The sequence below is a fragment of the Zeus faber genome (assembly GCF_960531495.2).
Source record: "Zeus faber genome assembly, chromosome: 1".
NCBI lineage: Eukaryota > Metazoa > Chordata > Actinopteri > Zeiformes > Zeidae > Zeus > Zeus faber.
In genome coordinates this window covers 51,344,557-51,416,645 of record NC_137193.1, presented here as the reverse complement: position 1 = coordinate 51,416,645, position 72,089 = coordinate 51,344,557, and the positions used below count along the sequence as shown (strand labels likewise).

The 72,089-nt window shown below is 42.6% G+C and overlaps 1 protein-coding gene and 1 long non-coding RNA gene across 2 annotated transcripts in view; one reads left to right on the top strand and one right to left on the bottom strand.

Annotated features, from left to right (window-relative positions):
* The window catches only part of LOC307239938, a 25,184-nt gene extending 6,416 nt beyond the window's left edge, over positions 1 to 18,768 (top strand). Inside the window, exons 2-3 of the long non-coding RNA XR_013844490.1 lie at positions 3,776 to 3,896; positions 16,968 to 18,768. This is a non-coding gene — a long non-coding RNA (uncharacterized lncRNA). The remainder of the gene's footprint in view (positions 1 to 3,775; positions 3,897 to 16,967) is intronic.
* A 22,663-nt stretch (positions 18,769 to 41,431) lies between these two features.
* LOC307227826 (uncharacterized protein) lies at positions 41,432 to 70,807 on the bottom strand (the record flags this gene model as incomplete). Its single annotated transcript, XM_079997270.1, has 22 exons — positions 70,698 to 70,807; positions 69,730 to 69,861; positions 63,085 to 63,200; positions 61,716 to 61,890; positions 59,074 to 59,246; positions 58,361 to 58,495; positions 58,169 to 58,244; positions 54,759 to 54,903; positions 54,215 to 54,399; positions 52,824 to 52,940; positions 50,353 to 50,598; positions 47,564 to 47,650; positions 46,663 to 46,779; positions 45,846 to 45,961; positions 44,853 to 45,027; positions 44,588 to 44,760; positions 43,998 to 44,123; positions 43,498 to 43,567; positions 43,241 to 43,379; positions 42,527 to 42,717; positions 42,287 to 42,403; positions 41,432 to 41,697 (listed from the first exon to the last, which is right to left on the bottom strand). The coding sequence occupies exons 1-22, from the start codon at positions 70,789 to 70,791 to the stop codon at positions 41,432 to 41,434; spliced, it is 3,171 nt and encodes a 1,056-aa protein (XP_079853396.1). The 5' UTR covers positions 70,792 to 70,807.
* Between the last annotated feature and the right edge of the window lie 1,282 nt (positions 70,808 to 72,089).

Genomic DNA, 72,089 nt, shown 5'->3' with positions numbered 1-72,089 from the left:
TGCTGGAGCCTCTGTTCTCACAGCTAAGCTCTCACAACATTTATGCAGCGAAGATGAAAAGACATCATAACTTAACGCCTGAAAATATATCCTCAAAAAAAAACAGATTTTTTTAGAGAATAAAACTTTTACTTTTTAAAATTGTATTTAATCTTTTTAAATGTGCTGTTTTTTGTTCATCTGAATGGCCTTATTCGAAGAACCATAGGGTTTGTATTTTCAAACATTTCAGGTAATTTGCGTCTGCATTTCAGGTAAGTGTGATGATGCTGTGAACAGTACAGGTAAAAAATAATCAGCTTTTGTAACTGGGATCAGCATACAGATTATGCTGCGTTTCTCTGCAATTCACTTTTTCCATATCGGTTATGCTTGAAATCCTCCTACGGGCTAACCACACACATTCCAAGTTTTATTGTTGAGGAGGGACCATTGAGCATAATGAAGTTCTGCTGCCCAGCGTGGGTTTGAGTAGGCTCATGATTACAAATGCGCCTCTCTTTGTCTCCCATCATCTCCTGCCTAATTGAAGACAATATAACAAGACAATGGGGTCCTGCTTGTCTGCATTGGTGGTGTGCTCTATGGAACGTGCCAATCTGTTAGAGGCGGGGTTAGGGAGGTGGTTGACAAGGAGGGTACCACAGCCGCTAGAATGTGCTCCAGCTTGTTTAATTTGGACCAAAAAGATGGACAATTAAGAGTACAAGTCCCAGGGCGGGTGGTGTTGGTGTTACCCCCCCCCCCCCTCCACTGCTCCCATACCCAAGCAACGGCCCCAGTGGACAGTCCTTCATGCGTCTGGGCCTTGGGGGGGCAAGTTGGGCGAGTCCCTAGACGCCTGGCCCCCATCCCCTCCCTAATGTGCTCTGAATTGGTCCCCCTCTGCCGTACATTTGTTTGGGTGGGTGGGGTGGGGGCTGGATTATGTCTGGCCGTGCTTAAGGGGCGCATTTCATCTGCCCCCTCGACGCCTGCTCTGGCTCCTTTGTCTGGGTGTCAGACGTTGGTACAGTGTCAACTCCCACAATGCGCCCATGCAATCAGGGCATCTAGGGGTGAGGACCGACATGGTGAGGCCATGTCTAGATTTTTGTTGGTACTGCTGGATACAGTTTCAATTCTGGGTCAATATCTACAAAGACAGAATATAGTATTTACTCTTTGATATTTGTTTCCTGCTTAGTTCTATTTAACTTATAACCCTAGGTTATATTACATGCTCCAGTTAGCACAGTCTCAATTGTTGTTCATACAAGCAGTTTTAAAGGTGATTTTATTAGTTAGTGCAGAGCAAACAGTATATCTGCCTGAAAACAGAATTTATCAGTATATAACAGATATTGCAGTATAACAGAATGGCCTGGTAGAAAGCATTGAAAGATGTATTGAGAAATATTACCAGTTAGAGTAAACGCATAAATGGACAGACCTCCAACTGACTGATATCAACTCTGAAAGACAGCCGTAAGAAAACATGCCATTCAGGAGTTAAGTCATGTGGCAGTTTGTAACAGCAGGAAATGACCCCCACAGCTTTTTTTTTTTTTTTCTTTTGGCCAAATGACTGAATACATCCAAATACCTAGGCCAGAGTGTACAGAACTATGGTTAAATTGGCCATTCTAATCATTGTTAACTTTGTTTAAATAATTTAGTTAGTATAGTAGCGCAATAACCATTTGAAACTACAGCAAAAACAGAATAAATGAATGATTTAATTATTTTAATAATAATGTATTTTACATTCATATTTTCCAATGTGTCAGGAGATCTTCATTTAATGTGCAGGTGAGTAAAAAGTTTAAAGAGTTGATGAAACCCCAGCAGCTATTTTTGGTCCCCTTTCAGAGCAGTTGGATGTGGAGCATGGCGTGCGTGACACCACCTACGTCGCGATTGGCAGTCTTCCATGTCCTGAGGGACTTTTAGCTTTTTTTTCTTGGATTCACTCACACCTGTCTTCACTGAGCCTTACAAGCACTTCAATTGATGAAATTGGCATATTGTTTTTTTTTACAAATATTTAAAGCAAGGAAATGTATTTCAAGGGTCTTGCCTGCTCGGGGAGTTGATTCGCTGAAGCATTTTCCATTTGTGCCATATATTAAACCCTTTAAAACCTGTTAAAATAATCATGAAGAGGCTACTGACAGATTTGAAAATCCTCCATGTCCTCCAATCCTCCTTTATAGAATATCATTTTCTTCCTTAGGGTGTACAAAAAAGTGGATTCGGAAGTTTTGGGAACACCTTCGGGAACAAGGGACTCTCATTCTCTCAAACACACACGTGTCAGACACCACATCATTGTACACCAGAGGTGTTTCTTTGTCTGTTGTATTGATTAACGAACCATAGTTAGCAGGGACTCTGAAAGAAGGGTGGACAGACAGAGATGATGATGTTCATGGAGACATATCACAAATGTGTACACTGACATGCAAACGTTGCAACCCACTCACAAATAAACAATTTAACATTTCGACACAAACACAGGCTGAATTAATTAGCATTGCTCAACTGTGTGTGTGTATATGTGTGTGATTATATATGTGCGTATAGATATGTGTGTGTATATACATACATATACACACATATATATGTATGTTTATATACAGTGTATATATGTGTATATATATATATATGTGTGTGTGTGTGTGTGTATGTATGTATATATATATATATATATATACACACACACAGGTGTCTATATGTCTATACATAATGTTTGTCGCTTAGTCGGGGTTAATGGTCCGATTGCCTTGGGCACTTAGTTTGTCCGGGTGCCGGGCTCGGAGTGAACGTTCCCTCCCCAATTCGTAACCCCACACACACACACACACACACACACACACACACACACACAAACCACCACAGACTGCCTTCCCACATGATGCTGGTGAGTTGACAGAAAAGTGCAGGAATGATTCGATAAGAGAATCGATATTTGAAAAAAGGAGAGCGAGAAAGAAAAAAACACCCCCAACCCCCTTTGGATCTCTCCTTGCGTTCTTTATGAGGCACGACTCGCAGCCTGCCTGCGCCGGTTCAAGTAGGAGCAAGGGGGCGCAAGGAGGCAAGAGGGCAAACAAAGGAGCACTGTTGGTCCCTCGCTGGGGTGTTTTGGGGAAGGTCGGCCCTGGCTGGTAACAAGGGAAGAGAGGTGGGGGTGGGGTGTGCTGACAGAACGTCTGTGTGTGAGGGTTAACGTTGAGGATAGAGATTAAAAATAAAGCCTGGGTGGTATGGGTCTTAAGAATTATGGAGGGGACAAGCATTGATAGTCAGTTTCTTATACTCTGCTTTTCTCTCCCTCTCTCTTAAACGCCCACAAAGACATACAACTGGCATTCGTGCCTGTGCTGCAGCAAGTGTTTGTGTCTACTGTATGTCTACGTGTTGGGGGGGGGGGTGATGTTTACTGTCTATTGTGTAATATTTGCTTAACCCTCGTCCCTTTATCTGTGCAGCTGCGTGCTCCAAAAGAGGTGTGTGTGTGTGTGTGTGTGTGTGTGTGTGTGTGTGTGTGTGTGTGTGTGTGTGTGTGTGTGTGTGTGTGTGTGTGTGTGTGTGTGTGTGTGTGTGTGTGTGTGTGTGTGTGTGTGTGTGTGTGTGTGTGTGTGTGTGCGTGCGTGTGTGCGTGTGTCCGTCCACCCTCTGACTGCTTCAAACAACTGCAGGATCAGTTTTCTTGGTTGATTTACTTCAACGTGAAATGCCTCGCTTGATCCTGTTCCCTTATTGTCCTCCTCTTTGTCCTATTGTCTTTCAGGCCATTGAAATATCAGTGAAACAGAGATAGGTGAAGTCCAAGTATGGAGGAAACAACTTGAACCTCCCTCCATTCCCTGGTGCAGAACAAAGCAAGAAAGATTGAGAGAAACGCCAGAAAGGTAAGTTGGGTCACCAACTCATTCTGTGTCTTTTAGTCATCTCTTCACCTGCTTGGCTCAGTCATCTGTTTCCCTGGAGTGGTGTGCATGTGTATTGAGTGTTCATGCATGTGCATGTATTTGTTCTGTAAAGAGTATCATTATAGTTGCCTACATTGGTTCCTGTGCATGTTGTGGCCTGTACGCTTGGCGCCGTAGCCGCCAGGTGAAGAACGTGGCTTGAATGCTTCAACTTCCCCTGTTATCTTAACCCTCCATCTCTCCCTCTTTCCTTATCTCCCTCTCTCACCTCTCCCCAAAGCAACATTATTTCCCCCATGTCTACAGAAAGGGTGAATAAAAAAATGGCAACCTTTTTTTATTTTTCTTGCCCTTTGATCAGAATTTCTAACATTTTTCAGGGATTAACTGCTCTAATATATATTTACTTAGTTGCATTTTTACTTGTCTTTCAAAATTGGGACACTTAATGTCCCGTAAATTTCAAATAGGAGACTAATGTCGTTCTTTTCTTAATTACATGAAGCGTTTAAGCATTTCTGTTAAGCTATCGTCACAAAGAGTCTAGGAAGTCGCGAAAGAGACACAAAAGCTTCTCGCCTCTTGTGATGTGGACAGACTGAAAACCTGCCTTAGTGTTCTAGCTACAATTCAGACATTCAGCAGACACTTAAATCCACAATGAAACACACCATTATGGAACATGTTCTGTTGGGGAACAAACTTGTAAACGTTGCTTAACAGGACAGGTATTTCTTCTGGTTTGTTCGCATTTCTCTTGTGTCTAGTAACGTCTCACAAACCATGTGGTCCGTAGGCCATATGGGATCGTACCTTGCATTGAAACGAAAAAACCCTGCAAGGAACTGACTAAAGGAATTTCAACTTGTTTAAGTCCGATTCAATATAGTTCACTTTGGTAACATAAATATTATATAGTCCAGCTCCCTCTTAACCTTTTATTAATTACTATTTATATATCCCTCTCCCTATCGCTTTGTTGGCAGTCGCCTCCATGCAGCACTATAGGTTGAATTTACTGCCTCTCCCATCCTGCCAAGGACTCATTTGCACAGTGCTACAATCGGCCATTTCTTTCTTTCCCCGTCCTTCCATTCCACCATTCTATCTCCTACTCTCCCCCAATGGTTTTAGATGTAATTTCCCAGAGAAGGTTCCATGGTCTGGTGGTTTCTCTTTCCAGCCCTCCCCAAACAAGAAGCACCCCACACCCCTATTTTCAAAAGACACCAGCTGATGATTAAAGGGAGGTAGATGAGAGGGCTATAGGGAGCTGAGCTTTTTACAATGAGGAAACTATCCTGTCAAGGATTCTCCAACGCCAATAACACCCGATTTTTAGTTTAGGGACCTGGCTATGGATGGTGTTGTGTAATTTGTTTTTGTTGGTTAGTTTATAGGGGTTCAAAGCCATTCAGGAAACCATAAAGAATGGCATTTGTCAAAACTATCATTTATCTTTGACAATTCATCTACACAAAGGTGGTTTGTATCTGTCAATGTGTGTGTGTGCAGTAATTGGGTGAAGATATTCCTTAAAAAGAAAAGTAAGGGGGAGGTAGAGCTGTTGCATGCAGGTATTGAGACTCTCAGGCTTTCCTCTTTACTCCACTTCCTCTCAAGTGTGTCCGTTTTCCATTGGCAGCAGAAGGTTTTTCAGGAGCAACAGAGTCTGTCTAAGCTGCCCTTTAAAAGCCAGGACAGGACATGCTAAGGATCTCTCCCAGTGTTCCTCTTTGACAAGGCAACGAAGTAGCACCCATGTCTCGGCCCAATTAAAGCCCGATTGCACGAGCCGGAACTAATTTCATTGGCCTGCGGTCGCACGCAGACACAGCTTTGCATTGTTTCTGTCGGTCAGCTCAGAATCGGCCCTAGTACATTAGGCCTAGTACCAGCCACGTATTAACCTAGTACCAGCCGCGTATTAACCTAGTACCAGCCGCGTATGGGCCTAGTACCAGCCGCGTATGGGCCTAGTACCAGCCGCGTATGGGACGAGTATGAGCCGCGAGTACAGTCAACCCGATCTCTGCCAGGAAGTGTAAAAGTAAAATGTAAAAAAAATTTTTTTTACACAATGATCCTTTGTTATAACTACATTATAGCATTCAATGATGTTGCCTTATATCATAACACAATCAGCTGTTAACTAAACCCCTTAATAAATAAGTAGACATTGACTGATTTAGACAGATTTGTCAATTACATTTTTCATCATAGCGCTACAGTCTCAGAATCTCGCTTCCCCTCTCCTGTGGTGGATCAGTCCATCTGCTTCTTCTCTTTCTCTCTCCACCTCTGTCTGAGCTGCATCCACCTCTTCACATACCTCTCCATCCAGGGAGAGAGCCGCTCTCCCCCTCTTCGCTCAGGGCTGTTTTTAGCTATTCACACGTGCAGCTACATTCTGAAACATTTCCCTCTTGCGCCTTTTCAAACATGCCATGATAATGCTGGACTAGATGGGGCAAGGGACAGTCCAGCACAAGTAAACTGGTGCAGTCCAGGTCCGCACCCTCCGCATCGGAGAACGACAGACAGAGCAGCACACAGCTCATTCACTTGCGCGCATGAGGAGGATGTATGTGGACATAGCATGCAAATAAAAATAAATATGAAATAAATCCTGATATAAATAAATGAGAAAATAAATAAATGTTGATATAAATGAGTAAAAATACGCCTGATGGACCGGGCGGAGGTGCGCCCAATCCCCCATGCATGTCAACCGATGTGGGGGGGATCTTTCATTCCGATTCGTGGGATCTTCACATTCATTTTCATTGCGCCGCAGGGTTTCGTGAGACACTCCTGTCTATTTATGCACCAGTGTCTGCAGTGAAAAAGAGGTATCAGAATTGGAACGAGTTGTTGTTTTTCTTTTCCTCCTCCAGACAGCGCCATGAGCCCATGTCGGTTCCCAACTCCCGTGCCGGTTTTACTGTGTTTTTATTTGAGATCTATTTGTTTTTGTTGCTTCCTGCTTGTATGAAACAAAAATTTTAAACACAATTGAGGTAAAGGACTGTCCTGTTCCATCAAGTTCCAAAAAAAACAACACGTGTCCCCATTGCCCCGTGCCACGTTACGCACGTCTCCCATTTGCTTTCTGTTGATATGGGACTTAATTTAGTAAAAACTAGATATTTTTGTGAAAATACTTTGCTTGTAAATAATAATAATTGTATTATTATTGTTGTTGTTGTTCTTGTTGTTATTATTATTATTATTATTATTATTAATAATAATAATAATAATAATAATAATAATAATAATAATAATAATAATAATAATAATATTACATCTCGTTTGTGTCACTGTGGCAGAAATGTATTGTTTTTTATAAAAATGTTTTGCACATACGTCTACATACATCCTCCTTGTGCGTGCAAGTGAATGAGCTTTGTCCGACACTCCATGTGTCCTGCCGAGGGGTCCTTTGTCCAGGTTTGGAAAACTTTGTATGTAGTTGAGAGCCGGTTTAGCGTCACCTCAGGGCGTGTCCACCATCTGACTGACAGGTCTTCCAATCAATGGCAGGTGAGTAGGGTGGTGGCCGGGCCACGTGATGGGCAACTTTAACCGGCCGATTCCAATTAGGGGCTAATACGAAAATATTAAATATGTTTATGTAGATAAACTGTCCATTATGCACATAATAGATAGTTTATAGTATATTATTGAGCTGATTTTTAAACACATAACCACAACTTTCACACATCCAGATGCCATCTGCCAGAAATCCCAATCGGCTCGATTTACAATTAATACAGTCGGGCAATATCAGTCATAGCGGAAGCGGGCTAAGCTCACTTCACCGCACCCTAGCCGCAAGCAGTGCTGCAGAGTGCCGAGTACAGCCCGGACTCACATTACGTCCGCTGACACCGCCTCTCAGCCGATTGACCGACACTCAGGCGGAAGCGGCCCATTTTCACTGTGCTAGCTGGGCAGCAGCGTTTCTGGGCTCACCCACTGGAGTATCACATCTTTCATCATTCAAAAGCGCATATGGGAAAATGACAGTCGAATGAGTCACTCTGTCAACTCAAATTGATTCACTGCAGGAATGGTGGACAGAGCGAATAATTGTGCCTTCACTCTCGGACAAAATAACAGCCCAATGATGTATGGACATTAACAATGTTGTTGGGGGGGGGGTCAACCTCAACTGAGTAACAGCCATAAAACCTTGACTGACAAGTGCTGAATATGGCAACATTGGTGTCCACACATTGAGTTTATTTCACTGCAAATCCATTTCTCCCCATTTCAGTAAAGATATGCATCAATCATGTGTGGATTAGAGATGAAAGAAAGCCTTATGATGAGAGGGAGCCTGAAGCCAAGCCAGAGGAATAATGGACAGGGGGGAGGAGGGGTGGGGAGATGGATGGATGGTAGAGAAGACAGGAGCAGGGGGGTTTGGAAAGAGGGCAGGTTGTGAAAGATTTGAGAGAGAGGGAGAGAGAGAGAGAGAGAGAGAGAGAGGGAGCGAGAGAGGGAATGAGCAGGAAGACAAGGTTTGAAGAAGATTTTAAAAGGGGAAGTGGGCGATAACAAAGGCAAGGGTGAGGGATTGGTTGAGAGGATCAGAGGGTGGGGGGAGAGAGAATTAACAATCAGAGGGAGAGAGAACGAGTGGGGATGGGCGGTGGCGTGGAAGCATCTAATGTCTTTATAAGGTCATAAAATAGTGTACTTCCTGGCACTGCTCTAATTGCTGTGAGGGCTATGATGAGATTGGACTATACCTGCTTACTAAATGAGGCCTCTAAATCTTAAAGTGGGGTCGACCTTTGTCTATGCCAGCAACACGGGCAGACAGTTAAGATAATAAATTTAAGATTTTATATACTATAGTAGTAATAGTATTGTCTGCACCTCAGCCTTCTTCTCAAGGGTAACTTTGATTAAAAAGATGTGTAGGTTAAGTGAGGAAAGGAGAATAAACAGTTCTGCAAAGATAAAGGGGGAGTGTAAAATTCTATTTTCCAACACCGTTTCAACGGTTGTTATAAAAATAAAGTTGAGAAGACCATAAAAAGTGGAAGATGGAAGAGAGACGTGCGGGGGGGGGGGTTAACAGTTCCACTGGAAACAACCGTACAAATGGCTATGCTTCCCAGAGGAACTGTATCCTGAGCTCTTAAAAACTCTAGCAGTAACGCTCGCCATCATTGGAAGAGAAAACATTTTCATTTCATAAACTGCTTTTCTAAGGGACCCTGCCTCAACCTCTACCCAGCAACTATGTAAAGTAGCTTAATGAAGCCCTAAAATAAGAAAGGTGAGATGAAAATGCTTTTTATTCAATTTATTTATTCATTGCCCTAGACACCTGTGAACCATTAAACTTAAATGGTTGAGATGGAATATAAAATGCTCCAAAATTAGACATCTCCGACCATGAAATGATGTAACATAGTCGTAATTGAATTGTTTAAAGAATTATAAACATAAATCCTACAGAGCGCTACTTTTTTGAGACATAATCCTTTAGACATATTACATCTATCAATTTGAAACTGAAAAACTTTAAATCAAATCAGTCACTACACAGACATAGATTTTTAAATCCATCCACAGTTGTCGCTTTTATTTTATCAACGAAATCTATGAAAGGTTTAAAATCAACTCCCTGAACTTGGTATAATATGAGAGCGGTATAGAGCTATATAGAAACATATTATGTTATATAAAGCTGTATTGAGGTACAGTGCGGGTGTTTAGTGGTGCACTTTTTTCCCCTGGTTTTTATCAGTGTGCAATAGAATGAAAGGGAGTAAAAGGCAGCCGTAAGCTCTCTATAATGCGTCCCGAGTGGAGACAAAGGCCTGTATTCACTGCTGGGTGTCGATAAGAGCTAGCATTAGGCTGCCCTTGGAGGTATTACTGACACACACACACACACACACACACACACACACACACACACACACACACACACACACACACACACACACACACACACATCCTCACACTCAGTGAGTACTTATCCCCCTACTCTGAAACTTTCACAAACACACATATAAAAAGTCACATGGCCCTGAGTGAAAATGGGCAGCCAGGCTCCTAGCGTTCCCCCACTGTTTTACCATCACAACCCATTCATCTAAGCTTTACTCATTCACCATATGTGTGAGAATATAGACATGTGTGAACACCCTTGTGTGTTAGTAAAATTGCCTTTATGAAATACATTATATCGTATGTTGGCCTTTTCAGGGTCTAAAGATCGCTTTCCAGGCCGTGTGTGTGTGTCTGTCTGTCTGTGTGCGTCTGGGACTCACAGGAGGACCACACTGTCTGTATCCTAACAGGATGATGGACTGCATTTCTCATCCCCATTCTTTCTCATTATACCCCAGCCCCCACACGACCAGAACAGGCTCCCCAGCCAAGCACCAAGCATCCACTCAGGGTCATTAGCTTCACCACTTGGAACAAACGGCCCCCACTAGCATCTGTGCTAAACCACAACAGATCCAAATTAATACCATAACTCTGAGCTTCAGAGGTTATCATATTTAAACAACTGGAGGGGGGGGGGGCAGGAGACATTATTTTTGTTTTGCCAATTTACTACTGGCTCTTTGTTGTTTGAGTTGCTTTGTTTTTTGGTGTTTTTTTTATTTATTTTTTTTATGGTGGGTTTTTTGTGAGTCCTTATTCTTTTGGTATGGTGAAATATCAGCGCTTCAGCTCAACATCACAGCTGTTGGGCTTGAACAGAGAAGTGGGCAGAAGATCAAAAGTGTGCTGAGGCCTCTTCTGGCAGATGAGACGCCGGGTCCTGCTTCTGCAGTCTCTCTATCCCTTTTCTCTCTCACTTTCTCTTTGTTCTTATCTCTTTTTTTCACACACTCCTCACACACTATATCTTGGTGTGCTCCATTTTTTGGGTCTTCTCATCTTTGCCAGCATCAATGTTATACAAATCATCAAATGAACCGGCCCATTCACAACAACCTCAGAACAATCATTTTTTAAAGTACACAGGTTGGTAGTATGTGGGTCTCCATGTGTTCTTGTCCATTTCTTTAGAACTTGTCTTGGACCGTTTAAATACTCTATCTCAGACAGTGTGGCTTCTCTATTAAAAGACCAGGCAAGTCCTGAGCTGCTACCGGTTTTAAAGGAATATTGAACATAAAAGGGTGAAGGATACATAAATAAAAGCTAATGTCTGAAATAAAGAGAAACAAATTGGCTAAATTGTACATTGTTGTACATTGTACTATTATGAATATCATGACTTGTTGTACACAAATCATGATATTCATTCAAATTTCACCTTCAATGTCTTTGAGTTGAACTCACCATGTTGAAGTATAGACTTGATAAGCATTGGTCCTGACGCCGACTAGAGAAAGATTGCCCTTCAACTTGACTTGTCACTACCCCCCCAAGACTTGGTCTTTACATTTTCTTGCCTTGGGTGGTCTTGACTACATCACTTGTGTGTGCCCTTTTCTCAAACAACCTGTTTCGGTAGTATTATAATGGTAGTATCTCAGTCATCTCAGCCCTTTTGATCTAGTAAATGAGTCACCCAATCGAATTTCCTGGGGGAGCATTATCCCCAAAAAAAAAAAAAGACCTCGCTGTAACTTTTATAGTTTTGCATCATTTCCAAGTCTGAGTGCTGATAGCACAATAATCTTTATTACTTATTATTATTTTATTTATATATATATATATATATATATTTTATAAATCAAGAATGTGTCTTTAACTATGCATGAATGTGCCGAAATGTACCATTTGTCTTTAATCAAAAGTCAATACATGTAGCAAAAAAGTATTTTTGTCTTATGAGGTTTTGAGGTTTGTTTGGAATGTGGTAGCTCAAAATTCTGTTTGGCGCAGCAGGGCACACCCAGAGGATGGAGGGGATTAAGATGTGTGACGTTTCATTGGGTAGAGCCGGTGGTAGTAGTGGTGGGGGTGGACGCTAAATGGAGGCTGGCTGCTTTGGGTGGTCTTGCTCTACATGTCCCTGCTAGTTTTATTACAAACAGACAGGCTATGGTACAAAACACAGACATACCCTGGCACGGTGAAGACAGTGGCGTGTTTAATGTATCCCAACACAAACTGTTAAGGAATGAAAGAACGCTGTCAGGGCACAACTTCCTTCTATCGTTTTTGCTAGACTGGTTTGCTGCCTGGTTAATTTGATGTGGCAGTTAGGTGAGCAAAGGGCACGCATGGTTAAACATGGCTCATACTTAATTTTGTTAGATATTTGGTGCCATGTCAAACCTTTAGAGCTACACACAATGGCACCACTACCCCAGCAGTATTTGGAAATACTCCACATTAGCTATAGAACTATGCAGGGAGTAGAACAGTTTACCCTACTAACAAACACTTTGAAGGTGCTTATAGACATGTATGATAAAATGGAAAAAGTAATTTTGCAGCCTAAAAGACTGAATCCATAAGTTTGGATTTTGTTAACCAAAGGATAAATTGAAGACCTTATCCTGCATCTTTTTGTAATTATTTTTTTTGTGATGTTTTGTGCCATTAAGTTTGTCAGTCATTTGGCGTTTTATTTTTTTTATTCTAAAAAAATATTCGAGGGCTGTTGCTGGTTACTTTTGAATTAATCTAACGAGCAGTCCAGCCAAACATTTACACTTAACTACAACTTTATTTACAACAAAAATGACACAAGGAATGGATGTTCAGTTGTAATAATAGCCTCTTTTATTTTGCAAAAAGGAAACTACAAAAGTGAGTCAATCCCCATTCTATCTATTTCCCAGCAGTCTATTCAGATTTATAGCATCTTCTCATTAGCACAAAAGTACAGCGTTAGAAAAGTGCCCAACCCCCCACCCCAAACCCTCCCGGTTAATTTCCGAATTATTTTTTCTGTTTGATACTTGCCTCATTTAGCGAGTAGGGGAAGCACAGTTCTTTTATTGTTGCCTTTTGTTTGGAGGGGGCATAATCACAAGGGTGGTCCTCCGCTTCTTAGTGTTTTTTATGTTGAAGCTGCACATGGATCTGCTAATGAAAGAATGAATTGGCCACTCCATGCCGGCACCGTAATGATGGAAGTCTCTTCAAGCATGCTCACTGGAGCACAGAGAAGGGGGAGAGAGAGGGAAAGAGAGAGAAGGGTGGAGGGAAGCGGGGCATGGAAAAGAGATAAGCAAGGGAGAAAAAGGACAATGGCTATTGAAGAGAGAGAGATGAAAAGGAGGGATGGAGGTAGGAGAGGGAAGACTGAGAATAAGAATGAGACAGAGGCAGAGATGGGGGGGAGAACAATGTCTCTGGTATTTTTGAGAAATGCAGTAGAAGAAAGACAGATATTGAGGTTGTAATATGCCATTGAAATGGGCAGTAATTGAGAAAATATTGATAAGGTGGTTTACGATGGAGCATGCATTGCATGATGGAGGCAAATGAACAAAGAAAGGCAGCATTGGTGAGAGAGGGAGGGGGGAGAATAGCTGGCATGAAAGGCATTAACTCCATCCGCTGTGGAAAGCAGCTTGGCTGCGCTGTTTCACTGTATTTAACATCAAAGTCAAGTCTGAACAATTGAGGCAATTTTTCATCTGGCCAAGGTCGATCATTGTTCTCTCTCAGGCTGAGAGGAATTCAGAGGTGCCGTTTGGATGGATCGTAATTTACAACACCACCCTTCTACGTCTTTTTGGTTGTACATTTTTACCTTTGTGTACGGCCTTTTGGATTGTGAGTAATGGTGCTCCATTTATCTTTTAGTCTGTGTATTATATGGTCCTCCCTTGGTTAGAGCCATGTCTAGGCAGTTTTAAAGGGGAACTATTATGATCCTTTATACACAAGTTAACATAGGTCTCTGAGGTCCCCAAAGGTTTTTCTTTGTGAAAAGACTACTAAGATTATGCATTCTAGCCATTCCAACATGCCTCTATACCATCCTGTTCCAAAACAGGCTGTTTTTTGTGGGTGGAGCCACCCTCCCATGGACCCGAGTTCTGGGAGCCAGTCGGGTTTGAGTAGGGCTGGAGTCGGGTTTGAGTAGGGCTGGGCAGTATGGTCTAAGATTTATATCCCGGTAAAATTTAAAGCACGTATGGTAACGGTATATATTACAATATTTCTTTTTTCCTTAAAATTTCAATATAAGCGCCTTCAAATTGTTTGCTGTCCTCTGGGATTTTTGATAATTATAATTCAAAACATTTGATAAAAAATGTAAATGTATTGGAATATTTCAATAATTTAAAAAAAAAGCTATAGGAGTGGTGCTATATGGGCACTGCAGCGGTGTGTGTGTGTGTGTGTGTGTGTGTGTGTGTGTGTGTGTGTGTGTGTGTGTGTGTGTGTGTGTGTGTGAGTGTGAGTGTGAGAGAGAGTGTGTGCGCGTGCGTCAACTTGCTGTCAGAGAGAAGAGAGAGCGAGGAAGCAACTGATACTGGTATATCAATAGTATGGAAAATAAGTATTGAAACTGTTTCAAATATTTAGAATCAATATGCATAGAAAAATCAATATTAACACTAACCCTACTTTAGATCTGTGAGGGCTCTACCGGTCAGCATGGTATAGTCAAAATCCATACCGTAGGACAAATTCATACTGTTGTACTTTCTATACCCTTTATACCGTCCACCCTTAGGTTTGAACTTTACTCTAGGTTCCGATGTATGAAGTATGTAAACATTCACTGATTTCACCTCATCAGTCCACCAAAGTCTGTTTCTGAACCAATCTGAGGCAAAAAATAAGCAATCCAGTTGCTGAATCTTCACTCATATTTTATCTACAAGGCCTCATTTAAAAGTCGTTCCGACTTTCACTGCGGTGTCCGGAGCAGTGCGGAACTTTGAGCACAGCAGGATACAGCGGGGCTTGGGGTTTTTTTTTTTTTGGTTTGTTTTGTTAAATTATGGAAACGTCAAAAAATTAAATAAATACACAAATCTACGGTTTTGTTTGGAAAAACACAAAGTGAATTGCGTGCCACAGCATACAGTACAGTCAACCTACTGTGGACACACAGACACACACAGCAAATACTTACATTTCCCTCATCTGCAGTTTTGTCACGGACTGCCTTCAACAGGTATTATTTCCTCTTTCTTTAATAAAAATTGTGCTGGTCTGTGCAGCCGACAGAGCAGTCCCCATGCTTAGCTCTTAGCTTCGATGCTAGCGTGTCCAGTGGCGCTTCAGCCGTGGGTGGAGTTACTCAGATGGGGGGCAGATCTAATTCGATTGAAGCACTTAATGACATAGTTAAGGGCTGCAAGGGCTGAATGGCTAGTTTTAGGACATGTTTTCTGAAATAGACAGCTTACAAAAAACTGACTGGGTTGTCTTATCTCACAGTTTGTGTGTTAGTAGGCGCATCAGAGACCCAAATGTATGTGCACAAACACTGAGAAAGTGAGTTTTTCATCATAGCCCCCCTTTAAAATTTAGTTCCGACTTATTTGCCAACAAAGCTTGTGCTCCAAGTTGTGGGGGACATGGACACCGCACCGCCACACACCTCGACTCTCAGACACTGGGATCTTTTGGTTCATGTAAACATCTGAAAATAGAATAAAATAAATAAATACATCTACAATAAAAACAATGTCTTCATTGGTTTTGTTTGTAGAAACGCACAGTGGATCGCACACCACAGCCTACGGTTGTTTGTTTTTTAGAAAGAAATACACAGAAGAATCATGATAGTATTTGCATTTCCATCGTGTGCAAAATAATGCCGTTCTCGAAGCTTTTTTCTCCATCTATGGGCAGAGTTACTCATATAGGGGGCAGTTTCTATTCTACTGAAGCTGCAAATATATACAGGTTGTTTCATGGCATGTTTACTGAAATAGACACAAAAAACTGACTGTTGTCTTATTTCACACTTTGTGTGTGATAGTAGGCCCATCAGAGACCCATGTACAGTATATGTGCACTAGCATTGAAAGAGTGAGTTTTTCATTAAGTCCCCTTCAAATCATATATGTGCACATTTCATGTAATGTCAAAACATATAAGTTATGTGAGCAGTAGGGATCTCTATTTAATATAAGGTCTTGAGACTAAAATTGGTCTTTTATGCTGTACTCAGATCTGTCTCCCATTTCCCCACTGATGGACAAATTTGCAAAATTGGTGAAGGACATGAACAAAACATGTCTAGACTTCATAGGTATCTTAAATCAAAAAAGGAAATATTTAGATATTAATTAAATATAATGGTTAGTGCTGCATTCACACAAGGAGCATTTTCAGGGGCTACATGCTTTGAATAGTAAAATTGTTTCAAGGATCTTAAATGAGCGCTTTAAATTGCAGCCACATAGGAGCCCTAGTAAGATTTTTAAAGACCCATTCTATGGGGGTACGGGAGGCCAGTTTTTTCAGAGGCTACAGGGACTTTTACTATGTATGTACTATGTAACTATGTATATAATATGTTAAATTTATCTTATTTTGGTACAGGGAATTATTTTATTTTAAAGCACGCTAACACTTTAGTGGCAACAGTTTGTTGTTTTTTTGGTCCCTTGAAGCCAAATCGGACGTTGATGTATGAATCTGACAGCGGCATGAATTCTTTCTATCAGACCACCATTGATGTGTGTTTGATAGAAAGAATTCATGAATTCATGAGTTCAAGTGTGTTTGTAGCATTTAAAAATAAAAACATTTAAAATTAAACATACTTATTTGGTAGGTGGGAATGTGTTGCGATTACACAACTTCATTCCCACCAGTACTGTTCATGGATAACTCAAGACGAAATCTTACATTTTATTCTATGTATTATTCAGGAATAGAAAATTGCAAAAAAATTAAAATCTGTCAATTTGGGCGTGGTAATTCATAATGAAAACAATTTTTATTTTCCCTTTATTCTATTTTTAACCGTGTGTGTCTGCATTTGTGCATACCCGTAACCCCCATTGTGGTTCATTTGTATCCCTCCGTCTGTCTTTGTTTATAGCTAGCACAATTTTAATAACATTGTTCACCAAAATGACACCCACATTTATTCTCTTCTTTCTTCTCCTCTGTTTTTTTTCTGCCCAGGTCCAGACATGAAGGAGAGCGAGACATACATGCACATGGCACCGGGTGTCTGTCTGCGGTTTACCACCAGCCTGACACACACACACACACACACACACACACACACACACACACACACACACACACCTGTTACGGTAACCAGGAAAGACCACCATGTCAGACAAGTGGCTGTATAATAATAGTTTACTTGCAGATAAACAACCTCATTGTCTACCAGGAGGGCTTGAGTAAATAGAATAGCATTTTTGTCTTTTCAAATTACATAAAGCTCATAATTTGCCAATCATTTACTTATTGCTTATTTACCCATGCTTAAATTGTATATTTAGTTTTCAAATGGCAAACTCTTATCCTGAGATCAATCGCTTGTCTTAAAGTCCCTGTAACGCAATAATAAGTATGTGTTCTGAGTTTGTCACACCACAGAAAAATGTATTATTAACCAGCTAGCCAAATTTGAATGACTAAAAGAATTGCCAAGTATATAAAATTTGGTTTAAAAATCATGGGAAAAAAGTAGGCAGTCCCCTCTGCTCTCAGACGCTGGGGGTGTGTCCGCTGAAGGGACTGAAACATGAGACCCCGAGCGCCGCTGCAGCGACAGACTTGTTCAGCGAGCACAAAGCAGACACCCACTGAGCCCAAGGAGGAGTCGCACACCTTCCAGCTGGTGCTACGGAGGGGGTGGGTGGGGGGCTCATGAGCCGGTTCGCCAGTGGCGGGTGAACGATAACAACCGGGTTGCTTATAACAGGGGACCCCAAAATATCGCTCTGACCAGAGCTGCGGCGCTGTTCAGAGTGCGGAGCTCCCTGCTCCACGTTGGCTTCATATAGTATGAGGGGAGGGGCTGTGAAAAGTAGGGCCACCGTGCATCATCAAGCCCTGATTTACGTGCATCCAAAAAATCTGGAACACAAAAATGGTGGTCGAAACAGTTTTACGGTCTTACTTCACAATTCAGTATAACATAGTTAAGTCTTTTCACATGTTTTCAGCAATGGTTTTCTAACATGTATAATGCGTTTAGAAACAAATCACTGAATTTAATTTAAGAAATGACCATTTTATATTTCAATGAGTGGACACCAAACCCTACAGTGCTACTGCCTTGCACTACACAAAAAACTAGATGCATATATCGATAGCACATGCTGAAAATAGTTTGGTGGATGCATTGCAGGAACCCCCCCCCCACACCTTCCCCTGCCTGTTTGTCATTACTGGCTGCGTTCTTGTTTAGGTTTTGGGATGGGTTGGCGAGGTTGTATTTTAGTTTGCATTACACTGTCAACCGGCCATCAGCAATGCTGCACTTTTCACATAGCAACACAGTTTATAATGTTAACAAGGGCAGCGCAACAAATCAATTCAACATATTAACAAGTACATAACAATATTAACAAGTACATCACAAGATTAACAAGTACATAACATACATTACAACAAGTCTTTATTACCTGCCATAGGTCAGATACCAAATAATTACCAAAATGCACTCCAGAGAATAACCGTCCACCACAGGGATGTGCAGGCCAATTGCTGGTCTGGTTATGATTCCCACTTATTGACCTTTGAACCATCTTTGGCTTTAACAGCGGGCCACTGGCGTTACTGTTTAATTTCTTATGAATTACTGAGCAGAGTAGTAGTTAAGGACATTGTTCTGACTCTAGATCATTCAACATTTTTCTGCGATTTCCCTACAAAGACTAATAAACTGTCTAAACGTCCTGGAGCAAGGCAGTGATTCCCTCTTACCCTGCTTATTGAAAGTCAATAAAGCTGATGTCAATTTAAATCTCACCGCACAACAATGAGGTCGCCCAAATCTTTCTATCTTTTTTTTTTATTTCTCAGCACGGCAGCCATGTTATGGAGAGGAGTGTCACAAGGCTTTGTTCCATCCACTTAGCCTCCATGCCCACAGCTCGCTGCTAAACTGGACTGAAGTATCTTATGAGGCTGTGCCAGGCAATAGTTTGCTATAAAACCACTCCACAAGCTAAGAGGCGGCTCAGGCCGCTAATGGATGCTTCTATTAGCTCTACATTTAGCTTGGCACGCTTAAGCATTAGGGTAATGATTGCACTGAAGATGGAGGGGAGAAACCGAGCAACCGTGATGACAAGGAAGGGTAATATTTAGCACCCTGCGGAGTCTTTTGTCGGGCTGCGGCATGTAAGTGAGAGATGGAGTAAGTGAGAGATAAACTGTCCCTCCATGTCGCTCCGCCAGCACATTATCCGTTATTCACCTCAGTCGCTTGTTTTGTTTCTCGCTGGCAATCTAGTGATATTATTCTCCGGTGTTTGGCAACATTGAAACAGCAGCTCTCTCTCACTCATTTGCTAATTTCTCTCTCTCACTCTCTAATCCACCTTTATGGCTCTATTCACGAGTTGCCTATTTCTGCCCATTTTATTTACATAAAGGTTTGTATGTACATTCATTTTCTTCCGTAGATAGTCATTTGTCTTAACTATAAATCTAAAATTGCGCCATCTAGAATATCCACCTGATTTTGTTAAGAAAAAACAGTTGCGCTGTTAACACAAAAAAATGGAAAAATATTTCTACTCTTCTGGCACACTTTTTCGAGAGAGAATAGTGACTTGCCCTTGAAATATTAATTTACTCAGTAGAATTTCGTGTGTGTGTGTGTGTGTGTGTGTGAGAGATGCCACTCTGCATCCATCAGTAAAGCGTGAATTTGCAGTTGGACGACTTGACGCAGTGTATCGCGTTCTGGCTCTTGTCTTAATGGGCCCTGCTCCATTATACCACCGTATTATCCAGTTTTAACGCGTTCATTTTAAAATTAACCCCCCAAATACATTCTCTCATAACTCTTCAAGATAAGGATGTTGCCATTAGGCTGGATGTTCTCTGAATCCCCAGTTCATGCCAGACACCGAGTAGATAAATAAATTTAAATCTGTCCCTATCTTGTGATGCATTCGTCATCTGCGTCGTGTTTTTTTGGGGGGTTTTTTTTACTAGTGCATTTATTTTTTTGTTTTTTATCATTATTTTTTGTTGCGCAATAACTAATCGCTGTTTGTTTGTGTCCATTCTCTGTTTTGTGTGTGTCATAGACCCAAACCTGATTGATTGATGGATTTACTAATATGTCGTTGTCGTTAAAAACAAAACAGGCTGTCCAGTCATTCTGTTTTTGTGTGTGTCTCCACTATAATTGTAGGGTACAAGTCAAAGAGACAGTGTTCCAGCTGCGAGGCACACACACACACACACACACACACACACACACACAGACAAACAGACCCGGAGGCACGTGAGCAGGTGAGCAAGTGAGCATTAAGTCAGCAAGCGAAACAGATCACGTCTTGGTCTGATATCTGCAGACCGACAGACAGGCAGAGCAGTCTGTACCTGCAGGCAGGGAGCACATACCACGAAGTGTGTGTGTGTGTGTGTGTGTGTGTGTGTGTGTGTGTGTGTGTGTGTGTGTGTGTGTGTGTGTGTGTGTCTCTGTGTGCGCGGGTGTGTGTGTGTGCTCGGGAGCAAGAGTGCAGCCCGCAGAGTCCTCAATCGGAACTGGATCCACCTCCAAATCCATCACAAAATGTCCCCCTTCCACTCTTCCCACACCCACATCCTCCCTTAAGCCTGCTTTATAGTCGCCGCAAGCAAGCCGTGCGGCTCATGACGGGCGTACTACAAGAGAGCACGAGCATTATAGTTGCACGTTGCTGTGCCGATATTCTCCTGAAAGACAGGGGGCGCTGTGCATAAACCAGCAGGGGAACCTGAAAGAACTGCAGTAAACATCACAAAGTAGTCCTGAGGGAAGGATCTGATTAACTAGAAAAGAGCATTAAAATTCAAATTGAACATGTTATATGTATGTATATCTGTTGTAGTCATTGCAGGTTGTTTTTTTTAATATATAGTCTTGATTTTGTGCAATTTGTCAGTGTCAACATTACAAAGAAGTCCCGAGGTATTAAAGTAGTCCAAATCTTTGAGCACTATTTCCTTCCATGAATTCAACGCCATGTGGTTGTTTTTGTGCTCATGCATGGATGGACTTTACATATTGTGTCTGTGGACCTCGTCGCACACCCTTCCTTCAGAACGCCTCCATCTCAAATCGCCCGAAGCGCAAAACGCAGAGTTCCAAATATTGGGAGTTGCTATAATCTTGCGCAAAAATCGCTGTCGCAAGCGCCACAATGACGTTATTTATGAGCACTAAACAACGCTACGGAGACTATAGAGCAGGCTTAAACCTCGCTCATTGTTGAGGATGACAAGAGGCGACGTCTTCAGGAAGACGGAGTGAAAAAGAAATGACAGAAAATAGGACCAAAAAAAAAAAACAAGATGGTCGCAAATTCACACCCTTTTTTTCCTTTGTCGTTTTGGAGCCGCGGTGTGTGCTCATTTTCCTTGACCTTTAGAAAGCGTTTATTGCGCTAAAAACCGGTGATATTTAAAGTTTCTTTTAAAACTCTTACAAAAAAGTATCTCTCAAAAATTGTGTGAAACAATGCCCGACATCCCCTCCCCCCTCCACTTATCTCGAAATGATTCAGTGATTAAATGTTACAGCTGTCCGTGTCATTAAGGCTAGCATGTTTGAAGGAAGGACCCTTCCCTTCCCTCCCTCATGCCCTCTTTCTCGCAGGCTCTTGTCTTCCACCCCGAGCCCCTCTCATCATCCACCCCCCTCATCGCCCCCACCCAGGGCTTCTCTGAAGGCTGATGTTCAGGCCTTGTCTTTCAGATTAGGGCCAGATTGTCAGCTCAGGGGGTCTCAGATAGGGGTTTCTCTCTCCCTCTCTCTCTCTCTCTCTCTCCCCCTCCCTCCCCCTCCTTCCTTGCGTGTTTGGGATCTGTCTTCCCACCGTCACCCTCCTCCTGCAGCCACAGAAGACCTTATAAAGCAGCGTTCCTTCTCGTCCACTTCTGCCAATTCCAACGCTGTCACTCAAGTAGCATTTCGGAGGGGCGGCGTTCGCGGTGTCACTTACGGCAAGGACTGTGCTTTTCGGTCCGAGATTGGATGACACATCAGTGGCGAGCCCAAAAGTTGTGAAATCTCTATTCTTTTGTGTTTTTTTTATTTTAAAGTTAAGCGCTCAAAGCCTAAATTGGAGGAAAGGGAACGCGGGCGAGAGCATAACGGGGATTGGCGTGAAATGGAGAACAAAGGATGGGTGGCGTGGCGGTCTTATTCTTTTTGTTTGCATTTTGTTTTGAACCGTATTTTTTTAAGATTGCATCCTTTTCTTGCAAGCATGATGAAAGTATAACGTGTTGTGTTTCTTTCAAAAGATGACAACATTAAGTTGTAATATTAATTTAAAGTGTTTGCCTCTGTAAAACATACACTTGTTCTTCTGTGCTAAAGATGAGTTGTCCTTCTGAAAGTCACCGTTCAACGTGAAGAACACTGACTGATTTAAATCTTTCAAAGTGCCACGACATAGCGAAACAGCAGATTGTATCGGGGGGGTTTGGAGTTTCCTATCTCGCGATCTGCCCAAGCAGAGCCCTCGGTCTGGAGGCCTTTTACCGAAATACAGTCACCGCCCTGTTCTTATGAAAAACCTATTTTATGAGTCAGGAGTTTCAAAATTACTTCACCTTACAGCTGCTGCTTGTAGCTGAAACAAATATTTTTATCACTGGTGCAGTCTTTTCCCTGTGGTATAATGACTGTGGGGGTATTGTATGTGGCACAATACAAACATGACTGTTTGTGGTTATCATATCATTATTGAATGATGGATATGGGTTAATGTGTGCGCATGTGTGTATGCAAGGCAGGCTTGATTTAAAGCGAAAAACATTATTAATATGTCTTGGTTTCAATGGCATGACATCTGTAGATTTCATGGTTATATTCATAAGATCTGATTTGCCAATTTTTGACTTAAAATTCTATTTTTCCTCTGTCCTTCTGAATCACCCCAGGTGCAAAGAGGTAGTCAGAAGTAAGTCACACATTCACTGATATGGCAGGTAAGGTCATTTGATTACGGAAGAAGGTAAGTGGTGTTGTGGTAAATCTATATTTCGATCTTTAAATGCGAGTATCCGTGCAGTGTTAGTAAGCAGGTACCAGCAGAGGACTTCAATCCCTCTTGCTCACAGATAGAGATAGTCTGCTAGAGAAAGAAACGGAGAGAGAGAGAGAGAGAGAAGCCTCCTGTGCATCTCTAAGCAGACTGTCATCTCAGCTCACCATCAGCTCTGTGCTTGCCCCAGTGAACATTCAACGCTGTCGGTGAGTTTGAGCTAAATTGAAAAAACCATCGACCGTTGATTGTACCCTGTGGCCAGCCCCTGTCGCTCAGTGTTGCCGACCGAGAAAACAGCGTACGCACTGAGCCGCAGAGACACCGACCTCCTAAACAGCCACATTGGGAGCGTATCCATCGTAACAAACTCTGCAGAAAGAAAAGTAAAGGAAGAAAAGCCGTCGCTGCGTGGAAACCACAGCAAAGGTCACAATCAACATTCATTGCTGTCGGTGGGTTTAACTGTGGAAGAGCTCACTGAACAATGAATGCAACTGTGTCCCAGATTTCCTCGGCTGACCGTCACAACGAATAGCGTCACAACATGCTGATGATGGCGTTATTTATTTGCATGCTACCTCCTCCCCCCCGGCACCACGCTGGCACAGAATGTAAATTGACAGTCAGTTCAGAACGCATCTCGATCACACACGGTGCGGGGGGGTTATGCCGGCCCTTTTTTCTTGACTTGAAAGCTTAATAAATGCAGTGGGTAGGGTTGTATTTTTAGGAAGTTGCATCCAAAGCGCTGTACGATCATTGTACGCAAGGATGCTATATAATAACCAAGGTTTAGCGTTTTACTTTCCTCAAAAACTTGAGATAAGTGGAAGTGTAACCTGTTTGTCCACTATAATTATTGCATTCTTGTTTAATTACTTTATTATTAGTTTCCTTTGACTTCAATGACTTTGCTTTATAACCTTTGATAATGTTCCATGGTGTTTGTATCTTATTCTGCTATATATGAAATAAAGATGTAATTTTTTTTATATGATGTCTGTGTGGATCCCTTTAAGTCAGTTCATTAGTTAGTGAGTGCATATTAAAAATAACTAGGTCAAAGGTCTGAACTTTTCAATTCAAGCTTAATGAAAATATAAAATGGCCCTTCTGATGACATTTCTCTAGGTGTAAGCGGGGCATTCATTTGTAGTATGTACTAATAGCATTCATTTAGTATATGGCTTATACTTTATGGGTTTTAACAGAAGCATGTTGCACATGAAGCAGCATTCCAGGCCTTGTTTATTTATCTTCACACTACTCAGCACTAGAAATGTCTCCATTGCCAAATGAGCAAACTTTTCCGCCACCATCGCATTTAGCCTTTGGGCCCGTGATGGTTCTGTTAATAGCTATTTTCAGGAAATCCATCTGTTTCCTTTTTCGCAGCTTTGTGGCTGAGATACACGTGGTCAATGAGCCATGCAATGCGGTTCTGCACAAATACTTTCACACGTTCTGCATAATTACTGTCACACTGTTTAAAACATTTCCACATTCTTGTGCATTTGGTTTAAACATATGTATGTGACAAATAATGTATTGAATTTGAACTACCAGCACAAAAAGAAATCGGATCACGTAACAACACATAGAATCTCACCACTGGATTACATCAATTACATCAACCACTGGATTTACATTCTATTGTTCTCAGAGGGTTTCATGCACCCGTGTTTTCTGAATACACCTGCTAAATATGTAAATTAGGGTACTGAGAATTTAGCCATGAACATAAAACACCTGGAGCGTTTCCTCCCCAAGATCCGTTTGTTTGACCATATGAGAACACAGCAACCACACTCTGTTGCAGAGCCAAACAGGACGGAGACCAGGCCAATTCCAAACGTACTCAAGGCCGGTTCCAGTTGCAGTGAGGACGCAATACTCTGAAGCGGGACAACTCACTTTCGCTGCGTCTGGAGGCGACACGTCTTCTTATTCGATGTAATAAAACATTGTTCTCTCGAATTGACTTGCTGCAATTTGAATATTTTGCCCATATACTGAATACCAATATGAAACCCAAAAAAGGGGTACACAAACAACGACACTGTCGATGGTCCACTTTTGTTCGATGCTGTTTATATCTGGGAAGGTCACTCAGCTGTCAAAATTTTGAAAAAAACGGATCAACGAGAGGACAAGTTTAGTAGTGCGCGGACTTTGTTTACAAGTTTCGGTCCGCTGTGAAATGTTGCCGTGTGAACACAAAACGAACCCGGGACTTCGGCCCTTGATTCGGAACAAAACAAACCAACCCTAGGTATGAACATGCAATAAGGCTCAGTGGCTCAAAGAGATAAGTCGTTGGATTACAACTTTGGTGTTGGGGGGGGGTCTTGAGTGTGGATGTGTGTCCAGAAAGCAAGGATATGGTTTTCATCTGTTGAGTTGTATACATGGGATGAACATGAGCTTAGTCTAGTATGGTTTTCATAGATGATGTACTGTATGTCTGGATGAACAGGGTACAAGCGCTGCACTGTATTTGTCAGCATTCCATCAGAAAGCCAAGACGTCGCATTCATGTAGATTTCAATAAAACAGTACACACTGCAGTGATTAAGCACCTTGTGTTACCGGCTTTCAGGAGATCACCTGGCGTCTAAGTCCTCCAACACTACATTTCTCATCCGACAAATGATCTCTTTGAGCCACTGAGTCTAATAAGGCTCGGTCATGTCCTCCAGCCATTTGATTCATGGTACAGGGCATGGCTGGAAAAATCAGGACTTGAACTTTGCTTATTCATCTGGTTGATTTATCTTATGTAATTAATTAAGAGCAGGCATGAACGCAAATTAAAAAGTGTGAGTGGCAAAGCCCCGCAGCCTGTTCAAATTCCATTTATTTAAAGAGCTGAATCTCTAAAAAGAGCCAAGCTTTTCATCACTAAAGTCCCAACAATACTGTCCTCCCCCACCGTGTCCGTGTCCACTCTGTATGTTCTCTAAGGGCCTTTCTTTCTAGTTCTAATTATTGGGATAATTATGGGATGTGAGTGAAGCACTGCACCGATCGCTGGAGTCACAACAATCCACACAAAGTCGCGAGGTCCCCTAGGGTACGAGGCTCCAAGCGATGGTCTAACTATGCCAGACGGAAAGACTGCATGTGCATCTGAGAATGAATTTTTTGGAGTCTTAAAAATCTTCTTCTCAGAGTTGTCAAAAGGCTTTTTCTCTCTCTCTCTCCGCCTACATATTTTACATATTAAAAAAAAGGCCCAAACTTGTTTCCTATGTGACGTTTACTACGTCACATACATGACCTCAAATCAATTATTTTCACTGATTATATTAAAATAGGTGTTTAGATTGTGTTGAATATTTTGAATAGCTCATGGTTTATATTCACAACAATTATAGCCAACTTTATATTAGCACTTTGTTCGTTACAGCTATTAAAAAAGTCCCACATACAGCCATCTTTATTGATGATAAACTCACTTTAAAGTTCAGGTTGATAAACTAGTTGAAAAGCTGTGGCCAGAACGTGGCTTTCTTTATCGAAATAGAACCTGCTCTCGCATGTTTAGTAGAGAAAGAATTGTTGAAACTGTATTACTTCCTGTCTTGCATTATGGTGATGTAATATATAGACATGCGGCTGTTACCACCCTGAAGCCCTTAGACGCTGTATATCACTCTGCTATTAGATTTATTACTGGTGATGCCTGCAGTACCCATCATTGCACTATATAAAAATCTGTTGGCTGGCCCTCTCTCTTTGGAAGACGAGTACAACACTGGTTTATGTTCATTTACAAAGAGCTCTTAAAAAAAAATGACCGGTTTATATGACTTAACTATTACACCTCAGTGTAGTAGCTTATCAAACCCACTCTTAGGACTTCTGGAATAACCTACAATGCCACTGTAAATATTGATTCCTTGATACCATTGGGACAAATCAAAATGACAAAAAAACAATGACTGCTTACAAATATCATTGTTTAAGAATGAGTTTAAACTAGGAATTGTTTTAACCAATGTTGATGTTTTGTTTTTTTTCTGCATGTGATCTGGGTATCATTGAAAATGAGGGTTCACCCCCTTAATGTATCCTCGAGAATTAAATAAAGTTGAAATTAAATGAAAAAAAATATGAATGCTTCATTAGCAGAATATTGGCAATATTTATAAATTGTCTTATATTTTATCATAGCATCATAGTGAAAGCATATGTAGTCTTTAAGACTGCATTGGAGTAAAAAAGAATGTCATTTTATGAACTTCATTGTTCTGATGAATGCTTCAAGCTGTATATTGAAAAAAATAAACATAAACATATTCAAAATATCTATCATGATTTCCACAAATTTTAAATATCAAATATTCCTTATATCTTTCATTTCCACATGACTAATGATTGCTTCTCAAATATCTATTGTGTGTGAAGACCCACCGGATCAAACTACACCTGGATCCCATTGCACTTCCAAAACGACTTTCCTTTTAAACAAATGAAAATAAAAAAGCTCTTCTCTACTTACGCTGCTTGTTCATAGGGAAAGTTTAGTTGTGACTGTGACATGCAGTTGGCTTGATACTGTGACAAATGTACTTATTGTAAGTTGCTTTGGACAAAAGCATATAATTTAGATAATAATTCTAATAATTATTACAATAATAATAATAATAATAATGTATTGTGATGAGGACACACTTTCCTACACCTACACAATTGTTCTCTCATTTATTTGATGTGTATCGAGTATTTTCCATTTTTCTTTTAAAATGTTGTCAAATATTAATATTTCGCTTTTATCAGACAATCTTGTATTTAACAAGCACACACACTGAAACGTGCACAGGAGGGTTTGCGCAACTCCCCAGTTTCAGTTCATGAGGTCAACCAACAAACCTTCGATGACACCAAGACAGGAAAGTAAAACATAGAATGGTAAAAAAAAAAAAAAAAACGACAAAGGAATTAAAAAACAGGCTATAAAAACACGCCATGATGCAGCAGTGGCAATTTTCCAAATTGTGACACTCTCGTAAAAACGAAACGTCAAAAAAAAAAAGACTGCAGCCATTATAATATAATGTATATAACATGTGAGTTAATCCGCGGATGGGAAAGCTGAATTGAACAAGATGCACAGCACCTTCTCATTTCTTTATTTGGATCCCAATGACTTTTTTTTCTGCATTGTGCTACTTCAGCCGCGTGTGGATTCCTTATGTTTAAACGTAATTATCCTTCAAAAAAAACCAAGCGTCCGCAGCGGCAATGAAGACAGAAATTCCAACCGGACTGAGCGTGGTGTTACCTCTTCTGTCCACTAGAGGGAGACAGAGATCACGCGTCAAATAGGTTTACAGACGAAGGACACAGAGGGAAACATTAATTGAACAACGCTGAACCTCAAGAAAAACTCGTACAGAGAACAAGGAAAGAAATTATTTGTCCCAACAATATATTTGTGCTTTAACATGATAAAAAAAAAAAAAAAGAAAATAGATTGCTTTATCATTCAAGCCTCACGCTTATTGAAATGTCCTCCACAGCAGTAAAAAAAACATACACACAGCACTGATCCAGTTCATAGTACAACACAACACCATTGATCAATTCATGACTAGAGATTATCCTTGACAATTGTGAACATTTCCCTTAACATCAGCTTATGGTCTGTAGGTTTCCTGATAATCCTGATCACTTCTAGTCCAGTTAAAGCCAACGGACAAGGGATCACAGTGAAACAGAGCCAGAGGGGGCGTCACTTCACAGGGGAAGGTGAAAGCGGAGCTTATCGTAACCAACGTGCAGCAACAACAACAACAACAACAACAACACGTGATCCTGCTCAGATGTCACAGCAGCAGAGCAGGGTAAACATCGCTGCAACGCTATTATCAATCAAAGCGGATGGTCCGACGACGGCTGGTTTGGCTGAATTCTTTGTCGAGAAAAACATTTATTGACCAGCCGGGGTTTAAGACTTATCAGCTAATTTGTTTGCAATCAATAATAATAAGAATTAAAACTACTACTTATAGTAATAATAATAGTTCCACATAAAATTGTTACTGGAAAGGTGTGAAAAATGCCATGATCGCCATGATGCCATGATCGTTTATCGAAATACATATTGCTTAGGGCAGTCAAACTACTACACTGGCTCAACGTTATTTACCTACTGAGACGATGCTCAGCCTACCTCGCTTTTGGCAACATATGTACATCCACCACCTGATAATGTACATTTAAAGACAAATGGAAACGGAGATCAATACATTTTATACTCTGATACATAATCTAACTTCAAAGGAAATGTAATGCTTAAACCTGTGATATCAGAAACCCAATTTCAACCAGTGTCTAACTGCTACTAAACAGCCAGGGAATAGTTGCTTTTCACTACTTTATCCATCAAAACAAATGTCACTGAGTTCGCTACTATTTACGCTGGAAACTTATTTTTCCAAAACATGATGGATCAAATTCTGAGTAAGAAAATTCTGAAAAGTCATCAACAGCGCAGCCATAAAATTAGCTCACTGGGTTAAAAAACAAGATGATGCTCATTTACAGTGTTTTTTTAGTTGTTTTTTTTTTTACATCATTCATTTTCTGATGATGTTTTTACCACTCGGCACAGAGCGACCTCACTCATTCTGACCTCAGTTCAGCCAATGTAAAAACGGAATTGATGATCGGCAGCTTCTGACCTGGTGATGTGGTCAAGCTCCGTGCTTCCAGCAGGTAAAGCAAATATACAACAGGTTTGTTTCTTTCGTTTTTTTTTGTTGTCACCACACAGCGGACGACATCGGATGACAGCCGTGTCGTCCCCTGCGTCGCCGAGCTGCAGTCCCCGCTCCCCTCAAGCGGGGAGGGCTACTGTCTGATGTCGGCAGGCCTGAGCTGCCTCTCGCCCTCGGCCAGGAAGATCTGCATGGCACGGTAGAGCAGGTGGACCCCGAGCTCCCGCCGCCGCCGGGCCGGCCACGTAGACACCACGCCGTAGTAGTCCCCTCGCTTCTGGTTGGTCAGCATCTTCAACCCTGCGACGGGATTGGACGGGATAAGAGAAACGCTTTAGATGGACAGATTGTAAAAAAATAAAACTGTCCATCGTACCCAATAACCAATCTGCCAATAAACACTAGACCTGGTGAGAAACAACAGCTTTAACAGAAAAAATAGCAGAAAAACTAAATGTGTACCACCACAACGTTCTTTTTAATGCTGCGAGAAAAATGTCAAATTTGAATTACTCCATTTAATATTAATCATTCTCAGGCTGTCATAGTCATGACATTCTGCAGGTGAATTGTCATATTAATTACTGTGATTAATAATTTGTCTTTTATTTCTCATTTTATGCCACTACAATAGTGTAATAATAGTGTAATATCTAGAAGGGCTAAAAATATTGACATACATGCATTTATAGTTTCTTATTTTGTAAAAAATAAAATATGTAATTTGTTTTTTTTCCCCACGTATGTCTATTAAGTTGAAAGACCTTGTTTGGTTGATCATTTACATTATTTGTTAAAAAATCTCTGGCAGTACAATCCTAAATGAAGACAAGGTGTCCAGGGACAGATTGTAGTGTTGTAGTGTGTGAAAGGAGCCAAAACTCACCGATGGCGTCCACCATGCAGGCCTCCCGGGTGAAGGCCTCCACGGGGATGACATTCTGGAAGCAGTGCAGAGACACCACACCCTGCTCCGCCTTCCACACCTGCAGGATCTGCTGCACCTTGGAGCACAGCTTCTGTAGAAGGATAAACAAGCAGAAAAAGAAATAATGAATTGACGTCGTCGCGTAAAAGAGTGAGGTCCTTCTTTATCCTTCCGGGCGCAGATTGAGATGATTGATCCCTGTAGGGGCGGTTTCACAGACAGGTCTTAATCTAAATCAAGTATAAACAAATACTACGTAAATGAAGCCAGAATTTAAAAAAGTTCCATCTATTATTAATGTCATTGTCATCTACTATTATAAGTGTCTATCTACAACCATGCTGGATTAAATTGACATTACACTGGCATCATCTATGCCATAAAAGCGATTCTGGAATTTTTTGTATTAGGTAACAATTTGAATAACAAAACCAGGGGGAATATCACAGGTTTTCAAATATCGCATTTTTATTTTATAAGGACATCAGCACAAAAGGGGCTTTTTTTCAAGGTATTCCAGTACTTACATTTCTGATGGCCCGAAATTCATGCACCTCAAGGACCCTGTTTGAACCCTGCATCTGACGTTAGCAACTAAATGTTTAATTCCCTTTTCTCTTAACCGCAGCTCATGTTAGGCCACTGTCTTGAATGATATGTCTCATGGTGCATCATTCAGACAACACAGCAAACTGTCCTGCCAGGAGCTACAGCATCCTAGAAGTTAATTAAACTCCTTCCAACAACTGTTAAATCTGCTGCATGCGCATGTGTGTGTGTTTTTAGACTCAGCGACAAAGCCATGGAAGTCAATGGAGAGTGGGGAAATAAATATCTAAACCCGAACCCGATATTTATATTGAGGTAAGGAACACACACACACACAGACCTGGCAACCTTGGGGAAAATATTTGGAGTATCACAGCAGTGTAACAGAGTCTCCGTGGTGTTTGAGGCACTGCAGTAACGAGACTAATCACATCGCATGCGAGCTATTACGGCAAACCATATACAATTTACACATTCATACCATATCAGGATATACCCCATGACTTCTTGTCAAGTCACCAAACATGTTGACCAGCTAGAGATGCACTGACTGTAATTTTCTTGGCCAATTTCAATTTCCGATTTAAAGAAAAAATCTGATCGGCCAATTCCGATTTTCATTCAATTGTATGTTCATGATAAAACATTGAGTAGTTCATATCTTTTACATTACCATCCGATCATTTTGAGTTGATTTCGGTGATCGGAAAAAATCTAATTTTCTTATCATTTGTTCTCATTGGGTATATGTGCTGTACGTCAATGACAAATACGTCATGTGATCTGATCACACTGACGTGATAAGATTATTATTGTTCATTATTCACTATGGAACAATAATATAACATGGAACGGTCACTGAGTTCCAATAAAATATTATAGGACACTGTCACCAAGTTTCAGTATAATTCAACCTGTAACTCTCACTGAGTTTTAGTAGGACCAACATATAACTAACATGGAAATGTCCAGTTCAAACTTCAAATTAAAGTCTCTTTATCTTAAAGTGCAAATATACATTTATGTTATATTTATTTTATTTTATTCATTTTATATATATTTATACTCTTCTCACTCTCATACAAGCTGAATCAAATCTAACGACTCGTTTTACTGAGACTCGTCCAGAGCCGAGCCTCAAAAAAGAGTCAAACTTCTCATCAGGATTGGAGCTCGGGTACCAGCAACCAGAGCACACGCTCTGGTTGGCAGGTCTGCATATGTTATATGCTTGTATATATGTTCTATACAACTTCCATTTCAATTTAAATCTAAATTCCTTTCTTCTTTTTTTAAATACTTGATTTTTTTACATTTTATATATTGTAAAGTTATTTTCCACCCGTGTGAAATGTTATGTTTCCCTCGTATCTGTGCGAAAAGAGGAGATAAACACAATTTGTGCCGCACTGCTGGTTGTGTCTCTATCAGGAAGCTTAGCGTGGACTCATTCCAACTTCATTTATCTTCCATGGCTGGCTCCATTGCTCATGCACACACGCACACGCGCGCACGTCCCACTGCAGCTCCCAGAACTCAAAGAGCCCACCTGACGGGTTTAGTCCAATCCAGTTGCATGACTTGGACACTACATCGAGATGGGGTTTAATCTAAATCAGGACTAAGATATTCCCTACTAAAATTAATCCAGCATTTAAAAAATGCCTTTCTGAGACGTTTCTTCATTTAAGATAAAATTAGCTCTAGACTTGGAAGTCCGAGACTAAGGTGATGAAGGACTAGTCAGCTCCTTCTGTCTGGTGTTGGTGCTGGACTTAGTGCAGATCAACCTGGTCCACCTGGAGACCACATCCATTAATCCAAAAATAAACCTGCCTCTGGTCAGCTTTAATTCAAGAATTCACTTAAACCTAGATTAGCACTTATCTTCCTTCTGGAAAGCAGAAATTTTAAACCAAGACTAGGGAAAGTCCATTTCAGTGAGTCCAGATTAAAAGTGTGATTAGGGCAAATTTGTGTCTGCGAAACCGCCAATGTGAAACTGAGAAAGGTCTAAATTCCTATTCCAAATAAGGAATTCTGTGCTTCTAGGACTAAATAAATGATCTTTCATTTTGCTTTGAAATTCCATTCAACTTGTCATTGGTTTCTGAATTCCTCAGGAGAATATTCACTTTGTGGAACCTGTCTTATGTGTATCATACACTGTAAAATCCAAAGGTAACGTTGTTTTTTCGAGGCGTCCTACTTTGGAGGTCTTGTCTCCTCGGTAGTACTCCAGAGCCTCGTACAAATGGCTGTAGGGCCGGGAGCGCTTGCCCTTGCCCACGTAGAATATGGCACCGACGAACGTCTGGAAACACTCCTGGGACGTCATGGTGCGACTGCGAAAGGGGAGGTTCTTAGTCACCCTGAAAAGAGGGAGCGGGATGGGAGAGAGGTTGAATTTCTACCTTTTGGGAAGGAACATCCACTTAAAATCCACTCTATTTCAGACATGGGGCGGAAGGTAAATCGACCGACTAGAAATACAAGTACTAGGACCATACCAGCGTAAAATCCAAGTATGTTTTAATTCCATGTGTGTTCCAAATGCAGAGCAGTGCCACATTAAGTAGCATAACAAAAAATACATTTCCATAATTGTGGTGGAAAACAGCTACAATTGGGTTTTAGGTTCTAAACCCGAATGATCCTTTAAACACAACATATTGTGTTTCAAGATAAACAGTTGTTTTTTGTCTTTTAACTTAAATCAATGGAAAAAAAAAACAACAAACGCAAACGATGAAACCGCAAAGTCTGCGGGGAGTTGACCTGGGGTCCAGGAGCAGGTAGTTGAAGCTGGACTTTATGATTCCTTCTCTCCACTTCCTGTTCTGATCTGGTTGGTCGAACTGCCCGCACAGCAGTTGTTCGTCAGCCTGACAGTCGGGAAGGTCGAAGGTCCGCAGCGCCAGACACAGCTCTGCACTGTAACCCCAATCTACGCAATCAATAAGAAACGACAGGAAACTCCTCCAATTAGGTGAACGGCAACGACAATCTGTCATTTATGCATCAGTAGCCAGTTCTTCCTAACTTGATCAGCTGAAACCGAAACAAAACTACGCGACGCCCACTCACAGGTTGAAAACATAGAGATGGTAAATTTTGACACGCCGAAATGATATTAATTCATCGGGCTATTTTGGTTGGGAAACCGCCAAGTCAACCTCAATAAGTCAAAGTCAATAAGTCAACCTTATTTTTAGTTTTTGGAATCAACATTTTTGAGAGAATAGCTTCAGCCGACTGCGGGACAACCGTGGTCACGACCGCCCAAGGTATTAGGGAATAAACCTGGATCAATTCCATAGATTCTTGGGTTGACTCTCAGAGTTTGAAAAATAAGGTTTAGGTCAAAAATATACCGGGATTTTACTTTAAGCCATGTAAAAAGTTGACCCTTTAAGTACAAGTTATGAATTACCTGTCTGTGACTGTGGTTGATCCACATACTTCGGTTGCCATGGAGACGGAGTGTTGGACTCCATCATCAGGCTGCGCAACCTCTGCATGTAGACGGGCCGAGTGCGAGCACTGATGGGTCCGGGGCTCTGCCCGAGCTCCACCAGCTTGCGTCGCAATTCCTTGTCTGTGATTCCTTTGGAGTCCAGCGACGCATCGTCTTCCTTGGCTACGCCCTTCTCCTTCACTGTGACCGGCAGTTTTCGGTTTTCCTTCTCCTTGCTCTTCATCATGTCAGCCCTCATGGCTCGCCAGTCGTACAGGACGGTGTCGTCATTGCCGGAGCTGCTCACGCTGGAGCTGAGCGAGGTGTTGGCCGTGGGTGGGACGTGTGTCTCGATCAGCTCGTGGCCTCGCTCTGTGTCGGTGTAGAGGTAGTTCACCGGTTCGTCCGCATCCTGGACGAGGGGACCGCCGTGTCCTCCGGGGTTGTAGGACACGTTCCTCACGCCCTGTGACTGGCGGAAGCCCGATAACCGGTTCATGCTGTACCTGGGGGTGCACCCTGTGCCCGGGGTGCAGGGGGTCTGAGGGCCGTCCCTGGATCTCCTCGGGGAGAAGTAGCTGGAGCTGGATGTGGAGGATGCCGATTCGGCCCGAGAGCCGCCGTCCTCGGAGATCCAGGCGTGGTCCTGGCTTCTCGGATTCCTCTTCGTTGGCGCCTCCTCTGTGCTGGTCAAATCGTCAGTCAGAAGCTCCGCGCCTTCTGCGTGATCCTCATCCTGGTTAGCGGATGAAAAGCTCTTAAAGTATTCTCCACACCGGTGTGCCGATGAGTCCTGCGTCTTTTCCAAAATAATCGTGTCGGGCAAATCCTGGGATGGACTGGCAGTTTCTTCCTCTATAGTCCTGGTGAGGATAAAGGTGTCCGCTTGGCTCTCGGTAACACTCAAGTTTTCCCCGAGGGAGCTGTGCTGTGCACTCTGGAGCTCGGACGTGCTTCCTGTGCTACTCCCAGAAAAGCAGGGCGTGTAACAACGCCCCTGCGGTGAATTGTAAAAGTTGTCATTGCTGCTATGACACGAGGGCTTCTGGCGGCGCGTTCTGAGCGGCATGGGCAGCGTCTCCTCGAACAGAGAGGACGTTGAGAGGAGGCTCTGGGCCGTTCTGCTCGTCCTCATGGAGCAGCGACTCAACCTTGAGCGCGTTCTGCCGGTTACAAAAGGACTGGGAGTGAACTGGAGGTTTGCATCTTCCTCCACCCCCACAGTCGCAACTGGGGTGTAGGTGGTCGACCTGTTTGCCACCTCCTCAATCCCAAATTCATTTTCAGTACTTGAAACCTTCTCTGAACGGCTACTGCAGGGCTCAGATGCAGCATCTCTTGCAGGCGTTTGGTCGGACAGGGTAAGTTTCTCTACCATGGCCGGTATGTCCTCTGGATCAAACTTGGGTTGATTTTTCTCATATGAAATGCTCCCGTCTTGCCTGGTTAATGCATCGGAGCCCACAGACAGTATAGTCCCTTTCCCAGATTCTCCTCCTCTCTCCTTTTCCTCCTCAGAGGACGAGAAATCTCCAGGCCTCAGCAGGGCTCCGTGGGCGGTCGTGTAATGGTCACTCCCACAGCTGCTGTAGTGGCTGCTCCCGCCATTGCTGCCGCTGCCCCCTGAACCGCAGGCAGGCGGTTCAGGAAGCTTCTTCTCCGCTTCCATTACACGCTCACAGGCCTCCTCTTCATCGCTCTCGACCAACAGGAATTTACTAATGACCGTTTTCTCCATCTCCTCCTCTGTGCTCTCGCTGCTGTCCCTGTTAAAGACGTAAACGTGATCTGGGGATGTAACGTCAATCCCCTGCTGGTGTAAAACGGTCACTATGCAATCTGAGTCCAGGAATTCGGGGTATTCCGAAGGGTCAAAGGACAATCTGTCCACTGAGGCCTGCTGCGGTTTGGGATTTTCGGGGCTAAAAACAGGGAAATACTCGTCTACGTCCCTGAAGCTTATACTCTTCTGCCTGACTTGCCTGGAGAGACGAGTCGTGGGAGCATTTCTTTGAGAGAGGGAAACGCTGCCTTTGGTTGCTGAAGGGTCTGAATTCCTTTTTGGGGTGGCCAAAGCACTGTCTTCAGCCATCAGACCATCCTGAAGAAGTGGAGGAGGGAGTCCAGGACCTGCCATGGACATACGGGTGCTAGAGAGGATGGATGGGCCCTCAGATGCTTTCGGTGCCCATTCCATCTCACCTGCAAACAAGACGCCCTCTTGGAGAAGTGGCATCGCAGGTACAGAGCCAATTGTGGACATACGGGTACTGGATAGAAAGGAGGGTCCATCAGATGCCCACTCTGGACGTTTGTTCCGGCCTGGTCCTTTATGTCCAATAGGGTTCCTATCAGGAAGTCCATTATAAGGCGCTCCTTTCCGACAAGGCCTGACATTTAGTGCAGACAGTTCAAAGAGTTCTGAGTGCCTTGTGCTACTCAACGGGGCCTCCCCAAAGTCACTGATAATTGATGAACGGGAGCTGAAGCTGAAGTCGGATTCAGGATAGCTGCTTGTGTCCGTTTGGTCGAAATAAACGGCTGTGAAGAAAATGAATAAAAGGATATTTGAATTAGGGCAGATGTATGCAGTATACCCTCCAATTAAGGTCAATTCCTATCTTTCTATTGTGTAAATTATGTTGTTCTTATACAGCAATTCAATTCACTGGTATTAGCATTGCATTGAATATGAGATTGCACGGCCCTGCCATCGATTATGTTAGGAGGTTAGGGGTTAATGTTCTTTTGCGGCTAAAATTAAAGTGTGCATTTCCTGATTAATTAGATAATGACGTTTTCAGTTGTGAACTTTGGATTTCACATTTTGTCATATCGTGTTTTTGGACACAAATATTTTGAATATAATTTTCACAGCATCCATATTGCATTACTTTGACAATTTTGAAAAGTTTAAATGCGCTTACAGTAGTGGAACTGCGGAATGTTGTCATCCTCTGGATCAACTGAGCTGGCCTGGTGCTCCTGAAGGAGCTGGGCACATTTGTGGTTCTCCTGCTGCTCCGCCAGCTGCCCTGGGGTGTTCCCATCCTGCACCCATGGGAGACATGACAGGAGATACAAAACTGTTTTGAAAGTCAACGCAAAAAATCAATGCAACTCCTAGAGTAGAGTTTGGAAAAACATGTTACAATTCAGGAAAAGGTGAAAAAAAAAAAAAAAAAAACTGTAGATGTACCCTGTCATGATGTTTGTGGCAGATAGCAAACACAATGCATAAATCACCATCAAAGAAATCTCTCTAAAAGAAATAAAATAGGATGTATTTTGAGTATGTGATACAATATTTACAAATGTTATCACGGTTCATATATGTGACATTCTTTTAAAAGTAAACTGCATATCTTAACACTTGACTTTATTAATGTTATGACTCATGCATCAGCCTAAAAGTGTCAGACCAATACAAAGACTGACATTGCAATTAACCTCCTGACCTGGTCTTTAATATTGGGGTTCCCTCCATTCATCAACAGCAGTTTGAGGTTTTGGTAACATCCCCACAACGCAGCAACATGGATAGGAGTCAGACCCTCGGAAGACCTGGTGAGACACATAAAAGATTAAATGAAAAAATCTCTGTAAGCCCCCAAGCAACCATGAATCTGAATGGTGTGAAAGTCACCACTACGTCAACAAAGTTGCAACTTATTATTAAAATGTGAGGGATGGGCAATATACAACAATGTATTGTGAAAATCATGAAGAATTGTATCATGCTATCAGCTTAATAATTGCTTAGAATCCAACTGAGTTTCATTATGCTGAACTATGAGATAACATTGCATATAATTATCAGACCCGAATTCTAGTTCATAATAAAGCTCCATAACAATTTTAAGGCTTCATATGGGATACATTTGGATGTATATATTTTTTAATAAGCATTAATAAAAAACACTGAAATTGTGTTTCCTGATACGCAATGACTTACAGTTTAATACCACTGAAAGGGGATATGATTACACTATAAAGTTTTGGTCCAGCGCTACCTGACATTGGGGTCTGCACCATGCTGCAGCATTAACTTCAGGCAGCGTGCACTCTTCTCCGTCTCTTTGCCGACAGCCAAGTGCATTGCGGCCACCCCATTGTTGACGACCATGTTGGGGCTGGCACCTCGTGCAAGGAGCATCTGCACAGATCTGCCAAGGAAAGAGAGGGATCGTTTACAATTGTATGCGTATTCAAAACATCTTTAAATAATACGCTGCACATGAATATTATTATTATTTTACCCTGAAAAACACTGTTGCATACTGACACACACACATATATATGACATACATATACATAAAATATATGGCTAAAAATTTGTTTTGGTATATATTTTTACTTTTTGTTTCTCTATATTTTTTTCTTGTTTATAAACAATTATTTGATTTATTTTGGATTTCGATTTTTTCGTTTTTCTTCCTTCTTCCGACTTCCTTTGTGTTTGGCACAGCCTTCCAAGTTTCACCTTCTGCCCTTTCAATGCACCGTACTTGTACGACTGCAAGTGACGAATACAAATCTTTGACATATACAGCACATATATACATACATATATACATAAAGTGTATTGCAAAAATATACTACATGTAGCTATTTGAATGGAATGGTTATCATATGATACTGGGTCGACCACAACACAGCAGCATGGCAGCTGTCATTTCACTACATATGTAAGTGACAAATAGAGATCTTTCATCTTGAGCATATCCAATGTTTCTGTATAGAACATATGTCATATTGCGTGGAAGATACGGTATCCAACAGATACATTGTGCTTTGAATGAAGGAAATTCCGTCGGGGAAAGGACAGAGGCAGGGCACTCGGTACCTGGGCTCCCCGTCCGTCACCGCTGCGCACAGCTGGATTTCCAGTCCGTCCTCCGCCCCATTCATATCCAGCTTCTTTGTAAACACCGACGGAGAAAGCCCAAAACCACGTCTTCGGATCGTCCATTAATCATTAAATCGAACCATTTTATCTTAATATGGTTTGGCATTGCCTCCTTCATATGCAAATGTGAACATTTATGACTCTACAGGAGATTTATCATATCGAGTCAATCTTCCTAAAGCCCCGAGAGGCCATTGTTCGCTGCCCCCGAGGTGTTGCTTCGCTTGTACTTCCCTCCAAGTGCGATGCCGCAATTCTATTGGTTGAGCGGCCGGAAATCCCGCCCACAGACATTCATTGGCGAGACATACGTACGTTCCCACCAATCATAGAGGCGGAACGGAGGGCAGGGCTCAGTTACGGTCTAATGCTGCGTTCAAATGATGTTGGCACTCGGAAATTCCGCACGCGAAAAAGAACTGCGCAGAGCGCTCTGCCCCGAGTTGGTCACCTCTATATATTGTGGAATCCAGAGGCCGCTATATTAAAAAAACAAACAAACAAACAAACAAACACGTTCACTGCGGGTGTCTGTGTTTTCCAGAGGAGGGGCAATGGGACACATTTAGCTGCGAGGCAGTGGAAGGCAATCTCGGTTTGAGCGTTTTCCGAGGTTCACGCGAACGCAGCACTTCGTCGTGTCAGTTCGCCGGTCTCGGTGAGGCGGCGTTCGACGCTCCCACCGCCGGCTCCATGTCGTCGGCCGGTGCCGGGAGGCGAGACGCGGGGCGAGAGACACTGATGTTACCTGAACATGGCCTAGAACAGCGGGTCCCGGCGCTGTGTTTCTGCCACGGTTTATTTTTTCACAATGAAATAATCCCACCGCGCTACTATCCCGTCAAGCGCTGAGACGTCACCAAACGTCACAAGCACGTTGTAATGGCTTATTAATAGAACAACAATAATCATATTGATAACAACCCTGGCTGGGATTGATGAATTCGTACAGCGGTGGGAGTTTTATTTATTTTTTTAATGACTTGAAAGTGTTTAAAAAAAAACCTGTCCTGGGCCAGGGGTCCGCATCACCCTAGGCGGTCCACAGCAAAAAAAACAACAAAAAAACATGTTTTAAAAACGCGCCAAGAAACCTTAAAATGAACGTAATGTTGTATATAATTATATATATACGTATATAATATAATTTGAAACATTGCAGAATGTTGTCTGTAATTGCTGTGACTATGTCTAGATGTGGGAAAAATCGGCAAATCTCGGGTGATGATTGTGTAACACTAATGTAATCCGAACAAAGGAACTTGTTAACGTTTCCATAACAACGCAACACTCACAGGAAAGTGATTTTTAGACAACGTTACAGAAATGGTAGCTTCCATACGTAGGAAATAATACAGATGACCATGATTAATATCTAGTTAATATATTTTTTTTACTTTTTCTATCTAAACCAAAACATTTACATCGACATTTGGCATAATGTTGAGGCATGCATGTACATTTGTTATAATAACGATCATGTTCTGAAACACCTTTTCTCGACGGTAATTGCAAAGCATTAACATGAAAAGGCAGCACTAATAAGGTATAAAAAGCACTAAATAATATGAATAAAGAGAGCAGAGTAGGCCTACAAGTCAACACTAAAAAGTAAACAAAAAAGTAAAAAGCCTCTGACACATTCAACGTGCTATCCATCTTGGTAATACATGAACTGGCTCATGATACATAATAAAAACAATTGAATCATTTGAAAGCATGCTCCCCGTGATCGCAGCCCCGTTTCAGTACATTTTCTGTCGGACAACAGTATCTTAATAACCCAGCTTCAAAACCTCATAACAGAGATACCGTATAAGGATAAATACTGGTCCCCAAACTCTCAGACAGACCGAGAGAGCAGGACTAGCAGCAGGCCCACCAGGACCAGCCGAACGCTGGGGTGGATGTGTCCGGCGTGGTCCAGGAGGCAGTCCTCATAGGGCTCCAGGCAGGCGGCGTAGGCCATGACGTGGGCAATGTAACTCTGCTCCTGGACCCCGTGGAGGAGGTGTGCCATGGGACCCTTGGCAAAGATGGCCACGTCCTCCGCACCATGGGTCTCTGAGTTTTTAGGGACGGCCGCTTGCTGGAGGTAGTCATTTCCAGCTGGGGAGGAGGAAGAGGAGAACGTAGAGGAAAATTAGTTCGACAGGACAGGACAGATATGGCCTCCTGGCTCCTGAAATACATGTTTTTTCAATTTCCGTAGCCATTTGGGATCTCTGTAATGTCTGCCTAAATGCTCATGCTCATTCATATGAACAATAGATAAACTGTTGATAAACACTGTAGAATCTCTGTTAACTTAGTTATACATAGCAATTATTTAAAATGTATACCTACTTTCAACCCACTATCCATACCAATAATTGATCCTAAGCATAAATTCACATTTTGTATATTCTGTACTTTATTTTTTTAATATATCTGACTATTTCTGTTTTGAATTTATATTATATTATAAATTATATTATTATTATTATTATTTTTTAATTATTAATATTATTATTATTTTACTAATTGTCTGTAGAGTAATGCACAAATCCCAACCATGACAAATTCCTCTTTTATGGTAAATGTGCTTTGCGGAAAACACTCCGCTTCTGATGTCTTGGGGCTCAACATTTATTTTGTTTTCTGTAGTCTCACACTATACCCCAGGGTGGCAGTGCTACCCAATTTTTATGCCACTTACATGCGACTGACTGGTTGACGTCAGGGCGAGTTCCATTGACAATCTGGTAGCCAGGACCATTTCCATAGACTGTGGTTGTATAGTGTTTGTTGTCCTTGCCTAGTTCACGGGAAAGTCCTAAATTTGCAAAAGAAAGAAAGAAAACAAAGACAGTCTGGAAAAAAGTGCTTAATTCAACTGATATTCGCTGCCATGTGTTGGGGTAGCCTGCTATACATATTCATAGATATGCATCTCAACCTATAACTGAGTTCCCCCTGTGTGCGTATCCTCCAAAGGCAAAGACGTGGGAGTGGTCGGCGGTGACCACGGTCAGGGTGTCCAGCTCGTTGGTCAGCTCTGCCGCCCTCTCGATCGCCCGGTCAAACTCCACCGCCTCATAGAGGGCCCGCTTGGCCATCGTTCCGTGGTGACCGTGGTCAATTCTCCCCCTTGAAATTCCAAAAGAAAGCCACCGACGAATGAGAACCTTACAATATGATACAAATTTGACATTTTAAAGTTGTTTTTATGGGTAATGGAAGGAACAAAACACTTTAAAAAGACATATTTTTAGATTTAAGACAAGCGTTTTCCTCATGATTCTCTTAAGTCCTTGGAAATGTGTCCGTGACCCCAAAATCAGTTGGTGTACACTAGGCATTAGATATGATGGGCTATTGCTGCGCTTTAATTTTTATTGTTTATTTCTTAACTGTGTTTGAAATGAGATGATATTGAAGTTGATTTCTGTCGAGAAAGAGAAAGGATCAGGATCTTGTATTTCTAAATGAAAATTTTCTTCAGCACAAAAAAAACAACAAACAAACATATTATTGAATCCAACGCTGTGACTCTGCAAATGATACAGATAGTTTTGGTGACTATTGTGATAAAGTGATAAAGAGGTCTCCTCGGTGACAAAATGTAAAGCTTCATATCAGGCCGGAGCCAGAGGAACAGGGTCCGTGCTACTCATCTTCCACAAAGAGGAAGTATCCTTTTGGGTTCTTGCGTAGAATCTTTATGGCCTTCTCCATCATTTCTGTGAGAGACGGGTCCATGGTGTCGTCCCGATCCAGCTCGTAGCGACAGTCTTTGGGCTCAAACAGACCTAAGAGCAAAGGGAAGAAGAACGATACTGCGTGAGAAGCTGAGTGTGTGCGTGTCGTAGAACAGGCGACGGCTGCGGAGACGGACTGGATTCAAATGAATATCTGCGCGATTCTTACCCATGAGGAAGTCCGTCTTTTGGGGGTTGACAGCATCAAATTCCGCCTTGTTCCACACATATACTGAATTCTGTGGACAACAAGTTAGGAGGATTACTGTGGTCAATTGGTCATTTCAGCACTTCAAATACCAGAACCTCCTCTCACTGAGGAAAAAATATTCGGGGAAAGACAAAAACAGATCTTTTTTAGATGAGAGATGAGATCAGCAATAACCAAATCTATTGAGCACCATTCTTACTTAGATTATTGTAATTGTTATGGTAATCGGGGGATTTCCAATTGAAGGTTTAGTGCCTTGCTCGGGAGCTCCTTGATGTTAATTGCTGGTATAGAGGGGAGCGCTCCTCACTCAACGCTCCTACTCAGATCTTCACACTGGCATACAAAAATGTAAAAGTAAATGATGAACATTGCATTACAAGTTAACCTTCAATAATAACCTGTAACCTTCAGTTGGGACCAAAGGTGCGTTAAAAGTGAACACACCAGCAACTTACCTTTTTGTTTTTGAGCCACTCAGCGGTGAGATCCACCCCATCATTTCGAACTCCATAGTAACTCGGGTACTCTGGGTCGGACTTGGTTTTAGGAAACATGTATTGACGTCCTCCGCCGAGAATAACCTGGACATGGGCAGGTCACGGTGGCCATTTTAGATTTTTTAAATTTTGTACTTTGTATACTTTCTAAATCCCTCCGGGGGGGAAATCAGTTCTCTGCATTTGACCCATCCTCGTATGTCACGCATCTAGGAGCAGTCGGCAGACCAACTCCAGATCTTGACCGATTGCTCAGGGGTATTCGCAGGAGTGTCTAACCCTGACGTGCCAACCAGAGCATCCGGAGGAAACCCACGAGAACATGGGGGGACATGCTCTACAGAGACACGCCGTATTCAAGGCAAGAACCTTCTTTTTGTGACGGCAACAATGCTACACCACTGAGCCACCATGCCCCCGAAAACTGCACATATACAAGGACTGTGTTTTTTTTATTCCTACAACTACTTTCAATGGTGTTTTTTTCAAACATTGGCATGACTATAAGTATAACAACCCACAACCATAGTCTTCCGACATTGTCTTACATTTATCTCTGTGTTGGTTATCAGCTGGAACGCAATGTCCCGGCACCCATTTTGAACAGCCTCAGGCGAGAGGTCAGAGTCAGCGTACCACCCTCGGTTGGCGGTGTGGGCGTAGGATGCACCGGGGGAGGCGTGCTGCACCCGGGCCGTGGTGACGATGCCCACGGATTTCCCTGTAGCAAATCAGACGACAGAGAATGCTCAAGCCGAAAGAACGATTGCTTGGATGACCGCCACGTTGTAAACCCGTAGAAATGACGGGTACCTGCCATCTTGGCGCGGTGGAGGATGGACTGGACCTCGTTGCCGGCGGTGGCGCTACATTTGTTCCTCGGGGTCGAGGCGGAGACGCCCAAGGTGCCGTAGTTGGCTTTGACGCCACACAAGTAAGCCGTGGCCGTGCCTGCGCTGTCTGGCGTCTGCTCGTCCACGTTGTACGTCTGCGGGGAACAGAAACACACAGTTTAACTAAACTGCAAGGCAGGAATAATCTCCCCTGGCCATGTTGGCAGTAGGTGCATGGCTGTGACTCGGCATTCAGGTCTGCTCTGGGAGTACTGATAAATGACAATTATTTTAACTTTGTTTTTCAATTTCTATATGAAGTCATACCTGGGGCGATATGGTATGGTATGATAGTGGAATCATTATCAACATATTGTTGCATCAATCTTGTAAAATAAACTGTAAAATCTGTACAATAAGCTGATTTTAATTATGAGTTCATTTCCAAATCACATGTGGTATTAAAAACGACTATAAATCTGTGTTGTTCCAAGTTAGGCACATGAAAAAGAAACAACCTTTTTTTTTTTTTTTTTTACAGTGTATTAATATTTCTGACAGACAACTCTTAGATTTACTTTAAAATGATCTTTATTTTTTTTTGCATCGTTTGAGTTTGGCCTCTGGGCTCTACTGCTCATTACTCCCGGTGAGGTGTACAGAAAACATAGGGATGCTTAGATAGCTGAAAATATTGGAGTGATGAGCTTGAATCCCGCCAATTGGATAGAAGAACAGAGCCCAACAGGTGGATGCAGGGGAGGTGGAGGGAGCTCAGAAGCAAGCAGGCAGCAAAGCAGGCCGGGCAAGAGAGATTGGCTACTAAAATAGGACCGCCCATATTAGGGCGTGGACGCATGTGGCGCTGTCCAGTTGTCTGACATAACTAGCTCTGCAAGCTACGCCTCATTTATATTCATTTTCATCCTGTGCGTAGAAGGTGTATCATAGTTCAGAGAGGAAGGACCAGGACCTTAGATAATGCCAGGTGAGGGAAGGTGTCCATGGCTAGGCTTGTCTCCTCTCCGTTCTTCCCGGCCATCTGACCCTTCAGGATCCGGGCGGCCGTCACCGTGGGTATTCCCATGCCTTCAACAAGGAGGAGGTGCACGTTAGATAGGGTTAACCTAGCACTACTAAGCGAAGGCAAGGCCACTGGACCTTGCGACCGCTCATGTGTGGCCACGATGCGAGGGGAGTTGATGAGAGGCCGCTGTATATAAGTCCTTGTTTCACTTCTTCATGATTGGCAAATACGAAACATGTCGGACTTTGCAGGAGTTTTCCTTTCTCCAATAGGAATTTTAAAGAAACCAAGCTCCAAGAAGCCGCCTTTGATTGTAAAGTTATTGTTAACTCTAATTTGTTGATTGGTTGTCTTTCATAAGTTTTTGGAAAGTTCAAATTTTGTCTGCAGGCTTTTGTTGTTCTGTACCAATAGTAGCTTTGTTCTATAAGCCATTGTATTGCGCTGAGGGCTAAAACGATGAATCAAACGATCAATTCATTGAGCAGCAGAACAGTGATTAAATTCAATATGCTGTTTATTTAATTATGCTTAACTATGTATTATGTAAAGAAAATAGATTATTGGCAATTTATAATTTCACCAAAATATGAATGGTCTTATACCATATTGTAAAAAGAAAATGAAAAGTTTTAGGGTTGGAAAAACTAAAGAATACCCCCCCCCCCCCCCAAGTCTTATCTTAACTTATGTTGAGATAAGAAGAACAGTAAAAACAACCTGTAAATACCACCCAGAGCCTCTTGCCTTTTCCCAGACTCACCGTCTCCCAGGAACAGGATGAGGTTTTTGGCTTTGTGGAGGTTGGGCTTGACCTCCAAGGCGGCCTGCAGCGCCTGCTTGGCCTTGTTGTTCCAGTAGACGGGGTGCAGCTCTTCCTCTGCGGAGAAGCCGTGGTCAGGCGGTGTCAGAGTTACCATCTCCCTGGTGTTCATTCCATCATGCATGGCTATATTTTGCCTATTTGATCTTGCAATTACATTGCAGGTGTCTTGTGAACCACTTTCCAGCATTGGGCTCAACGTTACTTTGTTCCGATACTTGGATTTTCTTCTTTAATGATTGAAAAAACCTTGAGAGATTTTCCAGAGTTTTATTACAATATTCAGTCCCGTATCCCAATTTTCGATGTCATAATATTGTCACAGTGCATTTGACAAATAAAACATTAAAATTCTGTTAAAAAAAACAACAACCTTTTTTCGATGGTTCTTTTATGTGATGGCTAGCTCTTTGATTTGTTTCTGAAATCTCACTTTTTAAACCTCTGGAAACTTAAGCATGATCACGCAGGAAGATCATTGATTCAAATTTATAGTTGAACAGTCTTTCTTTATATTGATTCATTGGAAATTTTTGGCGCTGATGGATATTTTTTATCGGATGGAGTCCCTTGAAACTAATTTAAAACCCTGATTTATGATTATCCCTCACATGAGCATGTTTCTGTCTTTTTTTAATCTGCTTTTATATTCTCTATTTTTCTATTATATTCTCTATTCTATTTTTATATCTTTATTCTATAATTTTTTTATATTTTCCATAAATTTTAATTTTTAATTTTTTCTATTCTCTATTCTTTTTTCATTACATTTAAAATTTTGTATTATTATTATTATTATATATATATTTTGATATAGCAGCCACAAGTATCAAGGTCTTACCAGGAATGATAGAAGAGGTCCAGTCCATGGAGATAAACAATATCAATCCAGTGAGAAGGAGGTGATGTGGATGAGCCATGGTGCCGGCTAGATGTAAGTTATTGACATCAGAATATTGTTCAATGTCAGGTAAGCTGGCGTTAAATTCAATATATAACCATGTCCTCGAGCAAAGGGCAAGTAGAGTAACCCTACACACCTTACCACACACCCACACACCCACACACACACACACACACACACACACACACACACACACACACAGTAGTTCAATGGTGCTTACAGAAAGAGTAACTACTTATACTGTATATATACTCAATGAAAATAAGTAATAGACAAGCTCAAGAAATTTACAGGATAGAATTTACAATGAAATGAACAGAATTTAAATATAAAATAAAGCAATGCGCAGTGTACTATGTATGAGGAGCTAAATGCACAGTATAAAACTTTGTACTCATTCATCTTCTTTAATCTTAACAGTATTACTAATGAGTCCATGATCGGTTGAACTGCATTCGGGAATCCTCATTTACAAACTCTACATTAGCCTGTGTAATAGCCCCTATAAAAATATACCTGGTCACTGATTAGCTCAGTGATATCTCAGTAATTTATGGTAACCTGTTATGATATATTGCAGCATTAAAACCTCTGACTGGTCGAGTGAAATTAGCCTGTGATTAGAAATTAACTTTGGATCAAAAACGTTTCTTGGTGTGATTAAGAAACAAACAAGGTGTACTAGGGGTCATTGCATGGTTGCCCACCTCGTGATAAATTTGTGTAGGTGTTCCAATGAGGAATACATGTGACATTATTAGATCGCAAGACAAATATAAATACATAAATACAAAAATATGTTTCGATCATGCTGTAAATTCAAATTTTTGTGTTTGTACATTGTTCTTGGTCAAGAGATGAACGACCTTTGAGGGCTCTGTCAAAGTGACTCAAAGTTGTTGTTTAATGTTTAATGTTAGTGTTTTGGACACTTGGGACTTTTAATGTGATAAAGACACATGCTGCATCAAAAATAATGTGCTGTGTCATGAATCTTTCTCTCTCTCTCTCTCTCTCTCTCTCTCTCTCTCTCTCTCTCTCACACACACTCACCACACGGTCGACGAGAAAGAGCGAGCTATCCATTTTCAGATTCTATGTGTTGGACAGCCAACAAACTGTTTTCCAGGATTGTGTTTTATTATTTCAGATTTTGTTGCAATGACCAATTGTAATCTAAAGACTGTATCACGTTCTTTGTTAATTTGTTTTGAAAATAATCATTATGTTATTTTAATGTCTTTATTTATTTTTAGATATATTTTTATCAATTATTTATTTTTTGTGTTTGCATTGTACTGCATGGGTTTGAAGCATGACACAAGATATATGTCTGGATGGTTTTTTTATTGTAATCATTTTGTACATAATTAACATTTTTAGAAACATAATATAAAAATACAATAATAATATTTGCTTACAAAATACATTCATGTAGGACCATTCAAACAGATTGCATGCCCAACAACATCAATCATAAGGAAAGCTATTTGGAACCTATGAGGTCAAAAGCGACGTTTTTCCTCCTCCACTCCAGAGGTATAGTATCTCTCAGCGAGCACTAGCTTCCATTCAAATCTCATTTAATGTGGTGCTACAACAACAAAAGAAACAAGTGTCTTTTGGTTGATAACTCCTTTTTACCCCAATTCTAACTGTGTTTCTGTCTAAATCCTCAATTTCACCGTCACAATATCGTCAGACAGTCTTTATACTTGGTCGCAAATTGTGCTTTCCATCAGGTTTATCAGAGTTTATTGACTCTTTTGCCCTTCCGCAAATCAGCTCTATCGCATACATGCGCACTAAAATCAAACCAAAAACAGGAAGTCGTGTCACTTCCGACTGGCAACTGTCACTTCCGACTAGCCATATGGTAGTGTAATTCAAGTTTTCCATTTTCTGAAAAAGGAGATTTACATTTGTTTGTTTTGCCTGGAGAGAAGTTGCATTAGCGTCAATTGGGGACCATGTCTCTATGACTTATGACTTTTCAACCACTTGGCGCAGCTGGCTGGCACCGAGTCTCATACCCAGAAGGTCAAAGATTAGCCCCTCCTGCGACAGGGAGTGGCTTCATCAATTGTCTCTTCCAATTGATCATTCATCAATACACCTTCTGATTTCTTGGAGCCTAAGTTGTGCCGTTTAAACAGTGAAAAATAAAATGGAAAATGTGAATTGTTGTTCAGTGCAAAGTGTCTCGGGCCTCTGAAATATCTCCTGTGTGGAAGCGACACGATGGCACAGTAAACTGTGACAATCAGTGATTCCTGTTTTACTTCACTGACCGTGACCCATGAGATAAGAATTAGTTGCAGTGGCTGATTGTAACAGGTGATTAGGTTTCATCACCCGAGAGTCCTTCTGAGTCATAAAGCCTCCTTATCTAATTCTACAGTACTTTATCAGCTCTGAGAAGAGGGCGCCCACTGACATCCCAATGCTCTTAAAATATTGAAAACATATGCTCCTAGTGCCACGGTAATGAGAGAGAGAGAGAGACAGAGAGAGAGACAGAGGAGAGTTCATATCGGCACTTTGGTTTTCTAAGATTGTGAGAATGCATGTGTGCATGCAAATGCCAGTTTACCGGTATGTGTCTTTGCTTTGTGTGTATTTGTTTTGACACCAGTTTCATTGCTTGTGTATGTGTGTGTGTGTGTGTGTGTGTGTGTATGTGTGTGTGTGTGTGTGTGTTCATTTGAGCAGCAGCCATTGGAGGCCGGACAGTCCCAGAAGCAGAGCCGAGAGAGCGTGCACGTGGGTGGCGGAGGCGTGCACGTGGGGCGGGCAGTCCCTGTAGGGCTCCAGGCAGGCAGCGTAGGCCATGACGTGGGCCACGTAGTTCTGCTCCTTCACCCCGTGGAACAGGTGCGCCATGGGGCCTTTAGCGTAGATGGCCACGTCCTCCCCACCGTGGGTCTCTGCGTCCAGGGGGACGGCGGCCTGCTGCATGTACTCCTCGTCGTCTGCAGGGGGGCGGCAGAGAGGGGTTTAGGGGTTCGTTTAAAGGTATTCGTCCAAAAATAAAAAGGAGATGTAGTTAAAAAATAAATAAATAATTATATTATATAATAATACATTTTACAAAGAGTTTAAAGCACACAATTAAATCAAGGACGGCTGAATCGCTCCCCATCTTTCGTTGCAGGCTGAAGACCTCTTCAGATTACACCTGGAACCTACTGCAGTCAGACAGTCTTCACACACCGATCAGCAAAACATTAAAACCACTGACAGGTGAAGTGAATAACATTGTTCATCTTGTTCCAATGGCACCTGTCAAGGGGTGGGATATATTAGCCGACAAGTGAACAGTCAGTTCTTAAAGCTGATGTTTTGGAAGAAGGAAAAATGGGCAAGCCTAAAGATCTGAGTGACAAGAGCCAAATAGTGTTGACTAGACGACTGGGTCAGAGCATCTCCAAAAGGACAGGTCTTGTGGGGTGTTCCCTGTATGCAGTGGTTAGTACCTATCAAAAGTGGTCCAAGGAAGGACAACCGGTGAACTGGTGACAGGGTCATGGGCTCATTGATGCACATGGGAAGCTAAGTCAAGCCCGTCTGGTCCGATCCCACAGAAGAGCTACTGTAGCAAAAATTGGTGAAAAAGTTGATACTGCTATACAGTAATAGAAAGGTGTCAAAACACACAGTGCATCTCAGCTTGCTGCGTATGGGCTGTGTAGCTGCAGACCAGTCACTGTGTCCATGTTGACCCCTGTCCACCTCTGAAAGCACCTACAATGGACACGTGAGCATCAGCACTGGACAATGGAGCAATGGAAGAAGGTGGCCTGGTCTGATGATTCACGTTTTCTTCTACACCATGTGGGTGGTCGGGGTTAGGGTCCGATCTGTTGGAGCATCTGTGGGATGTGCTGGAACAACAAGTCCAATCCATGAAGGCCCCACCTCACAACTTCCAGGACTTAAAGGATCTGCTGCTGACGTCTTGGTGCCAGATACCACAGGACACCTTCAGAGGTCTTGTGGAGTCCATGCCTCCATGGGTCAGAGCTGTTTTGGCAGCATGAGGGGGAGCTACACAATATCAGTGATTACACTAATTACACTGATCGGTGTAATGTATGTTCTTAGTCGCAAATTGTGCATTCCATCAGGTTTTTCAGGGTTTTATTTTTTGCCCTTTGCAAATCAGCTCTATTGCATACATCTGCACTAATGTAAGAGACTAGAAACGGGGAGTTGTTTCGCTTCTTTCTGGCAACCCGCTGCAGCCAACCTAACTTTTTGGATGTACTGTGGCAATTGAAAAAAAAGTTTTAAAACAAAATATTGCACATAGGACTATAATACAAGTTGTCAATTTTTGAAAAGTGGATTTAACTTTTTTAGATTTGGTCGGAGAGAAGCTACAGCAGATCGGTCTTCTAAGTCTCTGTTTAGCATGGTTGCGCTGTGCTGTAATTATAAATGATGGAAACTAACATTTTGCCAACCAACATTAGATGTAACTTGAAAAATAGCGATGCCATCCTCAAAACACCAGGGTTAATAAATTGGGTTGACAACATATCACCGTTTACTCCCTGGATTTGAGCTACGCTAATGCCAACCTAGAATGCCAACCTAGTATGCTAACCTAGAATGATGGTTGAAAATCGTTGTTTCTTTTGTCATTTTTGGGATTAATTTGGTCTTTCTAATGATCCAGTCGGTTGCATTGTACCACGAAAGAGCAAAATAATGTTTCTTAAACCAAACCTCCCCCCGGCAAGGAAGTCAACTATGTCTGGCTTCTCTCTCACACACACACACACACACACACACACACACACACACACACACACACACACACACACACACACACACACACACACACACACACACACACACACACACACACACACACACACACACACACACACACACATCCCACAACTAAAGCAAATGGCGCCAAACAAGAGTGGAAGGACGAGGGTCATCAGTGTCCAATGTTCCGTGGAGAAAAACAAAACCCAAAATGGACAATAAATCAACCTCCGCACATGGCGGCGCATGAGTGAAGTGGAATCGACTCATTGTCCTAAAAACCCCAAACGTCTGTATTTCACTCATGCTTCCACCCAGAAAAACATCATTTGTGAAGCGCAACGAGCTTACATCATGTAAATAAACAGGCATATCCCCACAAAGCGCACACATCTGAGAGGCATTAGCGGGTCCTCACAGTAATCCACCAGCGTGATGTTTGCCCTCGTCCCGTTGACGTGCACGTAGCCCGGCCCGTTGGCGTACAGGATGCTCGTGAACGGCATCTTGTCGTCGGCCTTCTTGGGTGCGAGACCTGAATAATCACAAACAAAAGGGACACCAAGATGTGTTTACAACGAGCGGACCTTCCATTCACATTCACATTCATACAGGGGTAGCATGGAGACAATGACCTTTGTATGATTGATTTCCTTGTTGTCCGTCCTACTCTATTTCCTTTTTGTTCTTCATCGATGCCGTTTGGCTTGGCCTTAAGTTATCCACTGAAAATGTGTGTTTTTGTTTTGTTGGTTTTACTCCTGACATAAAATAATTTGTTAAGGAATGATACTGAATCCAGTGAAAAGGGTCATAAACTATTACTACTACTGCTTAATACTATTATTTGAATATTGCTTGGAGTAATCCAAGACAGATAATCCAATGATTCAAAACTATTTAGTATTATATTTTATTACCTTTATTTAAATTTGTCATTCAAATTGGATTTTAAAATTGTACTGAAACAACGCACCCAGATCTGCGATCCCTTCCTACATCAAAGGGCCCACATCATAATGAGAGAAGACCCCATCTGAGTAACTCCATCCACGGCTGGAAAATAACAAGCACTGCTGGGAAGTGCTCTGTTGGCTTACAGACCAGCACAAATCTTTTTAAAGAGAGGAGGAAGTAACACAAACCGTTTGTGAAGAAACAGCAGATGGTGGAAATGTAATTATTTGAAAAATAATTCTGCTGTGTTGTATTGTAGATGTATTTATTTGATTGTATTTTCTGACCTTTACATAAAACAAAAAAATCCCTGTGTGTGGCGTCGCTGTGCGGTGACGCATGAAAGACAGAACAAACTTTTAAATTTGCCCTTGTAGATCTAATATAAGTGAAGATTCAGCAGCTAGATTCTTGATGCTAGATGCTTATTTCTCACCTCCCACATCAGAAACTGATTTTGGTGGACTGATAAGGTGAAATCAGTGAAAGTTTACTGGCTATATACAACGGAACCCGAAAGTGAAGCTCAAACACCATTGGCTCACACAACCCAGAATTTGTGGTGAAACCCTTTTGGCTCACAGAAGTCGGGACCTCAGCAGGGGGCCTCCACCCACTTAAACAGAACAACAGGAACACGGTGGATTAAGAGGCAGGTTAGAATGGCTAGAATGCATAATCTGAGTGGTATTTTTATCGAAACAATATTTCAAAAACCTTGATTTGGGAACCTTAGAGACCTGCAGTATATTAATCTTCCATGAATACAGTCCTCTGATACAGGCAGATGATGCATCTCCCTCACATGAGTGAGGTCTCTTCGTCAATGTAGATAAACATCCTGGGTCGTACCAAAGATGGGGTTTCCTCGGGGGGTGTTCCCGCCGAAGGTGAAGACGTGGGAATGGTCCGCTGTCACCACGGTGAGCGTGTCGGACTCCCTAGTGAGCCGTGAGGCGCGGTGCACGGCCTGGTCGAACATCACAGCCTCCGTCAGCGCCAGCTTGGCAATGCCGTCATGGTGACCGTGATCAATCCTCCCCCGTAAAAAAAAAAAAGGAGACAGTGAGCATATATTTGACAGGAATCCAGAGAGTAAAACCAGATGTGGACACTTCCATGAGGGTCATTATGCACAAGGAAATGTACAGTAAAAGGTTCGCTTCGTGTGTGGCATAATTTTGCACTCACAGTTTGAGCATAAAGTAGATATATTTTGACGTATTTAATTTGGTTCACTATGTCCCTGTGCTACAGTAAGGCAACGCCTTAAACAAAGAGGTTACATTTGGCATGGTCTGTGGGTTTTCTAAGCAACATTGTCTCCAAATAACTTATTTTACATCTCTTCCAACTGTGAGCATACAACTGTCAGTCTTTTTCCTTCCAACCCCACTGAAACTCATCTTCCACAAACAGGAAAAAGCCCTTTGGGTTCTTGCTGAGGATCTGAATGGCCTTCTCTGTCATCTCCACAATGGAAGGGTCACGCGTACTGTTCCGGAAAACCTCAAACCTCATGTCCTTTGGCTCAAACAGACCTAGAAGGGGAAGGAAAAAGAGGAGAGAGAGGGAGAGAGAGAGAGAGAGAGAGAGAGAGAGAGAGAGATTTATAGGCAAGAAAGACGGCCTTGGAAAGCCTTAAGTGACATTGAGCGGTGAATATGATCGGATGTGACGTTATTGGCTTTTAGAGAAAACCGTCCAATCCAAGTGAACATGGAAATACAAAGCAGATGACAGCATCATGGTCACGTGTGAATTATTCAACTTTGTATTAAATGCATTTTGCTTGTTTCCTTTGCTGTTATTGTTACTATTTGATGGCCTTATTCCAATGTAAAGTACTGTTAGTTGCATGTCATGTATGAAAGACGCTACACAAATAAAGGTTATTATTATTAGTAAAGGGGTCCAGCCCACGTGTTATTGTAAGAGGAAAAATTCTCTAAATTTGAAGCCTGAAACCATCGGGAAAACAAACTTCGGCATAACACACGAACAGGTTTTTTTTTTGTTTGAACCGCGCTGTCACAAAGACCTCTTAATTGAAGTTTCATCCAACTCGATCCACATAGGGAGCAGCGAAGATCCGACCAAAAATTTTACGATTTTTACACAGACGAGCCAGTCCGAAAAATGTCCAACCCAGGTAAAACTATCTGGAAGACGTACTTTGGCGCAAGCTGGAAAAAAACGGTTAATCCAAATTGATCCACATACAGAGCAGATATTAGTGAAAAAACGGTATTTCTGGTTAACTGACACGTCACAGGTCTCATTCGAAATTGAACGAGATGATATTTACAGTGAAACGCTTTATCACGTCATCATATTATTCACAATAAATGTACAGATTCGGAGTGAGAATATTCAGTTGGACCGTGTCCAGCGTGCAGAGTTGAATCGCTCTGTAGTCTTTAGAAGTTACCAAACCATCGATTTACAGTGGGGCAAAAAAGTATTTAGTCAGCCACCAATTGTGCAAGTTCTCCCACTGAAAAAGATGAGAGAGTCCTGTAATTTTCATCATAGGTACACTTCGACTATGAGAGACAGAATGGGGGGAAAGAATCCAGGAAATCACATTGTAGGATTTTTAATGAATTAATTGGTAAATTCCTCTGTAAAATAAGTATTTGGTCACCTACAAACAAGCAAGATTTCTGGCTTTCACAGACCTGTAACTTTTTCTTTAAGAGGCTCCTCTGTCCTCCACTCGTTACCTGTATAAATGGCACCTGTTTGAACTCGTTATCAGTATAAAAGACTCCTGTCCACAACCTCAAACAGTCACACTCCAAACTCCACTATGGCCAAGACCAAAAGCTGTCAAAGGACACCAGAAATAAAATTGTAGACCTGCACCAGGCTGGGAAGACTGAATCTGCAATAGGTAAGCAGCTTGTTGTGAAGAAATCAACTGTGGGAGCAATTATTAGAAAATGGAAGACATACAAGACCACTGATAATCTCCCTCGATCTGGGGCTCCACGCAAGATCTCACCCCGTGGGGTCAAAATGATCACAAGAAGGGTGAGCAAACATCCCAGAACCACACGGGGGGACCTAGTGAATGACCTGCAGAGAGCTGGGACCAAAGTAACAAAGGCTACCATCAGTAACACACTACGCCGCCAGGGACTCAAATCCTGCAGTGCCAGACGTGTCCCCCTGTTAAGCCAGTACATGTCCAGGCCCGTCTGAAGTTTGCTAGAGAGCATTTGGATGATCCAGAAGAGGATTGGGAGAATGTCATATGGTCAGATGAAACCAAAATAGAACTTTTTGGTAAAAACTCAACTTGTCGTGTTTGGAGGAGAAAGAAAGCTGAGTTGCATCCAAAGAACACCATACCTACTGTGAAGCATGGGGGTGGAAACATCATGCTTTAGGGCTGTTTTTCTGCAAAGGGACCAGGACGACTGATCCGTGTAAAGGAAAGATTGAATGGGGCCATGTATCGTGAGATTTTGAGTGAAAACCTCCTTCCATCAGCAAGGGCATTGAAGATGAAACGTGGCTGGGTCTTTCAGCATGACAATGATCCCAAACACACCGCCCGGGCAACGAAGGAGTGGCTTCGTGAGAAGCATTTCAAGGTCCTGGAGTGGCCTAGCCAGTCTCCAGATCTCAACCCCATAGAAAATCTTTGGAGGGAATTGAAGGTCCGTGTTGCTGAGCGACAGCCCCAAAACATCACTGCTCTAGAGGAGATCTGCATGGAGGAATGGGCCAAAATACCAGCAACAGTGTGTGAAAACCTTGTGAAGACTTACAGAAAACGTTTGACCTCTGTCATTGCAAACAAAGGGTATATAACAAAGTATTGAGATAAACTTTTGTTATTGACCAAATACTTATTTTCCACCATAATTTGCAAATAAATTCTTTAAAAATCAGACAATGTGATTTTCTGGATTTTTTTTCTCATTTTGTCTCTCATAGTTGAGGTAGACCCATGATGAAAATAACAGGCCTCTCTCATCTTCTTAAGTGGAAGAACTTGCACAATTGGTGGCTAACTAAATACTTTTTGGCCCCACTGTACGTGTGTATTTATGTAGCTTCTTACCTGGTATATGTCAGTAGATCTGTTCGATTGATATTTTAAATTTGTGGTCCACATTACTTTGCTGGATTAATGGAAGAAAGAATAAGAAAATATCCGTCCAAGGAGGCATTGGAAAAATAGAAGCTGTGCAATTTGGCATTTCAGTGATATTTCTGTGGGTAATTACCACCCACAGAAATACCACTGAAAATCGAAGACAATAAATAAGCCATTGTTCAAAAATACAGTCGTCAAGGTCAGTCGCATAAAAAAAAAAATATCGAACAAGAAAATCGTGCTGCATTTCAGAGAACCAAGGAAATTGTAAAACACACCCAAAACGACTAAACTGGACCCTGTGTATTGCTGCCTTCAGCTATATTTATTATTATTATTATTATTATTATTATTATTATTATTATTATTATTATTATACAGTATATACTGTGAAACCTCCAACCTTTCTTATTCATCTAATCTTTGTTATACCAAGTAAGCAAATGTTTAAATGTTTTAATGTTGCTTGTAATTTTGTCAAATGTTACCAAATCTTTCCTCCAATTTGGCCCCCCTTTTTTGGTGCAGTATCGGGTTGGGGACAAAGTTGTGTCCCACCCTGGTTGAAGCTTAAACTTTTATTTGGTTGAACAAAAATACCACCCAATTCCAAAATGATTTATGTGCATACTGAAGTAAAAAAAAAAAAGTGTCTATACATGACATAAATAAACCTGAATAAAATAAATACCAACCCATGAGGCGGTCAGTAGTTTTTACATTGATCTCATCAAACTGCTTCCTGTGCCAAATGTAGTGTGACTTCTTTTTCTGAAACACAAACCGGACAACACCAGATGTCTCTTCACGTTCTACCGTGCATGTTAAAAGACGTTATTTAGAAATATATATACAGCACAGTATGATATTAGAAAATAGAATCCTACGGGTTTGGCTTTTAACCACACGTCGATGAGGCTCTTCTTGTCCCTGCGGTCGCCTTTTCGTGAGTTTGAGGTGGGGTACTCGGGGTCGGGGGTGCCTTTGGGGGTCATGTACATCCTTCCTCCACCCAGGATGACCTGATACACAACGTAAGACCAAGTTCAGAATATTAGAATATTAGAAGAGCCAGTATAATATTAGCATCATCACATAATTAGACAAGTATCAGAATATTAGAATATAAGTCGAGTCAATGTGGCGATCATTACACATTATGTTGGTGAGTGTATCAACAACATACAGTATATGGATCTTGCCAAATCATGCTTTCCAGTTTCAGTAAGTAAAAGAAACCTGAACATGAAATGTCTTTTTGGAATTTTTCATCTTATATATAGTATTTGATATATACAGTAAATAGTCAATCGACGGATTAGAAAAGGACTGTATAAAAACATCATAGTATTAACTCTATGAATACATTATATACTTACAGTCAGAATTATTATATTTACTTGCACATAAAGTATAAGCAGAAGTAATTTAATTTAATTTAAGAGATTAATAGCGATAATTTAAACTTGTGAACTCAACATGGGCAGTAAAGTAAGAAACCTACTGAAAACCATAATTTTATTCTGACATTATTCACTCCTATTTGGGTCTCCTATGAGCAAAAAAATGTCTGGAAAGAAACAATAGAAGGTAATTTTACGTCAATGTCCACGTTGGAGACCATCTGGGTGGCGATGTCTATGCAGCCCTGCCGCCGGGCGCTGGCCGGTAAGTCAGCGTCGCTGTACCAGCTGCGGCTGACGGAGTGGGCGTAGGCCGCGGCCGGAGAGGCATGCTGCACGCGGGTGGTGGTCACTATGCCCACAGACTTACCTGCACACACACACACACACACACACACACACACACACACACACACACACACACACACACACACACACACACACACACACACACACACACACACACACACACACACACACACAAAAACAGTGTAGTTACAGCATCAGTGGAACGGTAGCAGGTTCGAGTCAGCTCAGTGTGTTTTGGACTATAACCCATGCAGCTGATAGTGCTTTCTTATCAGATCATTTTATTCGCATTACGTGCTGTATATGGTTGGGACACATTACACTGTGAGATAAGAAAAGTTCCTTTTGTACTTTTTGATTTGATGAGGTCCTGAGTGACATCTACGAGCAGTCATTGGCCCAAGCAGCTGTCCCCATATGCTTCAAATCCACCATCATTGGGCCGGTATCAAAAAACAGCTTTGCAGCGAGCCTAAATTAATTCACCCTTGTTGCACTCACCCCTACCATCATGAAGTGCTTCGAGAGGCTGGTCATGGCTCACCTCAAATCCTGCCTACCTCCCACACTGGACCCCGTCCAATTTGCCTACCGCCAGAACAGGAACACAGAGGACGCCATCTCCAAGGCACTAATCTCCACCCTCTCCCACCTGGACAACACCTATGTGAAAATGCTGTTCATCAACTTCAGCTCAGCATTCAACACCATCATCCCCTCCAGACTGGTCGCCAAACTAGGTGACCTCAACATCAACCCCTCCCTCTGCAACCTGATACTAGACTTCTTAACCAACAGACCCCAGCACGTTAGATTAGGTGACCTCACCTCCTCAACCCTTAGCCTGACCACCGGCGTCCCACAGGGCTGTGTACTGAGTCCTCTGCTCTACTACCTCTTCACCCACGACTGCGCTCCTGTACATGGCTCCAACACCATTATGAAGTTTGCGACAAACACAACGGTGGTTGGCCTCATCGACAACAACGATGAGACAGCCTACAAGGAGGAGGTCCAGCACCTGGCGCCGTGCTGCCCCTACAACAATCTGGCCCTAAATATCAAGAAGACCATGGAGCTCATAGTGGACTTGGAAGATTAAAGGTGCCACACACACCCCCATCCATATCAACAGGGGATGGAGGTTGAGTGTGTCACCAGCTTCGGGTCTCTGGGTGTCCACATCTCTGATGACCTCTCTTGGGCCCTCAACACCTCCACCCTCACCAGCATCTCTTCTTCCTGAGGAGACTGAAGAAAGCCCACTTGGCTCCACAGATCCTGGTGATCTTCTACCGCTGCACCATCGAGAGCATCCTCACCAACTGCCTCTCAGTCTTGTACGGCAACTGTACTGCTGCGGACCGGAAAGCACTGCAGAGGATGGTGAAAATTGCCCAATGCATCACCGGCACTCCACGCCCCACGATTGAGGCTCTCCAGCACAAGTGGTGCCTGCGGAGTGTGCGCAGCATGGCCAGAGACACCTCTCACCCCAGTCACAGGCTGTTTGTCCTCGTCCTCCCCTCCGGGAGGCATTCATATTTATACAACCAGCTATACTTATGTCAATCTGCACATACTGTACATATTGTAGCATATTCATATCCACTCTGATAATACTGCTAATACCACTCTTAATGTGTACACTTTAGTGCATCCATATCCATTCTGTAAATACTGTTAATACTCCTCATCATTCTATAAGAACTGCTCATACTGTATATATTTTAGTACATTCATATTCATCTTGTCAATACTGTTAATTCTGTTCATACTGTACATTTAGTATAGCCACACTCACCACTGTTAACTCGATTTATATAATATTAATCTACTTATATTTTATACTGTACATAAGCTGCACTTTACTGCTTGTCTTGCATTTCTGGTTAGATGCTAAACTGCATTTTGTCGTCTCAGTACTTGTTGTTTGTGCAGTGGCAATAAAGTTGAATGCAATCCAATCTAATCCAATCCAAACGGTGAAATGGACTGCTAACTGCGCTGCCACGCAAATAGCTTCTTGGTGCACGGTGCTATTTGCGCATATTTAAATTATGTATTATTCACACATTTGATACAAAATTGTCCTCCTACTATGTAAATGAGCCTCGTTGCAAAAAACTTCCAATTCACAAACACCGGCACTTCAAAATGCACTCCTAAAGCATCTTGTTGAAACTTTGACAATCCATTCTTTGTGAATTTGCCCCTCAATGTTTTATATTTCAGAGGATGAGGGAACCCTGTAATCTGAAGAGCTGCCGGTTCAAGTCCTCTGGCTCGCATAGAAGTATTTTTATGACTGAGGAAGGCTGGATGATTCAGTTCATTGATTTTTAATAACCAATATGGAATTAGCAATGCTTCCTTGTTACATCGGTTTCTGCACCGAACCATGTGTTTGTAACCCAACATAACATAACATGAACAACATAACATCAATTTGACTTATAAAAACCCCAATCTCCTCCTGTCCATACACCTGGGTAGTGATATGTGTGTCGTTGGAGTGTGTGGATCCTACCTTGTGCTTTGGCGCGTCGCAGTGTGGAGAACACCTCGTTGCCAAACGTGCTGTTGCACTCATAGGCCACGGCCTTGGCACTGAGGCCGACTGTCTTGGCGTTGGCCTTCACGCCGCAGTGGTACGCTGTCGCCGTGCTTGCGCTGTCCGCCACCTGCTTGTCCACACTGTACGTCTGGGAAGAGCGGTAGAAGACTAAATATATGATGGAACTACCTATCAGAGAGAGAGCCACTAAAGTTTTACTTTTCTTTTTTTATCTTTCATTTTCTTGTGCCCTAATTCCTCAAAGATTTTTAAAGTACACAAAAATGGAGGTATTCTGGTAATCTGCATTAATTATTTTATGTTTCCATTCAGAAGTTCTTATCTGATGTATAAGATTCAAGATTCAAGATTCAAGAGTCACATACATAAACATACTTTCATACATATATGCAGTGAAATGTCAAGACATCATGACTGTACGATAAGGCAGGTCACATACTCCACGCCAGGCAACGCACGCAACTTCATAAAAAGGAGCGCAAGGGGCGTTTCTCGTGTTCATGCGTAGCAAACGTGCGTTCAAATTCTACGTAAACTCATGATGCGTGACGCGTGATTAGCTCCTAGAGGCGCCTAATAGCAATATGACTCCATAAATTCCACAACTGAAGCACCAACCGTGTCCGGGTAAACATGAACTGAAATGCCAGAAGCAGAAAATAAGAATTTCGTGGAAATACCGTCATTTGGGCGTACGCCCATCTGTATGACGATACAGATGATGGAGAGATTTGGTGCCCCCTTGTGGACTAGCCGTTTATGACTCAGGCAGGGCCCCAAAACATGCATATGGTATGTTAGCAAAGAGTTGCGTAAGGTCACGTTCCTGCGTTCGCATGCGTTCAAATTTTTTTTAATGGGTTCCCCTGACACCAATCTTTTTTTGTAGTCTATATTAAAATTTCATTTTCAGCATTTCTACCAACGCCACGGTGTCAGCATTTTTATTTGAAAAAATGATTGAGCTAATCCCCCCACTTTTTCGGGAGTCTTGGACCTGACGTGGAATGACTCAAGACCAAACTTGCCAAGAAAACAAAGCATTTGAATGTGGACAGACGCCTTGACTGGTGATCCACCCAGACTCCAAAGTGTTATTATGAAGAAGAAGTGCTTTTCTCCTGGACTCTCTCTCTCTCTAATTTGCACACACACATACATTCTCACAAGCTTAGAAACCAATGATCTCTCTCTCTCTCTCTCTCTCTCTCTCTCTCGCTCTCTCTCTCTCTCCCCCTCTCTCTCTCTCTCTCTAGCAAGCATGTCAGCGTCTCCCATTGCCTTTGTCCATTTCCCTCAGTGCAGAGACCTGTTGACCCACCTTAGACAGAGCCAGGTATGGGAAGGTGTCCATGGCCAGCACCGTCTCCTCTCCACTCTTTCCCTCCATCTGGCCTTTCAGGATCCGAGCCGCCGTCACTGTGGACACGCCCATTCCTGCCGGTCGTTCACATGAGTGACAAGTGAGGATCCAACACCGGTTCTGTAGCTTTATAATACCTGGTATAACTTAAAGAATACAGCAGCAATTCCCAACCTATGGGCCAGTCGGCTGTGAGGGTATTGCAAGTGGGCCACCAAATCATGGGCAAAACACATCAATTTTATTGGGGAAAAATTGAGCAAATTATTTTGAATTCAATGACAAATCAGATACATTTCTTGCCAATCAATTGAAACGTGATCGAGAAAAAACACTTATTAAAGCCATCAAAGATTTACAGGGTAGAATAACATACTTCCCGCAATACATCAATAACATATTTAGTGACTTTTATATTAACCTATATCACTTGGATAATGAATCGAATATATCAAACATTCACTCATTCCTTGATGATATTGACCTTCCTAAACTTTTGACGGAGCAGGCTACCACCTTAGATCAATCACTTACTCTTGAAGAACTCAGGAAAGCGCTCTTCTCTATGCCCAAAAATAAATCACCTGGATCAGATGGCTACCCCGGGTAATTTTATAAACACTTCTGGCCACTAACCAACAGAATTTAAAAAGTAATTACATTTAAAATTCGCCCAGACCAAACAGCCTTTGTCAAAGGCAGACACTCATCCAGCAATATGCGTCGTTTATTCAGTCTAATCAGCATATCTCAAAGGAACAACTTTAATACTATTATTGCCTCTTTGGATGCCGAAAACCATTTGACAGAGTCAATTGGACATATCTATTTTCAATCCTCAACAAATTTGGCTTTGGAGAGTCACTCATTCAATGGATCAGAATCCTCTACAACTCTCCATCTGCTTCTGTCATAACCAATGGTTACACTTCACAGCTTTTCACTCTACAACGCGGCACAAAACAAGGATGGCCGTTCTCCCCTTTACTATTCGCCATCTTTAATAAACCCCTTGCGGCGGCCATCCGTCAAAACTTTAATATTGTAGGCATACAAACAGGAAACTCTGTTCACAAAATCAGTTTGTATGGAGATATCTTGAGGTACATACGGAACCCAATATTATCGTTAACGGAGGCGTTCAATCTTATATCTAAATTCTCAGCTATCTCAGACTATTTAATAAATTGGACTAAAACCACAGTCTTACCACTCAGCAGGGGGGACTGTAATGCTGCAACCTTGAAAGTTCACTTAAACATCACAACGGGTAATATTAGATACTTTGGCATTGATATCTCCACCAATCTATCAGATTTGTTTACCCTTAACTTCACTCCATTGCTCAAATGCATTGAAGAAGACCTCATTCGATGGAACAACCTGCCCATCTCACTAATTGGTGGGATAGCAGCAGTGAAAATTAATATATTTCCAAAAATAAACTCTATTTTCAATGACCCCAGTGCAACCAACGGTTCATTGGTTTAATACTCTAGACTCAATAGTCAACAGATTTTATTGGAATTACAAGAAACCGAGAATTAAACTAGCAACACTACAGAAAAACAAAGGCCTGGCAGCCCCAAACCTTAGATACTCTATCTAGCAAACCATCTTCAATTTATAATTAAATGGTTACAACCAGAGCAACAATTGGCCCATGGATGGCGAGACATTGAAAATTCAGAATGTCAGGAGTTATCATTATCCAATCTCCCATTCCTTACTGAATCTATAAGGAAACATAATTGCTTTAAAAACCCATTTATCGCAACAATTCGTCAGCCTGGTGGAAATTCCTCAAACCCAGTGGTCACACTCTATCTCCAAACAAATTCACGCCAATCAGGCACAACCCAGATTTCCTGGTTAAAAACAGACCAATAATCTTTAGGTCTTGGAAAAGACAAGGAATTTCTCATCTGGAACACATTTTTGAAAACAATTTGCTCATATCCTTCCCAACCTTAACCCAAAGGTATAATATCGGTGGCCACACTTACTTCAATTCCTTCAATTACAGCAGTCTCTAAAAGTTAAAATCAAATTGACGAACAACATCCTACAACCACCTGAAATGATTGATATGGGCTCTGTGCAAGGAAACATAATTGCTTTAAAAACCCATTTATCGCAACAACATCTCACTCATATCGGTCTCTTGAAAAATCCCTTTTCCAGAATAAACAAACTTTGATAAAAACATGACACCTTTTCTTTACCTACAATGAAATGGGAAAGAGACCTTGCTGTCCCCACCAATATCAACCTGTAGAAGCTTATTTGCAACACCTTTTCTATGACCCACAACTCCAAAATGCAACTCATCCAATATAAGATTTTGCACAGAGCCCATATCACGGAACACAAAATGTTCAAAATGGGTTTTGTGGATGAAGACATTTGCTCTCACTGTTCCCTTGATACCAGAGATGATTACTTTCATGCCTTCTGGCTCTGCCCACCTATCCTAGCATTCTGGACCAATATCACCAAGGAGCTATCAACCCTTCTGGATTGCAGCATTCCAGTCTCCCCATCTATATGTCTTCTCAGTGACCTCTCCTCAGTCGACCCACCAATGAAACACCACCAACCCATTTTGATCGCCTTAACAATTGCCAAGAAAACAATATTACTCAATTGGAAAAATAGAGATAATCTCACACATCCCAATGGTTGTAGTTATTAACAGATTACATCTCGATGGAAAAACTATTGGCAATATCCAAAAACAATGTTGATTCATTTAATGAAATATGGGCTAGTTTTATAATCGACATAACTCCATCATTTAATACTTGAGTCTTCCTAAGTCAGTGCAATGTCATTGTGCCTTGGAGCATGTGGGGGTCTCCTGGTCTGCCGGGGCTCTGCGGATGGGTGGACGCCCGGGCAGCTCTGGGGACATCGGTGGTGCGTGGGTCTGTGTTCTTAGGGGATCCCAGGGCCCCACGGGGGAGTTAGGTGGTCTGGGTGGTGGCGCCCGCTCCTTTACCTGAGTTGAGCTGGCCTGTCCACTGGGGTGGGGGGGGGACGTGCTCCCGTGGACCTGCAGCTGGCCTCCGTGTGTTGGTTCGGGCCATGGTTGTGGGTTCTGGGCTTGGGTTGGGGGCGGGGGGTGTGGGTTGCTGGTTCGGGTCTCGTGGTCTGCGTCCCGTTGGGGGGGGTGGCCCGTCGTGCCTGGGCTGGTTAGGTGTTCCGTCTGGTCCTGTCAACTAGGGTCCTGAACCTGGCTGCCTGTGCTCGGCGCGGGGCTGACAATGTGGCCTCCTTCGTGGGGGGCGGTCTCCTGTCGTCACACCGGGCTGCCGGGGTACCTGCCCTCTGCTGCTCTCGGTGCGCTCGTCACTGGGGGGTCGGGCTGTGGGTGGGGGTGCCATCTGCCGCCCTCTGTTCTGTAGTCTGCATGCTCGGTGGCTGGAGGCTGACCAGGGACCCGATGGGGATGCAGAGCTGCCCGACATGGCGGAGGCACAATGCGAATCGCTCTGCGCCCTTGGCTGATCGCTGAAGGTTGGCTGCCACCCGGTAGGGGAGGTGGGCGCACTGGGGCACGGTTGGGTCCGGGGGGAGGAGGTCTGCGTGGTTGCTCCCCGGCCTGCTGCGCCCCTGGATCGGGTCTGTTGGTCTGTCGCCGTGGGGCCGGGATCCGGGCCTGCGATCCGTGCCTTGCGCCCATGGCCGGGGTTCAGTGCCGGTGGCTGCGTCTTGTGCCTGCACCTGGGGGTTGGTTGTATGTGTGTGCCCCTGGGGTGCGGTGTCTACTCGTGCTCCCTGGGACTGGGTCATGCTCCTCGGAGCTGGGCGTGGGGGTTGCTCCACGGCCCTCTGGCTTCTCTGGGGGCCCGGGGGTCTTCTGTGGCCGCAGGGCAGGGTACTCAGGGCTTTCCTGCAGCCGTAGGGTGTCTACAGGGCTGCAGAGTTCGGGGGGGCTTTGGGGCCCCTTCCGCTGCTTGGAGGCGCCCTGGCATATTACCGACCTTCTACACCAGTACCAACGGGGATAAGTCATGAACACTCACAGGTGGACATCACACACACACACACACACACACACACACACACACACACACACGCACGCACACACGCACACACACACACACACACACACACACACACACACCATCACACCTGCTTCAAGTGCACCCCAGCACCCTCCTGGTTACATTCCTCTCCTTTTCTCCCTCATTTGCTGCCATAATTATGACAGGAAGAGGCCACGTGACCAGTTGTAGTTCCAGTTTTCCTGGACCTTATTCACTGTTTTTCAATACATGTTGTCATCCAGTGTTTATGTTTTTGTGTAAATGTTGTTTGTTTCTGTGTTTATTTGTCTCACCAGTGGTGATTCTCCCCCTCTTAGAGTAAGTGATCAGTTGTTTATCGACCCAAACATGATAAATAGTTCTCCAAAGAGGGGGGTTGGTGGTGGTTCTCCATAACCAAAAACTGTGCTCTTGTCATTCTACAGGTCGTCCACAGGACAGAGTTATTGCAGCAGTTCTTGATGATTTAAGAATGAATAAAGAGTTGCATTGCAGGATGAGAACTTGAACTCCACTTGCAGACTAACTCTGTCCTGGATGCAATGGCATACAGATACTCTGTGTTGTATGCCCAGCATGCTGACAGCACAGGTTAAAAAAAAACAAAACCTTTTTTAAATGTAAAAAAAATAATAATTCCATTGTATTTTTTCTGTAAAACCTTCAAAAATGCATCATCACTGATAGATAGGAACTTATGTTCGGGCGTACTATGTCCAAGCCGGACCACGATCGACGTGCACCTGTACATTTTTGAACTTGAGGTGATAATCAAAATGGATGATTGGCTAGCATCAGGCACACTGAAAAGGAAAGAAGCCATTGGTACATCAACCACAAGCAAAGAAAGTATGGCGCTGAATATTTATCACTGGGATTGGGAGCGGTAACGAACCGTTACCGCTGTGCGGGGTGTGTTCCAAGATTTTATCCAACGAAGCTCTGAAGCCATGTAAACTGCACCGTCACCGAGACTAAACACCAACAGGACATGTCCAAGCCGCTTGAATTTTTCGATAATAAACTCAAGGAGTGTCAGGGTGAGAAGAAAGTCATCGAAACGTCATGTATGGGCACCGAGAACCCAAATGCCAATCTGTCCAACAGAGCTGTGCGATTTCTGATGCCTTTCCCGAGGACGTATGTCTGTGAGACTGGCTTTTCCGGCTTGTGGCATTGAAGACGAAATAGGGGAATAAACTGAATGTTGATCCAGATCTTCACCTGAGACTGTCGTCCCTTAAGCCCGACATCAAGCATTTGGTGTCTGCCATGCAACATCAGCCTCCTCATGAGGTGAGTTCATATTAATGTGCTCCTGGTATTGTTTGTTTTATCAGCGCTGGCGTGAGTCGTGAGTTTTAACCCACCTCTTTTTTTGTTTAACTACTGCACTGTATGTATGAGAATGCATATGATTGTTAAAATACACGTCCTCCGAGAACGCACTGTTTGGCTCCCTTATTACTTCTGGTCGGATGTGGGCCGCCAACACTTTCGAGATTTTCAAGTGTGCCGAGAGCCCGAAAAAGGTTGGGAACGGCTGGAATCGAGGTTTGTTGTTCCTATGAAACCCATTCAACCATGAGTCAAGAACAGGAGAGTCCCTAAAAGACTGTTCACAATAATTGGAAAACAAAATTCAGTGACTCTGCCAGTGTAATATATCTATTGTAAGTCACTTTAATGAGTGTTTACTTGCGTACTGCATTACAGTACGTAATTTGTACCAAAATGTAATATAGGAAAACCTGTGTACAAAAGCCTGTGTATAGCATGAAAACACATATTAACATAGTATTTAAAATACATGTTTGACTCGGACAAATTAAATGCTCTTAAACAAAAGTTATGTGATTTAAGTTTTGTGGCAGGGGCTTTGCTGCTCCGGCTCTCTATTCAGTATATAGACAAAATGTCATATTGCATTTTATTCATACATATCCCTACATTGAGCAAAACTAATACATCCTACACAATCCATGATCAAATTTTATCATTGATTCTGGTCAATAGCTTAGTTTCCTGACTGGCTTTGATTGAAAAACAAACAATTTGTTTACCTGAAGAAACCCCTCCCACTTTGTTGAGCTCCTATGACATCTTTGATATCCCAGTGTTAAAAAAAAACTATCAGAGTAACGCGGCGTGAAATCTCGGCCACCACCACCCACCCATCCAAGCACATCTGATCAAGTGCAGAGACTCTGGCACTACAAGAAAAAAACTCTCCGCTCTTTGAAACGGCTCCCACGTCAAACTCCGCTCTCAAACCGCACTCGTCAGAAATTTACTGCCCTGTATTGACAACAATCATGCCAAAATGTTTTCAAAGTAAATCTTATCCAGATGGTAGCTAATTGTCATAAAAAGTCTTTGCACTTGGTGATGCGAGAGAAAAGACGGCTTCTGGAAACGGTTTGATGAGGATTTCTACCTCTTTACCTGAGAGGTAGGACGAGGGAAGGCTTCTCGAAATTTGCTGTTTTTCTCCTCCATTTTCATATTTTGTTCTTTAAGTTCAGCTCAGTGTTTTTAGCACTTCACCTACCATCGCCCAGGAACAGGATGAGGTTCTTGGCCCTGTGCATCCTGGGGCGCAGCTTCAGCGCAGCACCCAGAGTTTCCCTGGCTTGGGCATCCCAATAGGCTGGATCGTGTTCAAGCTCGTGTAGTGCTGATCCTTGGAAGCAAACGGGTTTGCACACACACACACACACACACACACACACACACACACACACACACACACACACACACACACACACACACACACACACACACACACACACACACACACACACACACACACACACACACAAAAGGAGGGTATTAAAGGGACAAGGTTATGGTAGCAATTCAATAGTATACATGCATCTACATCCATGTATGAGTTCAATTTGCATATGTGCGTACATGTGTCTCCATTCTCACATACACGTGCTCATGTCTCTCTCTCGCATTCTTAAACTTTGAACCACAGACCTCGGGCAAGACAAAGCTGCGAGAGAAAGGTGGTTTACGCCATAAACTGTCAACATGAGATGAAAAACACGACAAAAAAGACACCTTGATGCCACGTCCCTCCAGCCGCACAATAACATCAACAACAAAATCAAACACAACAACAAAAACAACAACATAAAACAAGAACACAAAGCAGTCCAACAAACATAACTGGAACTTTATAGCAACAGGCAGAGCATGATGGGATTCATGGGAGTCAAGACTTGACATACTTCACAAACGTCTTTTCTCAAGACTTATTTACTCATAAACCACGGATGAGTTTGAGGATTTGTGGCGCCCAAGCCCTGTTTCTGCTCCACAAACATACACAAATACACACAAACAACACACACATTCACATACACCTTTTTCCAGTGTAAGCAATCCACCGCTGACTCACCACCACCAACCAAACCCCTTGGAGTCTGAGTTTCCCTCCACATGTCTGTCTGCCTTCCCTCATCACAAAATAACAGTAACAGCACAACCTTGCAATTCATCTCCCCTCACCTTGGCTTTGCCCAGCGGCCCTACACCATGACAGCAGCACAGGTCCCAGCAGGAAGAGCATGAGCCTGGGGGCCCTAGAGCGCGGCTCCTGCATCCCTAACCCCAGCGGCCTTGGAACTTTGGAGCCTTCACTACTGCCGCTTTAGGATGACAGGCGGACGGAGACGAGATGACAGGATGGCAGGATAAGAGAGGGAGAGAGAAGAGAGAGAGAGAGAGAGAGAGAGAGAGAGAGAGAGAGAGAGAGAGAGAGAGAGTGTGGCTGCTAAGACCTCCTGCCCAGCCTATTTAAGATCCCTGCTGGGGTGTGTTATGAGGAAGGGCCCACGCCTGCTCATAGGCTAAGAGCCACACAAAAGGAGAAGAGCAAGAGAGAGAGAGAGAGAGAGAGAGAGAGAGAGCAGAACAGATTGGGACGGAGAGAGAGAGGAGGGGGAGTCAAGAGCGGGAGAAATTAAGGGTTAGAGAGTGAGGAAGAGCAAGGGCAGGAGCGAGAATGGAGATGTAGGAAATGAGACAGAAAGCGGGACCACACAAGAACATAGTGAGAAACCGGAGCCCCTCGACTGAAAACACAAACTTCTTTTATTGTTTTAAACGGTTGCCGTTCATTTCCTTTTTCCCCTCCAATTTGGACGGTTTTACCATGAAATAATAGTTTTTGAAGGAAACTTGAGTGGCTGTTTGATGTATAGCCAATGCACCGGTGTAGTCTTATTTTTTATTCTTTTACATCCTGAAGTTGATTTAACCAGGAGAAATAAATGGGCTTCCCGATTTGTGTTGGCATTCATCACAGTGCAAATCACGATGGTTTCTTTTTCCATTGCTCTCCCCCTTGGAAAACCGTCTAGAGGGAGAGGAAGAGGGAGAGGGAGAGAGAGAGAGAGAGAGAGAGAGAGAGAGAGAGAGAGAGAGAGAGACAAGGGGGTACAATGTATTCTGCGGAATAAGATGATTGGGTCATGATGTGCTCTGCTTTTCATGTTAGGAAGATGCTTTTATTTCCATTTACCCCCACCCTCCCATTTTCTTTTTGCATTTGAAAGACCCCAATATTTTCCTTCTTTCACCAAGTCAACTCGTCTGTTTCTCTGTGGGAATTAAAGAGCGGAGAGCATTTTTCCTCTGTGAGGTAGTGGAGACCGCCGGCAGAATCAAAACGTCTCCTTTTTTTTGGGGTGGTGGGGGGGGGGGGTTAAACACACTCACACAAAAGTTTATGTGTGTGTAGAAGGACATATGAGCCAAAGAACCCCCGATTCCAAATGTAAGGATCTCACTTCCCCTAAATGAGTTATAAGCTGCACCTCTTTACGGGCTAGACCCTGTGCCTGCTGCCAGCTACACGGAGCCATCGCCAAGGGGGCTCTGCGGCTACTCACATGTGTC